The following is a 72,089-nucleotide window of genomic DNA, read 5'->3' as shown; positions in this document are numbered from 1 at the left end:
TAGATAAACACCAAGGGCCTACTGTATAGTACAGGGAACTATATTCAATATCTTGTAATAAACCATAGTGGAAAAGAATAAGGAAAAGAACATATATATATATATATATATATATATATATATATATATATATATATATATGAATCACATTGCTGTATGCCAGAAACTAACACAACATCGTAAATCAACTATACTTCAGTAAGAAAAGTAGTGTAAGAAAAAGAGTAAGTCATGATCAGCTATATAAAATGCTGCTGAGAGTTCCAGCAGGATGATGCCTGAGAACTGAGGCAGAATGGATTTGACAAAATGAAGGTAATTGTGTTATTGACAAGAACAGTTTCTGTGGAGTGGTGGTAGTGAAAGCCTAGTTAAAGTTGGTTTAAGAGAAAATCGGAGATGAGAAGTGGAGACAGTGAGTATAGATACTTGAGGAGTTTTACTATTAAGGGGAGCAGAGAAAGGAGACAGTATCTCAAGGGGGATGTGAGGATCTAGAAGTGTGTGTGTACATGTGTGTGTGTTAGATGGAAGGTATATTTCTTTTTACACTTAATTATTGTGAATGTCTCTCTACACACACACACCTCATTCTTTTTTAATTGACATTTTCACTGAGGTAAATGTAACAAATAACAGTGATCTCTTGCACATTTTGCCCAGTTTCTCCCAGTGGTAACATTCTGCAAGCCTATGGTATAGTATATCATAACCAGGATATTGACATTGATGCAACCCAGTAATCTTTTTCAGATTTCTCCAGTTTGCCTCATTATTTCTTTTTATACATTTATTTATTTATCTTTGGCTGCATTGGGTCTTCGTTGCTGCCCATGGGCTTTCTCTAATTGTGGTAAGTGGGGGCTACTCTTCATTGTGGTGCATGGGCTTCTCATTGTGGTGGCTTCTCTTGCTGCAGAGCACAGGCTCTAGGTACGCGGGCTCAGTAGTTGTGGCTCGCAGGCTCCAGAGCACAGGCTCAGTAGTTGTAGCACACAGGCTTTGTTGCTCCGTGGCATGTAGGATCTTCCCAGACCAGGGCTCGAAACTGTGTCCCCTGCGGGCGGATTCTTAACCACTGCGCCACCAGGGAAGCCCTGCCTCATTTTTTTTTTTTTTTTTTTTTTTTTGCGGTACGCGGGCCTCTCACCGCCGCGGAGCACAGGCTCCAGACGCACAGGCCCAGCGGCCATGGCTCATGGGCCCAGCTGCTCCGCAGCATGTGGGATCCCCCCAGACCAGGGCACGAACCCGCGTCCCCTGCATCGGCAGGCGGACTCCGAACAACTGAGCCACCAGGGAAGCCCCTCATTATTTTTTAACAACCTATTGATAGACACTTTTTAAAAAATATTTATTTATTTATTTATTTATTTGGCTACACTGGGTCTTAGTTGTGGCCTGTGAACTCTTAGTTGCGGCATGCATGTGAGATCTAGTTCCCTGGCCAGGGATCAAACCCAGGCCCCCTGCATTGAGAGTGTGGAGTCTTAACCACTGGACTGCCAGGGAAGTCCCTGGTAGACATCTAATTTTCCAATTTTTTGCTCTTAGCAATGCTTGAGTCTCCTGGACTCTATTCCGTTCTGTTTAATCTTTCTGTTTATTTCTAGACCACTATAAAACTTTTAATTACTATGCATTTAATTATATCTGGTGGGTCAAATGGCCTTATTATTCATCCTTTAAAGTATTTTCTTTGGCTACTGTGGAAGAGAGATGGCCTCCAGTGATCCCCACCTCCTGGTATTCATGCCTTTGTATAGTCCCCTCCTCTTGAGTGTGGGCTGGACCTTGTGACTTAACAAATAGAATACAGCAAAGGTGATGGGTCGTTGCTTCTAAGACTAAGTTACAAAAGACCATGACTTCCATCTGGCTGGCCCTCTCTTGCTCTCTCTTGCTTGCTTGCTTTAAGGAAACCAGCTGCCATGTTGTGAGCTGCCTTGTGGAGGGGCCAAAATGGCAAGTAACTGAGACCCTCAGTGCAACAGCCCACAAGGAACTGAATCCTGCTAACAACCACCGAGTGAATGTGAAAGTAGATCTTGAGATGGATGCAGTCCTGGCCGACACTTTGATTGAAGCCCTTTGAGAGACCCTGACCTGTAGAACTTAGGTAAGCAGTGCCAAGTTTCCTGACCCATAGGAGACAGTGAGATGATAAATGTATGGTTTGGGTTTTTTTCTTTTCTAAATTTTTTTCCTTTCTTTGTTTTATTTTTTAATAAACGTATGGTTTTGTTTTAACTTCTTAATTTGAGTTAACTGTAGTTTCACAGACAGTTGTTAAAAAAAATGTAATGCAGAGATCCCAACACCCTTCACCCAGTTTCTCCCAGTGGAAACATCTTGCATAACTATAGTGCACTGCACAACCAGGAAACTGACATGGATACAATTCATAGACCTTATCATAGCACCAGCTTTCCATATGCTAACCTGTGTGTTTGTATGTGTGTCTTTAGTTCTGTGCAGTTTCATCACATGTGTAGATTTGTGCAACCACCACCACTGTCAAAACACAGAGCAGTTCCATCTCAGGATGGCTCATGCTACCCTTTTATAGCCCCTGAGCATAGAATTTTAGGTTAGCAGGTTTTTTTTTCTTTAAGTACTTGTTGCTCAGCTGACTTCTGGTTTACATCGTTTCTCATGAGAAACCTGTTGTCATTTTTATCTTTATTCCTCTATACATAACATATATCTTTTTTCTCTGGCTGCTTTTAAGATTTTTCTCTTCATCACCAGTTGTAAACAATGTGATTATGATGTGCTGTGGCATGTGTTTTTTTAATTGTGGTTAACATGCATACATAAAATTTGCCGTTTTAACCATTTTTACGTGTACAATTTACTGGCATTAACTACATTCACAATGTTGTGCATCCATCACCACTATTTCCAGTACCCTTTATCACCCCGAACAGAAACTTTGTACCCATTCAGCAATAACCCCCTATTCCCTCCTTCCCCCTTGCCTGGTAACCTCTATTCTACTTTCTGTCTCTATGAATTTGACTACTCTGAGTATCTCATATGACTGGAATCATACAGTATTTGTCCATCTGTGATTGGCTTCTTTCACTTGGCATAATGTCTTCAAGGTTTATCCATGTTGTATCATGTATGAGAACTTCATTCTTTTTTTATATAAATTTATTTATTTTATTTATTTATATTTTTGGCTGCATTGGGTCTTCGTTGCTGTGCGCAGGCTTTCTCTAGTTGCGGCGAGTGGGGACGCCTCTTGGTTGCAGTGCGCGGGCTTCTCATTGCGGTGGCTTCTCTTGTTGCAGAGCACGGGCTCTAGGCGTGCGGGCTTCAGCAGTTGTGGCACGCGGGCTTCAGTAGTTGTGGCTCGTGGGCTCTAGAGTGCAGGCTCAGTAGTTGTGGTGCACAGGCTTAGTTGCTCCGTGGCATGTGGTATCTTCCCGGACCAGGGCTCGAACCCTTGTCCCCTGCCTTGGCAGGCAGGTTCTTAACCACTGCGTCACCAGGGAAGCCTTTCATTCTTTTTTATGGCTGAAAAGTATTCCATTGCATGTATATATCACATATTATTTACCCATTCATCTGTTGATGGACACTTGATTTGTTTCCACCTTTTAGCTATCGTGAATAATGCTGATATGATTTTGTGTACAAGTATCTATTTGAGTCTCTGTTTTCAATTCATTTGGGTGTGTACTTAGGTGTGGAATTGCTGGATTATATGGTAATTCTATGTTTAACTTTTTGAGGAACTGCCAAACTGTTTTCCACAGCAGTTGCACAATTTTGCATTCCCACCAGTAATGCACGAGGGTTCTAATTTCTCCACATTCTTGACCACACTTGTTAGTTTCCTTTTTTTTTTTTTTGATAATAGCCTTCCTAATGGATGTGAAGTGGTATCTCATTGTCATTTAGATTTGCATTTCTCTCATGGGTAGTGCTATTGAGTATCATCTCATGTGCTTGTTGGCCATTTATGTATCTTCTTTGGAGAAACGCCTATTCAAGTCCTTTACCCATTTTTTTTTTTGTGTGGTACGTGGGCCTCTCACTGCTGTGGCCTCTCCCATTGCGGAGCACAGGCTCCGGACGCGCAGGCTCAGCGGCCATGGCTCACGGGCCCAGCCGCTCCGTGGCATGTGGGATCTTCCCGGACCGGGGCATGAACCCGTGTCCCCTGCATCGGCAGACGGACTCTCAACCACTGCGCCACCAGGGAAGCCCCCTTTACCCATTTTTGAATTTGTTGTTGTTGTCTTCTAATGGTTTTAGAGTTTAGGTCTTTGATGCACGTTGAGTTAATTTTTGTATATGGTTTAAGGTAATGGTATAACTTCATTCTTTTGCATGTGGATGTCCAGTTGTCCTAGCCCCATTTTTTTTAAAACCAAGCCCAACATTTATTGAGAATAAAGGAAACCAGTTAGCATAGAGGCCCAATTTCAATTCATCAAACTTCAGCTGAGGATGGGGAATGGGGGGGAGGGGTGTGGCCAGCCCTGAAGTCACCCTCTCAGGGAAGAGCCAGCTCTGGGAGGGAACCAACACCATTTATTAATGAGATTGTCCTTTCCCAATGAATGGTCTTGGCATCCTTGTCAAAAATCAACTGACCATATATATGAGGGTTTATTTTGGGGCTCTCTATTCTGTTCCATTGGTCCATGTCTGTCCTTATACCAGTACTGCACTGTTTTGATTGCTGTAGCTTTGTAGTAAATTTTGAAACCAGGAAGTGTGAGACCTCCAGCTTTGTTCTTCTTTTTCAAGATTGTTTTGGCTCTTTGGGGGCCCCTTGAGATTCCACATGAATTTTAAGATGGGTTTTTCTATTTCTGCAAAATATACAGATTAAATTGATCTGTAGATTGCCTTGGGTAGTATTGTCATCTTAACAATATTGGATGCCAGACATTGTGAATTTTACCTTATTGGGTGCTGGATATTTTTGTACTACTATAGATGCACTTAAAGCTTTTTTCTGGGAAGTTGTTACTTGGAAACAGTTTGATCTTTTTGAGACTAGCTTTTCAGCTTTTTTTTCTAAAGCCAGAATCAAAGCAGCCTTTTAGTCTCAGGCTAATTTCACTCTACTACTGAGGCAAAACCCTCCTCAGTATTTTACCCACTGTCTTGTGAATTATGAAGTTTTCTCACTCAGGCTGTGGGAACGCAAACTATCTGGTCCCTGTGTGAGCTTTGAATCTTTTTTTTGAATATATTTTTAAAAATATTTATTTATTTATTTATTTAGGCTGTGCCGGGTCTTAGTTGCAGCATGTGGGCTCCTAGTTGTGGCATGCGTACTTCTTAGTTGCAGCATGTGGACTACTCTGTTGCGGCATGTGGACTCTTAGTTGTAGCACGCACACGGGATTTAGTTCCCCCACCAGGGATTGAACCTGGGCCCCCTAGCATTGGGAGCATGGAGTCCTACCCACTGGACCAGCAGGGAAATCCCAAGCTTTGAATATTTTTCCCCTCCAGTCCTTTCAGGTGGTTCTTTCTCCAGCTTTAGGTAGTTTCTTTACATGTATTCACTAACCAGTACTCAGATGGAAGACTCAAGGCGAATCCTCTGCATATCTCCAGAGCTTTCTCTCTGTGTAGCCCTCTTCTCTCTAGTATTCTGTCCTGTGAGTTTTAGCTACCTTGGCCTTCCTGGACTCCCAACTCTGTCTTCTCAGCTCACAAAGGCTGCTAGGCTCTGCTTGGATTCCACCCCTCTGCACCGTGGCCTAGAAACTCTCTTCTGACAGTATGCTAGGGCACTCAGCTTGTTTGTTTCTCCGCTTTCTGTGATCATTATCATGTGCTACCTGATGTCCAGTGTCTGAAAACTATTGTTTAATAGAGTCTGTCCATTTGTTGTTGTTCTTTGGGCCAGGAGGGTAAATTATTCCATCTTGGCCACAAGTGGAAGTCCCCTCTGGCTTTCTGTGAGACTGGGGTGTGAGATTTCAGAAGTCCTATTTTTCTGGGCAATGAAGAAGCCCAGGATGTGGCTCTGTGAGTGGAGGCTGAAATGGGATGGATATCAAAGTTCCTGGAGTAAAGGCAGAATAGGAACTGGAAGGCTGGATTGTTAAATGAGTCATTCATATGGATGCTCAACTGGCCAACTAGGTGGGGGTGGAACTGGCGTTACAGAAAGAAGGAGGAGGATGGCAAAGGGCCTGAAGGAATAAATTAACAGTGGTTTTGGAGAACCGTAAAATATTTCTTCTAGCTGTAATATAAAGTACCTAAGAAGCCATGCCAGGAAATAAAGTAGACCAGTGACTATGTTTGAAGGATGCTGTCTGTCATACTGAGGAATTTTTTTTTGGCTGTTCTGGGTCTTCGTTGCAGCACGCAGGCTCTTCGTTGCAGTATGTGGGCTTCTCTAGTTGCGGCACTAGAACGCACAGGCTCAGTAGTTGCGGTATGTGGGATCTTAGTTCCCCAACAAGGGATCGAATCTAGGCCCCCTGCACTGGGAGCATGGAGTCTTGACCACTGGAGCATCAGGGAAGTCCCCATACTAAGGAATTTGGGTATTTTCTTGAAGGCAATTGAGAAAGTCAAGAAATTGGGAAGCTAGGGAGTCAGATGGTCATCCAGATTAATTCTGGAGTCGTCTAGCTGATGACATGGGGTAGGAAAGAAAACTGATAGCTAGATTCAAACTTTCTTACTGAATAAAGGAGGCTGGGATCATAGTTTTAAGGTTGTGTAGACAGTTACAAATCCAGATGCCACGAGTCTCAAAGGAACAGAAATGGTTTACCCATGAGTGGTGGACTTGGCAACAGGGAGCAAGGAGAAAGCTTCCCTCATTCCCCCCACTCCTCCTCACCTTTGTGGTGGTCAGAGTGTGAGAGAAGAGGCAGTCTCCTTCTGGAGAGGAGAGGAAAAGCAGGAGCCTCAGGAGAAAGCCACGATCAGTTAAGACAAGGGCTGGAAGGAAGAGCTCAGCAAAGAAAGCCAGTGTGTAGGGCGGTTACTTTCTCCTGGAGCAGGAGCTCCAGAAGGCACAGTGCAAAGGGCTCTGAGAAAAGCAAGTGGTGGCAAAAACAGGTTGCAGGTGTATGTGGAGGAAACAGAGCATCTGGGGCTCTAATATCAGTTTTCACCTCTTTTCCAGTCTTAGAAAGGTGGTGACACCTCCTCTGCTGTCATTCTTTTTTTTGTTTTGCTTTGGCTGCATTGGGTCTTCATTGCTCTGCGTGGGCTTCCTCTAGTTGGGGCGAGCAGGGGCTGCTCTTCGTTGCGGTGGCTTCTCTTGCTGCGGAGGGTGGGCTCTAGAGCGCAGGCTCAGTAGTTGTGGTGCACAGGCTTAGTTGCTCCGCGGCATGTGGGATCTTCCTGGACCAGGGTTCAAACCCCTGTCCCCTGCACTGGCAGGCAGATTCTTAACCACTGCGCCACCAGAGAAGTCCTGTCATTCTCTTTTAATACCATTCTTTATGTGCCCCATTACAACCGATTTTAATTTCACTTGAACATATTTCTAACGCTTACTTTGCTTTCTGTTTAAAATTCATGTGATCAGATTGGCATGTCTCCAAGGAAATACTCTCTCGAACCCTCATGAAATGTGCTCTCTCTGTAGCGAACACCGTGTTTTCCTAATATCTTAAGGCGTGGTCCAAAAGCCCAAATTGCTTTCTCTAACACTGTCAACTCCTCCCCACTCTTCCCAGAGCCCTTCTTTCAGTTGGATGAAGAAATGGAAATGCCCCCTTTTGCTCCCAAGGTCTTCAGCTTTTGCCCAAGCATCACTGCAGAGAATTGCTTTGCAAGTGACTTGCCTCCTCTGAGCAGATAGAGGTCAGAAAGTTTGATAGATTCTATGACATACTCCAGATCCACAGTGGGAAGACAGCACCTCATCCCCTTTCAGCATTACTTGGCATACAATATTGAATTTTTGTATATATAATGTATAGTACAAGAATTAAAATCTCCCAAAATGTACGTGATAAAGAGTAAGTTTCCCTTCTTCCTCTATCCCCAATTCACTTGCTCTCCCTAGAGACAACTACAGTTATCAGTTTCTTGTATATTCTTCCAGAAAGATTCTATACATTTATCCACTTATATCCATATATTCCTTTTTAAAAACCACAAATTGTGGCATAATATGCCCACAGTTTTGCACCTTGCCTTTTTCACTTCACGCTATATCCTGAAGATCTTTCTAAGTCAGTCCATAAAGAGCTGCTCATTGTTTTTGCAAATGTGTAGTATTACACTGCTAGCTATACCATAGTTTATTTAACCAGTTTCCCACTGGCAGACTTTTCAGCTACTTCCAACTTTTTGCTGTTGCAAACAACGTTTCAGTGAATATTTTTCTACATGTGTCATTTCAAACATATATTTATAGAATATATGTAGAATAAATATATAGACTATATATAGAATAAGTAGATATAGAATGCATCTCTTGAAGTGGAATTTCTAGATCAGACTATGGCACTATCACTTTTGATTGGCCGTGAGGAGGCTTTTTCCAGTGATCTCTTGAGCACTGTGGCAGCAAGCCGTCCACTTCCACAGTCTCTGCTGCTGCTGCCAAGGGCAACTGTTTCCACTTCCTTTTGTTTCCACTTACAGAATCCTCCCTCTTCTTCTGTGGAGTATGTGATAAAACATCTTGTCTAGTGGGTCTGTGCAAAGCCTTCATGGAGAATGCTTCATATCAGTGGTGTAATGTGGCTGGTTCAACTTGTTTTTCTTTTCACATTTTTCTACTTACCATCATAACCTTGGTTATGGAAACCCTCTGCTGACCTCCTGGCATGTTCCTTCTCCTTTTCCTCTTTTTCCTACACCTCTTTCTCCCCTCCCCCTTTCTCTCCCTCCTCCTTGTTCTCCTTTCCCTTCTTCTTTTTCTCTTCCACTTCTCACCTCTTCCTCTTTCTCCTTTGTGATGGTTTTTGATGTGTCAAGTTGGCTAGGCTACAGTCCCCAGTTACTGAATCAAACTAATCTTGGTATCGCTGTGAAAGTATTTTGTAGATGTGATTGAAGTCCATAAGCAGTTAGCTTTAAGTAAGGGAGATTATCCGGGATAATCTGGGTGGGCCTGATTCAGTCAGTTCAAAGGCCTTAAGCTGAGGCTTCCCTGATGAAGAAGAAATTCCTCCTGTGAACAGCAGCTCCAGCCTGTTCAGGAGTTCTGGCCTGCCCTTCTTGATGGACTGCCCTACAGGTTTTGGACTTGCCTAACCAGCTCCCACAACTGTGTAAGCCTATTTCTTGCAATAAATCTCTTAATATATATCTTCTACTGGCTCTCTGGTTGAACTCTGACTGATACATCCTTCAAAGTATTTTCTCCATCCAGTCTGGGAAGTCCTCATTTCATTGACAAGTGTACGGAGGCACTCCCCAAACTCGTTTATCTGTTCCTCAAGGGGGAAGATCGACTTCAGTACATACTTACAGAGGGCCATCATTGCCTCTGATTGGAAGGAAACCATTCTTCAGGTCCCAGGAAAGGTTCCCAATGTCAGGAACAGTGTGCTAGCGTTGTCAAGTGAACTATTATTGGTTGGTTGGTTGGTTGATGCCAGACTGCTGTTAATTGCATAAAAAGAAAGTAAAAATGATTGAACATAAAAGTGAGAGTGGGCAGAGTATAAATAAATATATGTCCATACTGACATAAATAAGTGATTGACTGAATAAATAGATAAATAAGTGGAAGAGAAGAGGCAAATCTCCCATGCAGAAGAATTTCAAATAATTTATGTAGGTACTCTGCCCTCAAGGAGGTGGAGCATTACTCTCTATTTCTTAAGATTGGGTATGCATAGTGACTTCCTTTCAAAGAGTACAATGTGCAAAGGGGGGAAAGGAGTAACTTTATAGTGGAGAAATCTGACAAATGCTACCTCAGTGATGGTGATCAAGTTCAACATCAACAGTGAAAATCGTGTTGATATTCTGTATCACAGCTATGATGCAATGAAAATGGCACTTTACCTCTGTAGTCTTCTCCCCCAAACCTATAATCCTAGTCTAACCACGAGAAAAACATCAGAAAAATACCAATTGAGGGACATTCTGCAAAATAGTTGACCAGCACTTCTCAGAACCATCAAGGTCATCAAAAACAAGAAAAGTCTGAGAAACTATCACGACCAAGAAGAGCCTAAGATAAGACATGATGACTAAATGTGATGTGGCATCCTGGATGGGATTCAGGAACAGAAAAAGGACATTAGGTAAAAACTAAGGAAGTCTGGGGACTTCCCTGGTGGCACAGTGGCTATGAATCCACCTGCCAATGCTGGGGACACAGGTTTGAGCCCTGGTCTGGGAAGATCCCACATGCCGCGGAGCACCTAAGCCTGTGCGCCACAACTACTGAGCCTACACTCTAGAGCCCGCGAGCCACAACTACTGAGCCCACGTGCCACAACTACTGAAGCCCGCGCGCCTAGAGCCCATGCTCCGCAACAAGAGAAGCCACCACAATGAAAAGCCCGCCTGCCGCAACGAAGAGTAGCCCCCGCTCACCGCCGCAACTAGAGAAAGCCCGCGCGCAGCAATGAAGACCCAACACAGCCAAAAATAAATAAATAAATAAATAAGTAAATAAACCAATAAAAACCTAAGGAAGTCTGAATAAAGTGTGGACTTTGGTTAATGATGACATATCAATATTGGTCCATTAATTGTAACAAATGTATCACACTAATGTAGGATGTTAATGATAGGGATGGATGTGGGTATATGAGAACTCTCTGTACTATCATCATAGTTTTTCTACAAATGTGAAACTGCTCTAAAAAATAAAGTGTATCTCTGGAGACAATACAAATATCAGTGGTCGCCAGAGGTTCTGGAGAAGAAGGGAGAGAGGGTTGAATAGGTGGAGCACAGGGGGGTTTAGCGCAGTGAAACAATACTGTATGATACTGTAATGGTGGATGTGTCACATACATTTGTCAAAGCCCATAGAACATGCAACACAACGAGTGAACCCTACTGTAAACTATAAACTATTAGATCTTATAACAATGTATCAATATTGGTTCATTAATTGTAACAAATGTATCACACTATTGCAGGATGTTCATAATTGGGAAAACTGCATGCAGGAGTAGGAATGGATGGGGGTGGAGAGGAGGGCGGGGTGGGTATATGGAACTCCATGTAATATCTGCCTAATCTGTAAACCTGAAACTGTACTAAAAAAAACTGTCTACTAAAATAAATGAAGAAAGGACTTGACTAGACATTCCTCCAAAGAAGATACACAAATGGCCAAAAAACACATTAAAAGATGTTCAACATCACTGGTCACTAGGGAAATGCAGCTCAAACCCACAATGAGATACAACTTTACACCCACTAGGATGGCTATACTTTTTTTAAAGGAAAATAACAAGTGCTGGTAAGAATGTGGGAAAATTGGAACCCTCATACATTGCTGGTGGAAATGTAAAATGGTGCAGCCACTATGGAAGACAGTTTGACAGTTCCTCAGAAAGCTTTTTTAAAAATAGAATTACTGTATGATCCGCAATTCCACTCCTAGGTATATACTCAAAATAATCGAAAACGGTTATTTAAACCAAAACTTGTACACAATTGTTCAGAGCAGCACTATTCACAGTAGCCAAAAAGTAGAAACAACTGAACTGTCCATCAATGGATGAATGGATAAATAAAATGTGATATAGCCATACAATTAAATTTTACTTAATCATAAAAAGAAATTAAGTACTGATGCATGGTACATGGATGAAGCTTGAAAACATTATGCTATGTGAAAAAAGACAGGCATAAAAGGTCATATATTGTATGATTTCATTTTTATTAAATATCCAGAATAGATAAATCCATAGAGATGGAAAGAAGATTAGTGGTTGCCAGAGGCTGGGGGGTAGGGGGCGGGCGGGAGGACTGGGAAGTGACGGCTTAATGGGTGTGGGGTTTCCCACTGGGATGATGAAAATGTTTTGGAACTAGATAGAGGTGATGGTTACACAACATTTTGAATATACTATATGCCACTGAATTGTACACTTTAAAGTGGTTAATTTTGTGTTATGTGAATTTTACCTAGATTTAAAAAATGAGGAATGTACAAAGTGCACAGAGAAAGGAACCACTAACTGCTTTAGGAGAGGTCTGAAGGGAGATGGGAAGGTTTAAAGCAATTTTCAAAGAAGTGTTGTTTGAATTGAATTAAGTCAATCAATTTATGAATCAGCTATCAAACATTTGTGTGCATGCAAATGCCAAGCACTAAGGTAGGCATTGAGGACGTGTGTGTGTGTGTGTGTGTGTGTGTGTATATCAATTACAGTGGCTTGTCATAAGTGCAGTGATAGATGTGTGCACAAGGTATTATGGAAACAAGGAAGAGACCACCTATCACACCCTTGGTGTATTTGAAAGGATAGGCAGGTAGTGGCCAAGTGAAGAGGGGGAAGGAAAGTCATTTTAGAGAGAACAGCACAAGCAAAGGCATGGAACCAAGAGATAGAAGGGGTGTGTGTGTGTGTGTGTGTGTGTGTGTGTGTGTGTGTGTGTATGCACGTGCATGCCTGGGGAGTAATTACAAGTGGTTCCGTGTTGTAATAGCAACATTTTTCAAAATAGGAAGTGGCAGGTAATGAAATTTAAAGCAAGAGAATGACAGCCAGGCTTATGTTTTAGATCCCAGCCTTCACTCTATTTACAGTGTGGAGGCTGGGATTGGAAGGGGACGAGACTGGAGGCAGGCAGACTAGTAGGAGGCTGTTGCCACAGTCTGGATGAAAAATTACCAGGGCTTGAGCCAGAGAAGAGGTAACTGGGATAAAGAGGAAGGGTCAGAATCAAGAAATGCTTAGTAGATAAAATTAACAAGACTCGAGGATTGAGTGGATGTTGGTGGTGAGGGAGAGTCAAGAAGACTCCAGGCTTCTGTTTTGTGTGATGGGGTGTGTATTTGTCAGAGATATCAGTTGATAGCAATAGAGGCTGACTCCAGTTGACTAAACAGAAAAGTCATTTTTTAAAAAAGGGTTTTGAGGGACTTCCCTGGTGGTGCAGTGGTTAGGAATCCGCCTGCAAATGCAGGGGACACGGGTTCGAGCCCTAGTCCGGGAAGATCCCATGTGCTGCAGAGTAGCTGAGCTTGTGCGCCACCACTACTGAGCCTGCACTCTAGCGCCCGTGTGCCACAACTACTGAGCCTGTGTAGTTGAAGCCCGCGTGCCTGGAGCCCGTGCTACACAACAGGAGAGACCACTGCAACGAGAAGCCCGCACACCACGGCAAAGAGTGGCCCCCGCTCGTCGCAACTGGAGAAAGCCGGCACACAGCGACAAAGACCCAATGCAGCCAAAAATAAAATAAATAAATTTACATAAAAAGAAGAAAAGGGTATTGAGGAGCTGCCACAATTGTTGGGAAGGCTGGAGGAAGACCTTGAAAGCTAAGTTTCCGGGAACAATGCCCAAACCATTGCAGAAGCGGCCGGATGCTACAGGTGCCCCCAGCCAGAGCCCAAGAGGAGACTGCTACCGCTGCTGCTGCAAGAAGTCAACCTTGAAAACACTGGGAATTCCCTGATAGCAAAAAATGGAAGCTCTGTGTAGAGCTGGTTTCCTCATGGTGCTCAGTTCCGAATCAGTCTCATGCAGGTGTGTCTGAGTGGAGGAGCCTAAGTCCTGGGACCGTGTTCTAGCTACGAGGGAGGCCGGCAGATAGTTCTGACTCTTACACGAGGGGGGCGGAGCTCATAACGTGGAAAATCTTCCGTGTATAGAAAGGTTATTCCAATAATGAGGGCAGCCGCAAGTATGACACAGATGGTGCTGCTGCCAACTGACGTAGAGGATACAAGAGTCGGGGCAGGGTGATGAGTTCCATTTCATACATGTGGGGTTAGAACACTCCCATATAGATGTCTGGAAGGTGGTGGGATATTTGAAGGTCCTAGCATAGAGGTAGCAGTTAAAACAACAAGAGGAGGTGGGATGGTCCAGGGAGAGCATGTAGAGTGAGATCAGAAGAAGACAGAAGGTAGAATCCTGGTGTGGAAAATAAAACTTCCCTGAATTTCTTAGTGCTCCTGTAAAAAGACCCAGCCACCTGAGACACGGGGATGTACACAATATAAAGATGGAGAATGTTTGCTTTCACTTCCCCTGCATTTCACTTTTCACATACCATGAGGATATCTCCAGTCATTTGTCTAGCTCACTGCTCTGATCCAAAGGGATAATAAAACTTTTCTCATCTTTCCAAGAGCTCCAAATGGTTACAGCTGAGACCAGGTCCCCAGGTGAAGCGCCCAAGATTCCAGGAAGACTGAGCACTATTTCCCCAAGTATTAACACTTCAAATGGGATAAAGCCCAGACTTTGGAGACATCTCTAGGCTGTAAAAGCTGGAGATACAGGATTTATCTGGCTCTTGGAAGGACATGTTAACATTACAAAAGGTTGGTGTAAGAACCGGGATCCTTTCCAGCCCCTCTCCGAGGAGCAAAGCTTTTTCTCTCTCCTTTCGGAGGGGAGCAGGATGGCTGTCTCCCAGATATCAGTGGAGAAAATCCACTGTTCTCTATCTCTCATCTTCGGGGTGAAACCCGCCACTCACATAGAAAGTTTCCATCAGTTCTCACCCTGTCACCTGTGGGTCTGGGTGTGGGGGACCAACATGGCAATATTACTCTGGCTGTTGATCTGGTTGTGAGTATTAATAAAAAAAAAATCCCTCTTTTCCCTGAGCCAGGTGTCTCGTGTTTCTTTAGTATCCATGCATATAATGTACATAACTGTGCAAGTGGGGTAACATCTCAGACCCCTTTCAGCTCTTGACAAAACATTGGGAAACATGAACATTTAAATGGTGGAAGGAGGAAGAGATTTTAAAAAGAGAGAACAGGGGACTTCCCTGGCATTCCGGTGGTTCAGACTCCACGCTTCCACTGCAGGGGGCACGGGTTTGATCCCTGGTTGGGGAACTAAGATCCTGCATGCCACGCAGTGCGGCCAAAAATTTTAAAAAATTAAAAAGAACAAATGAAATGCCATTTGCAGAAACATGGATGGACCTAGAGATGATTATACTAAGTGAAGTTAGAGAAAGACAAATATCATATGATATCACTTATAGGTAGAACCTTTAAAAATGATACAAATGAACAACTTATTTACAAAACAGAAATAGACTCACAGACGTAGAAAACAAATTTATGGTCACCAAAAGGGAAAGGAGGGGGGAATAAGGAGTTTGAGATTAACAGATACACACTACTATATATAAAATAAACAATGAGGACCTACTGTATAGCACACTGCAATATATTCAATATCTTGTAATAATCTGTAATGGAAAAGAATCTAAAAAAGAACATATATATATATATATATATATATATATATATATATATATATATATGTATGTATGTATAACTGAATCACTTTGCTCTACACCTGAAACTATCACAAGATTGTAACTCAACTATACTTCAAAAAACTTGTAAATAAAAGAAAATGCATGAAAATAGAATGAAAATTACCTACAAAAACAACAAGGACCAATTATATAGCACAGGGAACTATACTCAATATTTTTTACTAGCCTATAAGGGAAAAGAATCTGAAAAGGAATATATATACATATATTTATATTTATAACTGAATCACTGTGCTGTATGCTTGAAACTAATATGGTATTTGTAAATCAACTAAAATTTAAAAGTAAAAATAAATTTAAAATTTAACCAAAGAAAGAGAACAAATAAAGTTGCCTACAAAAATATAAAATAAAAAGAACAAACAGGAATGCTCACAGAGGGACTTCCTTGGTGGCGCAGTGGTTAAGAATCCACCTGCCAATGCAGGGGACACGGGTTCGAGCCCTGGTCCCGGAAGATCCCACAAGCTGCGGAGCAACTAAGCCTGTGTGCCACAACTACTGAGCCTGTGCTCTAGAGCCCATGCACCACAACTACTGAAGCCCGCGTGCCACAACTACTGAAGCCCACATGCCTAGAAGCCCATGCTCCAAACAAGAGAAGCCACCGCAATGAGAAGCCCAGGCACTGCAATGAAGAGTAGCCCCCTGCTCGCCACAACTAGAGAAAGCGCTCATGCAGCAACAAAGACCCAACACAGCCAAAAAATAACTAACTAAATAAATAAAAGTAAATAAATTAAAAACAGTAAACTGATTTAAAAAAAAAAGAAAAAAAAAGAAATGCTCAAAGAAGTACAGAATAACCAGGAAACTGAATGAATTCAATGCGATGGAAACCTAGGAACAGGAACGTTTCAAGGGGGTGGCAATTATTTGCAGTGTCAAATGCAGAGGGAAGTCCAGGAGTTCCCTGGTGGTGCGGTGGATAAGACTCCGCACTCCCAATTCAGGGGGCCCGGGTTCAATCCCTGGTGAGGGCACTAGGTCCCACAGGCGTGCTGCAACTAAGAGTTTGCATGCCAAACTAAGGAGCCCACGTGCTGCAACTAAGGAGCCCCCCTGCCGCAACTAAGACCCGGTGTAACCAAATAAACAAATAAGTATTTTAAAGAATGCATAGGGAAGTCCAATAACATCAAGACCGAAAAGCTTTGGCAGTTTGGAAGTCACTGGTGACTTTTGCCGAAAGAAATTTCAATGGAAATATTTTTCAGTAGTTGGAGGCATGAATGGATTTGAGGAAGTAGAGGCAGCAAACATAGACTACTACTATTTGGAGAAGCTTAAGCTGAGAAGGTAAGGAGAGAAACTGGCACCTGATGAAGATTCAGGGTCAGGAGAGAGGTTTTTTTTTGTTTTCTGTTTTTTTAAACAGGAGAGACCTAAGCATGTTTAAGGAGAAGAGGCACCACAGATTGAAATCAGAGAGAGAAGGGTTAATTGATGGAGCCAGTTTCTAAAGGAGATGATTGAAAAAGATGGCACATAGGGTCCAAGTGGATGGGTGGATCTTGAACAGGAAGATGGAATGGAGACAAGGATGAGTGTGAATGTAGCTTTGTTTGTGGAAGAGATTAGTCACCTGGTGGAAACAACCAGGTGAAGGAGGGGAGAAGGGTGGTTGGTAGTACTAACACAGGGTGAGAGGTTTGTGGGGCTGGTTTGGCAGACAGGAACACAAAGGGAATTGAGGCTGCTGGTGAGAGAGTAGTTCTGGTGATCAAGCATGGCATTAAGAAAGGTTGGGAAAGGAAGGAAAAGAGGCCATGAGGGTCTGGGAGACTGGGAGAAAATGGAGGGCTCAAAGGACTGAAGGGGTCCATATGAGGTAAAAGAACCAGTGTCCTGTGAGGCCCTTACTCCTTAGGAAGCAGGTAGGAGAGGAGCTTGTCTCAAAATGGAATACCGAAGGGTTCAGTGTTAGAGGTAAGCAATTCTGGGCCTCAGTAAAGTTCAAGATGTGGTGCTTTGAGTGCAGGTGGCTGAAACGGAATGGAGAAGGTAATTGAGAAGGTAAAGTTACAGTGTGCACTGTAACTACTGAGCCTGTGCCCTGGAGCCCACGAGCCACAACTACTGAAGCCCATGTGCCTAGAGCCCATGCTCCGCAACAGGAGAAGCCACCACAATGAGAAGCCCACGCACCGCAACGAAGGTAGCCCTTGCTCACCACAACTAGAGAAAGCCCGCACGCAGCAACGAAGACACGATGCAGTCAAAAATAAATAAATAAATAAATAAATAAATTTATTAAAAAAAATAAAGTAGTCAAATTCATAGAGACAGAAAGTAAAATGGCGGTTACCAGGGGCAGTGGGAGGGGGAAATGGGGAGTTGTTTAATGAATCTAGAGTTTCAATGTTTTTTTTAACATTAATTAATTAATTAATTAATAATTTTGGCTGTGTTGGGTCTTCGTTGCTGCGCACGGGCTTTCTCTAGTTGCGGCGAGTGGGGCTCCTCTTTGTTGCGGTGCATTGCGGTGGCTTCTCTTATTGCAGAGCACGGGCTCTAGGCACGTGGGCTTCAGTAGTTGTGGCATGTGGGCTCAGTTGTTGTGGCTCACAGGCTCTAGGACACAGGCTCAGTAGTTGTGGCTCACAGGCTTAGGTGCTCCGCGGCATGTGGGATCTTCCCAGACCAGGGCTCGAACCCGTGTCCCCTGCATTGCCAGGCGGATTCTTAACCACTGCGCCACCAGGGAAGTCCCTAGAGTTTCAGTTTTGCAAGATGAAAAAGTTCTGGAGATCTGTTGCACAACAGTGTGAATATACTTAACAGTACCAAATTGTACACTTAAAATGGTTAAGATGGTACATTTTATGTTACTTTTTATCACAATTTTTAAAAAGTAGGAGGAGGGCTTCCCTGGTGGTGCAGTGGTTGCGAGTCCGCCTGCCGATGCAGGGGACGCGGGTTCGTGCCCCGGTCTGGGAGGATCCCACATGCCACGGAGCGGCTGGGCCCGTGAGCCATGGCCGCTGGGCCTGTGCGTCCGGAGCCTGTGCTCCGCAGCGGGAGAGGCCACAGCAGTGAGAGGCCCGCGTACCGCAAAAAAAAGAAAAAAAAATAGGAGGGACTGGGCTCTTTCTGGTGAGATTCAAAGTGTGAGAGGAATTTGACACGAGGAAGATTCTCCGTCGCTGATTGTAGATGGAGGGGGCCGTGTGGCAAGTAATGTGGGTTGCCTCTACGAGCTGAGAGTGGCCTCCAGCTGACTGACATCAAAGATGTGGGAACCTCGGTCCTATGACCATGAGGAACTAAATTCTGCCACAACCACGTGACTTTGGAAGAGTATCCTAAGCCTCAGGTGAGTCTGCAGCCTGACACCTTCATTTGAGCTGGTGAGACCCTGAGCAGAGGACCAGGTAACCTGTGCCTGGATTTCTGGTCCATAGAAACGGTGAGAAAATAAACGTGTGTGAGAGTGTGTGTGTGTGTGTGTGTGTGTGTGTGTTTGGTATGTGTTTTTAAATGAAAATTTTATTTATACACTCTATATAGAAGTAGATACATAAATTCTTGTACAATTTATTTCCAGAAATATGCAAGACATTGCTATAATTTGTTTACAAACCAAACCACATATTACAATCAGTGGACTTGGGATGATTCAAGTGAACTTCTAAGTGCAAATGGTTTTACATACCTGATTGAAACATACAGAAAAAGTATAAACTACAGCAGTCTGGATTGCAGTATTAATCTCATGACACTCCAACACGACTATAAAATTTCTAACCCAACATATATACTTATCACAAATTCTATAAGAATTTTTCATCATCTCTAGATGTAGAGTTTGTAACACTTTCCAGAAACAGCAACGAAACATTTTGCCATGTCATGATTGATTAATAAAAAGGATGATTATAAAAATACTTTATGGGATTAAAAAAATATTAAAAGAAACTAAATTTGTGATTACTAGTGTACCAACACTTTATTTTAGAAATATAAAGTTATTTATGGAACTGGCAATTGTTCCTTATTAGACTATTCAACAAAACTGTCTATTGCTGATAGTATGATTTCATTGTCAAATTAAGAATTCACATTTGAAAAACAAGGACCTACTGTATAGCACAGGGAACTATATTCAATATCTTGTAATAACCTATAATGGGAAAGAATCTGAAAAAGAATATATATATGTATATATATGTATAACTGAATCACTTTGCTGTACAGCTGAAACTAACACAACATTGTAAATCAACTATACTTCAATTAAAAAAAAAAGAATTCAGGGAGTCCCCTGGTTGCCTAGTGGTTAGGATTCTGGGCTTTCACTGACGAGGGCCTGGGTTCAATCCCTGGTCGGGAAACTGAGATCCCGCAAGCCGCCTGGTGAGGCCAATAAAGAAAAAAAAATTCACATTTGATGAAAAGCCATTATGGTTTAAATATATATAATAGGTATTTTGAATCATTCATAAAGCAATATCTCTAATGTGAAATGTATAATAATTAAAATTGCAATTTCTGAAGGCATTTTAAACAAAATGTTTAGACTTACAGCTTTAGCAGAGACATTGCACATAACCTATTTAAGATTTTAGTAACTTTAATCTTTTTATCCAGTTTTGAATGCTGGCTCAAATTATAATGTATACTGTTTTTTTATATGTTTGGCCGCGCAGCTTTTGGCACATGATTTTCTTTAAGAGCAAGATGGTTGCCCTGTGTAGCTGGTTCCCTTAAAACCTATTTTTTTAGTTCTATGATCATTTCCTGCAATAAATATTTTGACCTTCTGCATTTTCAGATTATGGCTCCAAGTAGAAAGAGAACAGTTTTTCTTAGACAGATTGAGAGACAGAATCAGGGACACACAGAAAATTTCCAAATTTCTTCTATAGCTTTCTTATTATTTGTAAAAATTCATACTAGAGTCCTAATAAGCCTGACAATAGCTCTGGCCTTCATCACATTTTGTGATGAAACATTTGACAAAAACCGCTTTGATCCATTTAGTATGGCAAAAGGACACAGCTTTCCTGTTTTCCTTTTTTTGCCTTGAGCTCAGATTTTTAGAAGCACATATTTTAAAAATCAAGTACAGGTTTTTCCAAATGTCATTTAAGTTACCATTTAATAGAATCCAAAAGTATGATCAAAATTATTTAGGCCAAACTAGGGGTTAAAGTTTTATCTCTCTTTTTTCCCTTCCATTTTTTTTTTCTTGGCTGCACCCTGCACAGCTTGTGGGATCTTAGTTCCCCAACCAGGGATTGAATCTGGGCCCTTGGCAGTGAGAGCGCAGTGTCCCAACCACTGGACCTCCAGGGAATTCCCTACCTTCCTTTTTTTTTTTTTTTTTTTTTTTTATGGTACGCGGGCCTCTCACTTTTGTGGCCTCTCCCATTGCGGAGCACAGGCTCCGGACGTGCAGGCTCAGTGGCCATGGCTCATGGGCCCAGCCGCTCCACGGCATGTGGGATCTTCCCAGACCGGGGCACGAACCCGTGTCTCCTGCATCGGCAGGCGGACTCTCAACCACTGTGCCACCAGGGAAGCCCCCTACCTTCCATTTTTAACTAGACTCTTTGAGTATCATATAAAATTAACCTTTCACAATTAGGTTGTGCTACCTATGTCTAATGGCTCTCTTTATATACAAAAGTAGAAAATATTGCAATACCTCGTTCTTTCTGTTTATACATTTAATTAATTTTTTGGCAAATACTTTTATTTTTATTGATATACAATCAGAACGTAATTTCAGACTGCATTATAACAGGGCATATTTCTTTAAGGTATTTTATAATATGGCTACACAAAGGCACATTAAAATTGTCTTTCTGAATAGAACAGCATTAACATTTGCCCTCTAAAATGACACAAAATAAAATTTTTAAACATTTAAACAAACAAACCATTTAAAAAATGGGCAGAAGACCTGAATAGACATTTTTCCAAAGAAGACAAACGGATGGCTAACAGGCACATGAAAAGATGCTCAACCTTGTTAATCATCAGGGAAAATGCAAATTAAAACCATAATGAGATATCACCTCACACCTGTCAGGATGGCTGGCATCAAAAAGAACACAAATAAATGTTGGCAAGGATGTGGAGAAAAGGGAATGTCACACTGTTGGTGGGAATGTAAATTGGTGAAGCCACTGTGGAAAATAGTATGGAGGTTTCTCAAAAAACTAAAAGTAGAACTACTATATGATCCAGCAATTCCAATCCTGGGTAGATATCCGAGGACAATGAAAACACTAATTCAAAAAGATACATGCACCCAATGTTCATAGCAGCACTATTTACAATTGCCAAGATATGGAAGCAACCTAAGTGTCCATCTACAGAGGAATGGATAAAGAAGATGTGGTATATAGATATACAATGGAATACTACTCAGCCGTAAAAAAGAATGAAATTTTGTCGTTTGCGACAACATGGATGGACCTGGAGGCTATTATGCTTAGTGAAATAAGTCAAAGATAGAAAGACAAATACTGCATGTTATCATTTATATGTGGGATCTTAAAAATAAATCAAATAAATGAACATAACAAAACAGAAACAGACTCACAGATATAGAGAACAAACTAGTGGTTACTACTGGGGAGAGGGACGGGGGAGAGGCAAGATACAGGTAGGGGATTAAGAGGTACAAAGTACTATGTATAAAATAAATAAGCTACCAGGATATATCGTACAGCAAGAGAATATTGCCAATATTTTATAATAACTATAAATGGAATGTAACTTTTAAAAATTGTGAATCACTGTATTATACACCTGAAACCCTATATAATACTGTACATCAACTATACCTCAATAAAAAATAGTAAAATAAAAATAAAAGCTCATTGGGTGAAAATTTTTTAAAGTTTTAAAACATTTAGATGAAAATCAGAATAATCTGAACTTGACACTGAATAGTTAGATCTTATACACATAGTATCACATGAGGAAAACGTGGGGAACAAGCTACGCACACGTGATAAAATGGGTTTCAGGGCAGTCCAAAGACCTCTGTGCACCATGGTTTCACACAAAGCACTTGTAAATGCTTCTAGAAACATGAAAAAGTCATTTCAACAGTTATTATTAATATACATTGGCTCTCTGACAATACCTGCCATCTAATACAGATGCACACGACTTTTAACTCACCCTAGATATATTTTAAATTGTTTAAAAATAAATAACTTTGCAAAAGAGTAGTTTAAACGTATTACATTAATTTGATAACAAGCTTACAACTCTGTAATAATTCTAAATCCAAATAGCTTATAGTGAACACAAATGATATTATTACAATATTCTCCATGTTCTCCATCTTCTTATTAGGTGAAAACATATCAGAAAATGAGAGGAGTCTCCACAGGTACGATCAACATCGGCCAGAATTCAGTACTTTTCCCCCTTTAAGTCAAAAGAAATAGTGCCATGATATTATGGCTTTGTGCCTTTTCTTGGTAATATCTCAATTCTGACCCTAAAAAACAAATAGAGAAAAAAGTGGGGATACAGTTACATTTGAATGACAAAACCATTAAGTTTGACTTACTTAGGACTTTTACCCTTGTGTTTAAATGAGGGTAGGGAAAACTAAGTGACAAAGGAAGAAACATCTCGAATTACAGGTTTCATCTTAGATAGAAAGAGTTTTCTTGTGTAACTGGAAACACCTTCTGGTCAGGGCAATCTCGAAACACTACATTACAGCATTGTGCAATGAATAAACACTCTGCATTTCAAAATAACTAAAAAATATTAGGGATAACCACCCCCCTGACTACTGAATCAGACATAAAATGCTTAACTAATGATTCCAAATTACTCAAGACTTAGCTAAATTTAAAATAAACAAATAAAAAACTTTAAAAAATGGCAGTACATATGGTAGGCAATAAGACTTGCATATATCTGATATGGTTTAATATTTTCCTCACATAATGCTTCACAATTTCCACATTTTTTTCCAGCTAGAGTCTTTGGTGGGGGCAGGGGTCAAATCTAGCACATTTTACTAGTGACTACATTAAAGAAAAATATAAATCCAACTGCAAAACAATGTTTTCCTTTTATCTAAGTCAACTCAAAACCTAATGTAAATTTGAATGTTGCAGGAGAATCTGCCAATCCACTTATGCAAATTAGTGGTACAGTCAAGTTCTACCCAAGAAATTGTGACTAAACTGAAGAAACTGAGGTAAAGCGTTTGCCAGAGGAAAGTATAGATGCAGAAAATTGCTATCATAGGAATCTAAGTTCATGTAATATTTCTTTAATAATAGTTCTAGTTCCATAGGTCTTTATATATTATGCCAATTTGTGTCAGAGTTTAAAGGCAGAAAAGGCAACAATTTCTAAGTTGGTGGGCTACATTTCTTCAAGATTTTTAATGTAAGGCCATTTTTTTAACATCTTTATTGGAGTATAATTGCTTTACAATGGTGTTTTAGTTTCTGCTGTATAACAAAGTGAATCAGCTATACGTATACATATATCCTCATATTCCCTCCCACTTGCGTCTCCCTCCCACCCTCCCTATCCCACCCTTCTAGGTGGTCACGAAGCACCGAGCTGATCTCCCCCTGTGCTATGGGGCTGCTTCCCACTAGCTATCTATTTTACATTTGGTAGTGTATATGTGTCCATGCCACTCTCTCACTTCGTCCCAGCTTACCCTTCCCCCTCTCCGTGTCCTCAAGTCCATTCTCTATGTCTGCGTCTTTATTCCTGTCCTGCCCCTAGGTTCTTCAGAACCATTTTTTTATTTTTAGATCCCATATATATGTGTTAACATACGGTATTTGTTTTTCTCTTTCTGACTTACTTCACTCTGTATGACAGACTGTAGGTCCATCCACCTCACTACAAATAACTCAATTTTGTTTCTTTCCATGGCTGGGTAATATTCCGTTGTATATATGTGCCACATCTTCTTTATCCATTCATCTGTTGATGGACACTTAGGTTGCTTCCATGTCCTGGCTATTGTACATAGAGCTGCAGTGAACATTGTGGTACATGACCCTTTTTGAATTATGGTTTTCTCAGGGTATATGCCCAGGAGTGGGATTGCTGGGTCATATGGTAGTTCTATTTTTAGTTTTTTAAGGAACCTCCATACTGTTCTCCATAGTGGCTGTATCAATTTACATTCCCACCAACAGTGCAAGAGGGTTCCCTTTTCTGCACACCCTCTCCAGCATTTATTGTTTGTAGATTTTTTGATGATGGCCATTCTGATGGGTGTGAGGTGATACCGCACTGTAGTTTTGATTTGCATTTCTCTAATGGTTAGTGATGTTGAGCATTCTTTCATGTGTTTGTTGGCAATCTGTATATCTTCTTTGGAGAAATGTCTGTTTAGGTCTTCTGCCCATTTTTGGATTGGGGTGTTTGTTTTTTTGATATTGAGCTGCATGAGCTGCTTGTAAATTTTGGAGATTAATCCTTTGTCAGTTGCTTCATTTGCAAATATTATCTCCCATTCGGATGTCTGGCCTCTAAGGCCATTTTTACAAAATATACAAACCACTAGATGAAAATGAAGGCAACAGAAAAATTCAACTTTTCATAACCAAAAAATTAGCACAACCTTAAAAATAATTTAGAAAAGAATGTTGTAAAAGATATACCCCTGTAGGTCGTCGCAGAGCACCGAGCTGATCTCCCTGTGCTATGCTGCTGCTTTCTACTATATTTTAGCAGCATTAGGATGCAGGGTAAAATGGAGTGTATGTGGTAATATAGGACAAATATTTCATAGAGTGTAGCTTATTGATAACCACCACATGATCCTGTGTGATTTACATGCCTCTTAAAAATATATAGGAGCTCAGTTCATTTTGTGCTATCTTATTGTGTTTGTTTGTTTGTTTGTTGCGGTACGCGGGCCTCTCACTGTTGTGGCCTCTCCCGTTGCTGAGCACGGGCTCTGGACGCACAGGCTCAGCGGCCATGGCTCACGGGCCCAGCCGCTCCGCGGCATGTGGGATCTTCCCGGACCGGGGCATGAACCCGTATCCCCCTGCATCGGCAGGTGGACTCTCAACCACTGCGCCACCAGGGAAGCCCTTATTGTGTGTTTTTTTTTTTTCTTATTGTGTTTCTTAACTTAATTACCGTCAAAAAAAAATGTTTGTATGCATGTGGTTTGTCTTTGTATACCCTTCTTTTACTTTCAGAAACGAATGCAAATACATTTGTATTAAAATTTTTTAAATTACACTTTTTTTGTTAGGAGATAAAAAAATTCGAATAAAATTCCCCATCTTTTTTTAGGCATACATAATTACAATAGAAATGTGACACAATTCACACCATTATTTCACCCCTATACTCACCTGGGTCTAGGTATATACCCAGATACTGATTTGGCTTACCTCTATGTCTCCAAATAACTGAGGCGAATACAAAAAAAAAAAGCCCAAGAAATAAAATTACTCTTAAAATAGCTCAATGAGCTTGTATACTTCAGTTACATTTCCACTTTAATCTTCCAAAATAAAAAAAAGTTTAACTGTTTTCTTCTCATTCCATGATGCCCTATTATATACCACCAGGTACTAATTTCACAGAATTCCTAATATGTTTTACATATACATGTTTTATTTATATATATTTCCATTTCTAATATCATAGCAAAAGTCAACTTAGCTATTTTAAGAATGCTTTACATATGATATAATTTTTTAAAATTTTTATGTATTTATTTTTTTTGCGGTACGCGGGCCTCTCACTGTTGTGGCCCCTCCCGTTGCGGAGCACAGGCTCCGGACGTGTAGGCTCAGCGGCCATGGCTCATGGGCCCAGCCGCTCCGCGGCATGTGGGATCTTCCCGGACTGGGGCATGAACCCGTGTCCCCTGCATCAGGAGGTGGACTCTCAACCACTGTGCCACCAGGGAAGCCCATGATATAAATTTTTAATAATAATATCTAGGGCTCCCCTGGTGGCGCAATGGTTAGGAGTCCACCTGCTGATGCAGGGGACACGAGTTCGAGCCCTGGTCCGGGAGGATCCCACATGCCGCGGAGCAACTAAGCCCATGTGCCACAGCTGCTGGGCCTGTGCTCTGGAGCCCGTGAGCCTCAACTACTGAAGCCCACACGCCTAGAGCCTGAGCTCCGCAACCAGAGAAGCCACAATGAGAGGCCCACACATGGTAACAAGGAGTGGCCCCCCGCTCGCTGCAACGAGAGAGCCACACGCAGCAACAAAGACCCAATGCAGCCAAAAATAAATAATAAAATAAATGAATAAATTAAAAAAATCTAATTTGTGTGATATCACAAATCTTAACTTCTTTGTATGTACTATTTGATAATTAAAATATCACTCTCTTGAAATAACAAAAAAAAGATATACTGCAGATCTGTATTCTATTACCCAAGCTATGTCAATTCATAATTCTAAATCTTTTTAAAGTATGAGATTAAAAATCATTTTTAGTGTATATATAAATTCTGCATTTTATCACATGGGTATGTTTCTTCAACACTATCTTTTGAAAATAGGCCATTTAAAGAGACCACCATTTTTATTCTAAAAGTTTCATTCAACTTTACTTCGGGTTGCATACATGTGAAATGTGTTCTTTATGTCTAAAAATCACAATGGATGGCAGCAAAGGATTTGGGGGGAGGCACAGATTAAGGAGAATTTGATAATTTACATTGTGATTATTTTGCATACAATGGAAGAAAATTCACACTTCTCAAACCTCAAGACTTTCTTCTTCTTTTTTTTTTTTTGCGGTTCACGGGCCTCTCACTGTTGTGTCCTCTCCCGTTGCGGAGCACAGACTCCTGACGCGCAGGGTCAGCGGCCATGGCTCATGGGCCTAGCCGCTCCGAGGCATGTGGGATCTTCCCGGACCGGGGCACGAACCTGTGTCCTCTGCATCGGCAGGCGGACTCTCAACCACTGCGCCACCAGGGAAGCCCAAGACCTTCCTTTTTGAAGAACCAAAAATAAACTCAAGACATGTTGGCAATACTGCCCCACCCCTAAACAAACTGATTACTCTTTTCACCTAAATCTTTAACAGTTATGGCAGCCAAAGATTTTGATAGTAATGAAAGTTTGTAAATTATATTTCAGTCTCTTTTTCTGGAACCCAAAGTGCATGATGCAGGGTTCTCCTAATCTTTCAGTAATGCTTCTCCTGTCAATAATTCTTCATTTTGTTTGGCAAAGGCAGTTTTTGAAATACGTCTATTCTGATATACTGACATATAACAAAATAGCACCTGCAGGAATCGTGATACTTGGTTGGTCAGTCTGACAGGGTAAATTGCATATCTAGGCAACCGAGACCTTGAATAACAAAAAGCTCCATTTTCAGAGTCCCTGGTTGAATGTTTAATTAGATCAGCAAATTGTCCATCCACATCTGGTTGTTCATAAAAGCAAAACCTAACATTTGAGTGCTCAATTCTAGTGTGAAGTGTTTACCATGGAAGCGAAAGCTGGAGCTTAAAAGATAACAGTCATCAGAACTAGCCAGAGCAAGAAAAGAACCATCTGGCACATTTGCTAAATTTCCTTCTGTCTCCCAGCATGTGACTTGTCCCCAGCACTATCCTTATTTCACAAGTTTTCTCAGCTTCTCTGCAAAGCTTATCACAGCCATAAGACCACTACTTTCCACTGAGTCACAAACTCTTGGGCTTCCCTGGTGGCGCAGTGGCTGAGAATCTGCCTGCCAATGCAGGGGACATGGGTTTGAGCCCTGGTCCAGGAAGATCCCACATGCCACGGAGCAACTAGGCCTGTGTGCCACAACTACTGAGCCTGCACTCTAGAGCTAGAGCCCGCCAGCCACAACTACTGACCCGTGAGCCACAACTGCTGAGGCCTGTGCGCTTAGAGCTGGTGCTCCACAGCAAGAGAAGCCACTGCAATGAGAAGCCCGTGCACCACAACAAAGAGTAGCTCCTGCTCCCTGCAACTAGAGAAAGCCTGCACGCAGCAACGAAGACCCAATGCAGCCAAAAATAAATAAATTTTAAAAGTGAATAAATTAATTTTAAAAAAGAAAGAAACTCTTGCAACCACAGGAGCATAGTCAGGATCAAAATTCAAATGATAGCACGTATACTTTCAGACACATGGACATCTGTGCTGGTAAGTCCACCGACTTTCCTTTGGATTTGATTTTTCTGCATTGGAGGTGGCAATGGTGAGTGTGGAGGGACATCATCATGACTCACTCTTGAGCTTTGCAATGTGACACCTGAGGTGCCAATGAACAAGCCATACACAGACTTGTCCACAAAGATCTCTGGGGCAACGACTAGGTCCTGGTTTTCATTTTTGGAGAAAGAGTTCTCTCCCGCTTGAGAAGGAACTGCAGAAACTTCCATGGGAAAGCTGTCCAGACAATAGGCGATGCTTCCAAAGCATACATCCCCCTCATTTCTAGGCACAGAATACCAAACGCAGTCTTGACGGGTAAGTCCAATAACTACAGGCACGTGTTCATTGTGGTGAAGATGCAAATCTCCATTCTGAGATTCTGAACTCTTTAATGAATTATTTTGTTCTCGGCACACAGTTTCAGGCTGAAGACTGTGAAAATCTTTTCAGACATCCTTCTGTGTTGGATTTGGATTGGAAGAATGAACCAGGGCTTTGAATCTCACTTCCTCCATCTTGATACACCGCTCCTCAGAGTTTGTAGGTCAAGAGACTAAGGGGTAGGACTATAGTGATGATTGACGAGGAAAGTGGACCTTATTGGTCTTTTGAGCTCTCGTATCTTTAAAGACTATTGGTGCTGAGGAGAGGAAAACGTATCCTCATCTGGCAGAGCTCCCAGAGGGTGTGCTCCCCTTGCTTTTCTGCTTTTGTTCTGCAGAAAGCCGCCTTTTTAATGTACCCATTAGACTTTCAGTCTTTGATCTATTTTGTTCTACCTTTTTCATCTTCCCTGTTGATATCCCAGCTGGCCATGTCTTTACCATAGCAGCTACCAAATAAGGAATCATTTTTTTCCAAACTCACTGGCTAGTGATGGTTGCTGTGCTACCATGAAATCAGTTTCTTTACTTTTATTCGAGCTCAAAGATTTCTGGAAGGTTTTACAACGAATTTTCTTCGTTATGAGTGGTTAGCTACTCCGGGTGGTGGGGGTCGATCTCTCTCTGGAATATCCCCAAACATCTGGAGAGCCTGCGGCGCTACATCTATGTATTTTTCCAGCTTCACTGAACCTTTGGAGCCATTTTCCAGCGGCAACTGCGCGGCGGCGGCGGCGGCGGCCAGAGCGTGTCTCCGGCTCCCTCGCCGAGCGCTGGCGTGACTGCTCTGAAGTGTGCGTTGTTTCAAGCCGCTAAATTGGTGGGCAATTTGCGAGACAGTAACAGAAAACGAATACACCATTAGCGGTATTATTACGGTGGCAAAGTTTGGGATTGCGGTGGAAGAAGCGGCTGGTTTATTTTAGGTGATTCTGAATTTACAATTGCCCATAAAAGGGAGAAAAACAAACAAACAGAAATCAGTGTGAAAGAGAATACACAAAAGCACCCCCATCAATGCCCAGGTCAGGCCTTCTTGGTCACCTTCCTCCAGCCTGAAGTGACTGTTCCCTCCTCAGATATTTATAGACAGTGATGTATTTTATCACCTTAATAATACTCTTCTGTTTCATGCTCTAGTGGCTTTTTGTGTCTACCTAACTGGGCTTCAATTTCCTTGAGGGCAAAGGTCTTGTCTTGCTGATTTTTGTGTCTCCCACAGTGCCTTGCACTCTAGTAAATGTTACTTGATTGGCCAAAGAAGATGCGTTTATCTGATAAGTCCTTCCAACTAAACCCTCCAGGTGCTACTGCTGGAAGGTACCTGGAGGGGGTTCTTGAGACTACAACAGGAGTTTTTCCTTATTGAATCACTGTGAGCCCCACCACCCAGCTTTCCACAGCAGCGTCCTTTGACTCCTCTCAGGATAAGGAAACTTAGATCACAAGTATGGATGGGCCAAATAGCCTGCCTGGCTGGGAACATAATCTGGCATTTAACAAGAAGAGTTTTACTTAATTAGCTAGCACCCACTAATCAGTAAGGCCTAAACATCTGCCAGTGGAATCTGAGAAGTCCATTCTAAAAGTTGAAAAGCTGATTTTATTCACCACCGATGGAGCACTTCTGCCGGGGGAGGGGGAGAAAAAGGTTTTACCAGTTAAATCAAATTAAGAGAAGAGGTTGGTGCCCAATTTCCAGGAGAGTTTGTGTAGTGAACTTTGTCTTTTTCACTGCATCTGACTCGCAATTATGGATGTGACAGAAGAAATGATCAATATTACAAATTTCCTGTGCCCATATCCATAATTAACAGTATGTGAACTGTCTCAAAGAAATTGAAGCAAAATTTGAGGAATTAAGGGTGTGTTTGTGTGTAGTCAGTTGGCTAGGTAGTAGAAACCTTTTGAAGAAATTCACCGACTTGTTTTCTTAGGTAAAGGACTTCTTTTTTTTTTTTTTGGAAAAAAGAAGGCTCCGAGAGACACAACTTGTTGCCTCCATTGGTTTATAATTTCTTGCTGATGTGGCAAGCTACCTTAAATCCTTCCTGGAACAAGAGATGAGGTATAAATTAATACCAATGTGACAAAATGTCTGAACAGTGGACTTGAAACTGCAGGAGATCATAAAGAACTGATTTGTTCAATAAGTGGAGGCAATTTAGTTTCAGTCTCGACGTGTGGTTTAGGTAGATGGCAGATGAATCCATTTATCATTGTTGAGCTGCCTTGAGTTAAATATCACCGATTGTAACGTTCTGCAGAGCTACGTGGTGGAAATGAAGTCACAACTCAGAAGAGTCATGGATTTTGACGAATATGAATCGTCTTTAACATTTTTATGGCTGCTGCCTTTGGAGTGCAAACTCTCAGCATGTCCCCGAGTTATGAAGCATTTGCCATAATACTGTGGGCAAAACTATCCTGAACACCAAAAGGATTTGGAAATTTCGGGCTATATGGCTCAAATCTGAGATGCTTGGGTTCACTTGGCCCTGTGAAACTCTCAATCTTTTTCATCAAAGTGCTTAAATCAATGGCTGGAATCAGAATTAAGACGTGTTCTAATTGGAACCCTCTCCGCCATCGTTTTGAATCCCAGCCTTTGAAATATAACCATTTAAATTTACTTGCTCAGAATTGATTCATCAACCTTGTAACTATCCCTTTTTGTACGAATAAAGTTGATGAAACTTTTGTAGATGCCTTTGGCATTTCTATTAAAATCTACGTTCTTGGCTAGGTAGTGGACTATACTTTACCACTCTGCCAAAAATGTAGCCATCATGTGTGTTTCTTTTTCACCTTCCGCTTCGCTAGTAGAAAACTTGGACGGTCTGCCCCAGACAGTGCCCTAGCCGCGAGTCCGGTTGACAGGGTTGCTCGCATGCGCTCTCGACACAAATCGTGTTTGTCGCAATGGGCCCTGTGCGGAAGGCTACATAGGAAAGAGTGACTTTGATTATAGTCATTTTGATCTCATAAGTGGTTACCGCGCTACTTCCGCGCTGGTACTTGATTGTAACAGAAAGTAGTTCCGGTCCGTGTTGTCTCGGCCGAGGAGCCGTCGCCGCCATTTCAAGACCGTGAGAGGTAGATGGCCAACCAGAGTTCCTAAGGTTCGGTTCCTGTACTGTTGCCGCCGCTTAAGCCTGCCAGAGCAGTGGTACGGCTGCTGCCCTCGTATTTGCTACCTCTAGAAACATTCTTGCCAGTAGTGGCGGCAGCGGGACTCGATTACCCCCTTTTTGCACTCCCTCCAGAAGCTCCAGATGGCGTCTTCCGTGGGCAACGTGGCCGACAGCACAGGTACCGGTGTCTGTTCTACCTTGGCAGACGTCCCCTTGGGGTCTCGCGCCGTCCTCTGCCTCTCATCACTCCCTTCCCTCTAGCCATCCCCATTACATCAGTGGCATCGCTGAGCTTTTCGTCGTCTACCGGCATCCGATCTGGGTTTCTGCTGTCGTCCGTTCCTTAAACATTTCCTCTCGCTTGCTTGTTTTTTGCTTTCTTGCTTGCTTTGTAATCCTATGCATTTTCTAGCCTTCTACTCTCTCGGGACGCTTCTTCCACACGTGCGCGCTTAAGATGTCTCGGAATGGACTGCATTGGAATCCCTGCCCTTCTCGCTGCCTTTCACTTGCCTTCGCCGCCGTATTCTCTCCTAATTCAGCTCACCGCCCCCTCCTCTTCCCCCTCCACGTCCCCCTCCACCCTGCTCCCCGTAGCCCGATTTGGTGGTCCTCTGTCAATCGAGGGCGGGGGTGCCGTTCCGAGGTAATCGTATCCTCACTTTGTATCACCCCAAGGACGATCACAAGCTCCTGGGTGTGCTTCGAGTAACCTCGACGAGAGGATTTTGAAGCAGCACCCCGCCGGGCAGCGCCTTTCTGCTGTATCTTCGGTTGAGTGGCCCTGGTTTCGAATTGGAAATTTCCAGGGGTTCCTTTTGCCATCGCTCAATTCCACCCGCTGCCCCAGCCTGGATTTCCCACCCTGTCCTCCCCCCTCCCCTCCCGCAGGGAGCCACACCCTTTCCTTCGCGAGGTTGCCAGCCCTGCGGTCCACTTCCTACCCTTGGGGAGAAACCACCCTGGTGCTGGGGCTTTGGCGTTGACCATCCTGCCCGCCAGTTTCTCGCTTTGTGTTACTTTCTCCCTGTATTCCTCCGCCGCCGCCTCTGGGTTTTCCATCCCCATTCTTTAGCCCGGTATCTCTTTATTCATAGGGGGTGTATTTTTTTTTTAAGTTTTCATCCCTGCTTGAAGAGTTTGTAAAGCAACTGGAGTGTAGCTGCACAAGTGCAAGGCGGTTGCCCTTTTAGACAATTAGTCGAGAGTATTTGGTACTAAAAATAAGGAAACAACCAAATTATAGGAGTGTCCTTCAGCTGCCTTTCCATATTGAGGCTATTTGGGGCGGGAGGGAGGGGGGATTGGGCTGCGGTTCTAAGGTTTCCCACGAGGTTATTTTTTTGTTGATTTCTCAGTTGAGATGTGTCAAGGGTTTTATTGTTTTTGAACATTGCGCACTAAGAAGTGAATCTTCAATTGTCTTATCCATGATTGTAGGTAGTGGGATTAGTTATTAGTCAGTGTTCCCCTCCCTCTCAGGGATTTTTAAAGATTTAAGATTCTGTCCTAGATTCTCCTGTACTAGTTTGCCCTTTTCTACGTGTTAATTTTATTTGAGGAAGTTGTCATTTCGAGCGTTAAAATAGCAGGCGGTCTTGAAAAGTTAATAATGTCTTGAGATAAGGAGTTAGGAAGTTCTAGAGGCTTGTCTAAAATGTGATTTTCTAGTTTCTCTCAGAGATGTAACCGCCCCCAGAGTTGGATGCAGGTCTCTCTGCTCTTACGTTAGTGGTCAGCTAGCTGTGCATTCTGTTAGGAAATTTACTTTGCGTTCCTGTGAATACAGTCCACTCGCCAGCTCTAATGATTGGGGGTCTAGGCTTAAATTTGAGCTTGTCACTCTGACCTTGGTAGAATTTAAGTAATTTGTACAAGGTTTCCCACCTATCTAATTAAAGTGGTGTGGTCAAATTCCCAGTAATGTATTATTAAGTAAGTATTTACAATTGATACTTAGGTAGCTTGTTGTTGTTTTCCCTCTCTGGGCTTTAGATGTATACCCTTTATCTTTATGTATCTGAACGAAGTCACTTACACACAGCAAAGTGCTTTCATTTGTTATTCTGTTGTGCTTTATCGAATGGTTTTATATTTTAGTGTTTTCCCATTTTAAAAAATCATTGCAGTTGTAGGTAACTGCTTGGTTTACACAGGGTTGTTTGCAGTGTCTTAATCCTTTAGTCAGTATCCGAGGTCTTTGGAAAATGCTAGCGTTAAACCAGCGTGGGTGGGATTTAGCTAATTTGGTCTCAGTGTGAGTTTGGGATGGTAGAGGAGCAATGTAATCTTGGATCTTTATTTAAAATGTTTGATGATCCCTTTAAATATTTTGGCTCTTGACAGATGAATTCATCTTGTTTACCAGCTGTTTTAAAAATAGCACCTTGACCTTTAGTTTTGTTTCCGGTATGCTTGTTTCTAGTGTTGCCCTTAAAGTAATTAAAAAAAAAAAGTCACTGCGCATCTGGTGCCCCCACCCCAGGTTAAGAGATAGTTACCAGTACCCCACCCCCCACAGATCCAACCTAGAACACGGGGCAAAGTATTAAGTTTCCCAGTAGGTTATTCTGACATTATTAAATCTATGTGACCTTGCAAATCACATGTTTTATATTTTGTTTGTCTGTGTTAACTAAGGTATGAGGAATAATGTTTTGTAAATCTTTAGATGCTACTTCTGATTTGTAATTTAAAAATACGAAGTATTTTGTGTCATTATGTAATCTCCTTTGGAAGTAAATATTTCTGTCTGGTCTGGGAAAGAAGTTAATGGGCGAATTCTAAAAATGCCAATTCTGCACTTGATATTAACTTGGGGGTATCAGTAAGGTGCGGAACACTCTAGTGCTTTACATAGTTTCAAGCATTTTCATCTTTAAGTTTAATATACCATATTTTTACATTTTTTTGTTTGCATTTCTAACTTTTTGTTTCCCCCCCCCTTCCCTCAAATGTTTTGATGATTCTCCAGAACCAACGAAACGTATGCTTTCCTTCCAAGGGTTAGCTGAGTTGGCACATCGAGAATATCAGGCAGGAGATTTTGAGGCAGCTGAGAGACACTGCATGCAGCTCTGGAGACAAGAGCCAGACAATACTGGTGTACTTTTATTACTTTCATCTATACACTTCCAGTGTCGAAGGCTGGACAGGTAGGAGATGTGGGGGTGATGCTGGTGATTGCTGCCTCTGGGTGCTAAGCTTGAAAAATGATACTTAAATATTTGAACTTGAAATTTTTCCAGTACTGGGTTTCACCTGGAGCCACCAACGCACATCTGCTCTCTTGCCCACTTGTGACATGCCCAGCTGCCAGTTTTTCCTCCCTCCTTTTGTGGTGGTGGTTATATTATCAGTATGACTAGGGACCTTTTCTAGTTCTTTCCACCTACGTCTGCTGCTTTTTTAAAACTCTGTTCAGGTAATTATTCTTAGTATACATCTGAGCATCCACTCTCACCTTTGTAAGATGTGTCAGCTTGAGGGACAGAAATGCTCAGAGGTGATGGTGTATATGCTGTGGTTGGAGGTGCATATGTGGTTCAAGTTGCAGATGCCATCAAGTCATTATGATGTGCTACTTTTAGCTAATCAATTGAATTAATCAAAAGGGAAGAATCTGTGTTCTTATCCTTTTAATAACTTGTCATTTTGGCTTATTTAGACATTTAAAGGTGTGCGTCATTGAATCTCTTCAAGAAATGGAAAATGAGACTCATGCACCTAGCTTTCTTATTCTTGATCTTAACGATCATGGTTTACAATGAGGCAGTTTGGTAATGGGACTCTAGTTAAGAATTTTATCTCATAAGAAAAAAGAGTGTTCCAATTTGAAATCTGGAATGCCTCCACTTCTGAAAAACTTTGATTTCCAAAACTTTTCCTACTATGCGCTAGTTAAAAGATAATGTATTATTATATAATGAGCAATACACAGGATCTTCAGAAACTGTTTGAGTTGCATATGGGCCATACCTTCTTTCTGTAACATGCATACCCATGCGTGAATACTTTTCCCCTTTTCCAGATCTGCCCACTTTAGTACTCTGGCAATTAAACAGAACCCTCTTCTGGCAGAAGCCTATTCGAATTTGGGGAATGTGTACAAGGAAAGAGGGCAGTTGCAGGAAGCAATTGAGCATTATCGGCATGCATTGCGTCTCAAACCAGATTTCATCGATGGTTATATTAACCTGGCAGCCGCTTTGGTAGCAGCAGGCGACATGGAAGGGGCAGTACAAGCTTACGTCTCTGCTCTTCAGTACAATCCTGTGAGTATAATTTTAATGGTTATTATTTTCCCTTCACAAAAGCCTAGGAAGAAACAGTTTGATACTTTAGACACTAAAATAGGTTTTTGCATGGAAAAAAGTCAAGAGTTTGGAAATGTTTTGTCTACTTAAAATGGTGAAATTGCTTTTGACTCAGCTGTGTGTTATGTTTTTAAAAATTTATTTTATCTAGCAAGTTATTTGAGAGCATAAAAATTATCCTTATTGCAAGAAACTCTACATCTATCTTTATAATGCTCGTAAAAGTACAGAACACATGGCATTGTTTCTTTGGGCTCTTTTGATTAAATTTGGATAACTTCTGCTATAACATGTTTGCAACGGTTAATTGATTTTCAAGGAATAGTGGAAGAAGGGCCTTAATCTGTAATATAGAATAGTTAAGATGTCAATATATGGATCCGTGACATGAAAACTCGGCTGCAAATTTTTTTCCTCAATATCCTATTCTCTTTTCTTTCTACATAATTAGAAGTGATAGAATAGAGGTGATAGTGTGCACACCAGGCTTTTGATTAGTTCTAAAAATTTTTTTGTCTAAATTGCAGATGTTTTCCGGGGAACAAGTGAGGCCCAGTTGGCAGACATTAAGTTCACAATGTGTTAGGGTTTCTGAAAGGTACACAGAAAAAGTAAGACTTGCCCTTAGAACTTTTGATGTAGTTAGGGAAATAAGATAGACATAACAGGAAAGTGATAAAGAGGGAGATTATAGGAATCCAGAAAAAATTTAAAAATATGTTTCTGAGCTACGTTGTCAACATTTAGCTTTGCACCAACCCTTGAAGTGGTTAGTAATTAACTATTATAGCTACCATTTATTGAAAGTCTACTATGTGCTCAGACATTGTGCCAATCAGACGTTGGTCTTTCTTAATGCTCACAATGATCCTTCAAGGTAGATGGTATCTGTTCCAATTTTACCACTTAAAAACAGACTCAGGGGTTATGTTAACTTTCTTGGGATCAAACAGCTAGTAATGGTGAAGTGGATATTAAAAACCTGAGTCGGAATATCTTGAAAGCAAACATTGTAGAGAGAAGAAATAAAGGAAGCCCTTTTTATCTGGGTACCCAGAGGGCATCCACCCCTCAAGGCAGCCCTTGAGCACAGTTTGAAAACCATTCTGCTGTCCCTTAATCCTTATTTTACAAGTGGGAAACTGAAGCTTAATATAGTAGTTTATGCAAAGATCTGAAATCACTTTTTATATCTATTAACAGTTGTTTTTTCCGTTAATTTTGATTGTAAAATTTTAAATTTTATTTATTGCCTTTTGTATGGATACAGTGAAAAGTCTCCCAGCTACCCTTCTTGGAGGTAGCTGATGAAACTAATTTCTTATGTATCCTTTTGGAGATACTCAATGCATATATATAAATTTGAGTGACTTTTTGTAATTTTTATTGCAGTACCATCTAGCTAGTTACAGAAAGTTTTAGGGAACCCTGTATGTGCTGCCACTGGGGCTTGGACCTTGTTCTTGCCAAGGCTCGGGGCTCACTTGTGTACCTAATTGTCACAGTAAATTCTTTCCCTTTATTAATTAAGGTTGGTTCCATCATTCACTTGTTGATTGCATATACATTCACTTGTGCCCTCTTACACAGCCGTGGCCCCAAACATCTTGGAACTCTGATCCCCTTTGCTCAGGTTTCCAGTTGCCTACATGTATTGCAGAGCAGTCATTGCTGCTGACAGTATACCAAACTGTAGGAGTATGATGAGAAGGGAAAGCTAAAGTGGGAGACAGAACCATGCTTTTCAATATCTAACCTGTTAACAGGAAGCTTATCATTGTGCCCTACCAAAGAAGTAAGATAATACTAAAATAAATCATGGGACTACCCCTTGAAGGCATTGAACAGCTGTGCATTCCCATCTGGTTCTGTTTCTTCTAGTGGAAGGTGCTGCTTTATTTCTCTGTCTTTACCAGTAAGAATGAAAAAGGGACTGTGCCTACTGCCTTGATTTCACCTAAATATACCGTAGTGATCATGTTTTAATTCATTTCAGGGTATCTAGTCTTAACTAGATTTAAGCTTACTGTCAAATGCCTGTGTCAATTCAGTACTGACAGAGAATCTTGAGTCTGTTCCTAGGTTGTGCTCTTGTTGGCAGTACATTGCTGGCCTGAATCACAGATGTCGTTGGCATTCTATGAAAAATAGTTAAAGAAACTCAGGTTATTTTGGTTTTGCAGTAGTGAAAAAGTAAAATGTTAAGGTGGTAGTCTTGGCAACCTGTTTTCAATAGTGTTTGTCTTTTTAAGTTAATGGTATGTCAGTTTAGAACTTATTCTGTGACTTGATTGTAGAAATTACTTTTAAGAAGTAGAGCTGTTTCATATTTTTACATTCTGAATTGGCTTCTGTAATATAGGGTGATTTAATAATTTCACTAAAATATTAGTCCATTGTATTTGAAGGTGCTGTTGCAGCTGGTAATCTTTCACATGATAACTCACTAGAGTTGCCCATGCTTGGCAATCCCTTTTATGAATTATGTATAAAATGTTCTTTGTAAGATGGCTATAATACTGAGTTGCTCTAAGGAACTCTGTTTCTGAGTCTATAGGTTTTTGAACCATTGCTTCTGTTTTGATTGTGGATGCATAGCACTGAGAGCTACTGGCATCCTGACCATCACGTGTTACTGCCATGTTATTTGTTACTGTTGCGAGTCTCAGTCATACAGCTAAACTGTAGAAAACCTTATACAGTCACCCCTAGGTATCCATGGGGGATTGGTTCTAGGACCCCCCCATGGATACCAAAATCTGTGGGTGCTCAAGCCCCTTATAAACAGTGGTGTAGAACAGTTGGCCCTCAGAGTCCACAGTTTCTGCATCTACAGATGCAGAGGGTCAGCTGTATTTCTGTCCCTCTCTGCTCTGCTTTTTGTAAGTTTGCTGTGCAAATGTCACATTTAAATACTTGAGTGCTTATTGTGTGTACAGTGCTTTGTTAGGAATTGGGGAGATGTGTTGTGGGGGGAGTTGTGGATTATAATATGAGACAGGACTTGACCCATAAAGGAAAAAAGGTGTAAGCTCCTCAGATAATTATTCTTAGGGAGTATTAATCAGAAGATTTTTTCGAGTGGATGCTTATAACCTAAGCATTCTGTAGGAAGATAAATAGCAAGTAGACTTCCTTGGCTGAAGTGGTGAGTCAAGTAGTAACAAGAAGTGAGTGTAGTAGAGGAGAGTCAATTGGAAGATTGAGAAAGAATAGAGGCTGAGGAGTTTGAATTTAATTTGAGAGGCAATTGAGAACTACTGTAAGCTTTAATCAACCTGATTTTATTTCATGTGTGTGTGTGTGTGTGTGTGTGTGTGTATAGATGTTGTAGGTGGGGGTGTGGGGACTCTAGGAGGAAAGGCGGGAAATAAATGCTATCTCAGGAAGGGTTGTTATACAGCAGATTCTTACTCATTTCCATCTCCTTACCTTTATTTATACTATTTTCCCTTGTCTGCAATGTCCTCCTCCTTTGTGTGTTAAAACCGTACTCATCCTTTAAGGCCCAGCTTAAAATTTATTCTTTGAGTTCATTTCTTTACCACTATGTGGCTATTTAGTATGTATGTGTTTTGTCTTTCCACATAGATTGTAAGCCCTTTGAAGATAAGGATTCTATTAATTTATTTCCCTACAGTTCCAGGCATATTGTTGAATTGAATAAAGGTTTGCATAGAAGATATTAACCTAGGAATGGATACAATGGGCCGGATTTGAGAATTGTGATTCTCTTAGCAGATATTGTTTAGATGTGACTAATGAAGCAGAACTGATGCCTTAGGTTTTGAACTTTGGGGAGAATAGTGGTATCCTTGAATTTTCTGGAAATTAGTTATTCATGCATGAAGGTTTGGATTTCCAATGGGAGAATTGGATATCACTATTATATTTAATATGATATGTTTTACCTTTTTCTAAAACTGCCTTATTGATTATTTTATAGTGATCTTGAAGATAATCTATTTTTAACTGTGGGCATTGTGTTAACTTGATTTAGTATGCTGTAATGGGTCTAGATGATATAACTAAATATAGATACATACACTGTCAGTACTTGGATGGCACGCATCCAAGAGTTTATAGAAACTAGAGGGTAAAATTATGCAACAGTTGGCTAAGATGTATAGCCCATTAGGGTCATTGTTGGAGAATTATTGCAAGACTTCTGATTATTATGGCTCAGAAAAGGCATAGGAATTGGTAAAAGTCCAAAGAGGTATAACCACGATAATGAGATATAGTAGAAGGAGTTTGTTTGAACAGATTGGATTGTTCAGTCATGGTCTGCCAAAACATAACGGTAGCGCTTAAAGTTTAGGGGGAAAAAATCATACAAAGTAGATAGCAAGATTATAGAATTCATTACTTCTGAGAGTATAAATAGAGTTGAAAAATAGACTCATTAGAGGATGCTAAGTCTGTAATAAGATTAACGATACCTATGAGGATTAGTATTAGCCTTTTGTGCTTGAGGTCACAGGAGACCACCATTTTCTTCCAAAACACTAGTTTTGCTTGTAAATAAAATTATAATGTAATGGACTAAAACACTTGCCTGCTCCATGGACAGACAGATCAGGTAGCTCATGGAACTGACTCAGTATGGCCAACCGTAAGGGTGTTCTGTGGCAGCCTATTCTTTGCTGGCTGACTTTTTGTTCACTTGATGGATGATAATATACAATCATAAAAGCTGTTTATCAGTAAAGTTAATCACCTGATTGTGGAAACCATAATACAGTTGCACATAGAATAGTATATATGATGATACTTTGGCACAGTTGACAAAATTTCACTTTCTAGGATTTAGTGTAAGGCTCTTCCACACGTGGAACAGTTTGGAATGATAAGCTTACTCCTTATTGCCATTGTCTTTGCTTGTTGACTGACAAGGCAAACCAAGGACAAATAAAAATTTAAGCTCACTGTTCTGATGTGTCTTTCATACTCATGAACGGACTGGTGAGTCAGATGACTAGCAACACAATTGTGCTGCTAATAAAAAGCCGAGTCGACTGCTTTTCATTATTCGCCCACTCAACTCTAATGGCAGTTAATACTAATGAGTAATCTAGTGCCAGGTGCCAGGATTAAAGCTTTGGTTGGATAGTAATCCTTTTGTCTAATAGTGAAATGAAGTCAAGTTTTCTACATAGGTCTGACAGCCTAAGGGTAGGTTTGCCAATAACTAATCACAGCTAAATCCTTTTTTCCACTATGGAAAATTTTTGACCCTCGATATAGTAGTGGTTCATCATAACCTTGAACAAAATAGTTGAACAAACATTTGATGCTTTTTTCTTTTTTTTAACGTGACTAACATTTGGGGAGAGGAGAAGCTATAGCAAGGCCTGTAGTCTTTTATCTGAAATTGGTGGGATCAAATGCATCTTAAAATTCAGAGTTTTTAGGATTTTAGAAAGATGATAATACCATATATGACTCCCAGGTGTGTCTGGAGCAGCACCTTCTAGTAAAACACATATTTCTGCAGCAAAAGGTATGCATATTCACATTAAGTGGGATCAATAAATTCTGTAAATAACTTCATGCCAGTTCAAGTCAGATTTAATCATCAAATGAGTTTTAAAAATTTTTTGGAATTTGGAATTGAGGATGAGGGGATTGTGTTCCTGTTCTTAAATTTGTCAAGCAGTCTCTCTAGTTGACAATAAAATGATGGAGCTAGATACGTAAAAGTAATTTCAAGAAATCTTTGGTTGACAAAGCAGAGTATAATTAATGACAGAGTATCTCTGGGTTTCTAGGATTTGTACTGTGTTCGCAGTGACCTGGGGAACCTGCTCAAAGCCCTGGGTCGCTTGGAAGAAGCCAAGGTAGGTGTTTGATAGAACACATTTAAGCATCAATGTTATGGATACTTGTACTTTTTGTCAAGTCTTCAACTCTTCATTGAGCTATCTTCACAAAACAGTCCTATGAAACTGAGGAAAACTGACGGCATGAATCGCCTCAGACTAGAGCAGGGCCAGGATTTGGCATATCTGTTCTAAATCTGGGGGTAAAGCAAGAACCTGAACATTTTGGAGCCTTTCTGCTGAGCTAGATCATCTTTATAACAGCGGGCTCTGTCATGATCTTATGTGGGAATAAATAACATTCCTTCAAATCTGAGGCTTGCCTGCTGGTGACAAGCAGAGCGCCTGTGATTTGGCTCAAGACTCCTATATGATGCAGGTGCCATTGAAAATGCTGCTCTTCTAAGTCCTTTGTGGCTTGTAAGTGGAGAAGAATTTCATCCAAATGTTACCCTGTAATACTGGCATTTAAAATTCTTATTTAACCTTCCTCCCTTCATCTTCCTCACCCTTTTTACAGTGGAAGAAAGGCTGTTAAATGATTGCAAATTAATAATTGGAACATCCTGCCCCTTCTTGTCCTCACTCCCTTCCCCAAGTTCCTTTTCCTCTTTTCCAATCCTAGTTGTCTACCTTCTTTTCTTCTTACTTCCTTCTTTTATTCCTCCCCATCCCACCTCCTTTAAAAAAAAAAAGTCAGAAGGACAAAGCTGGTTTGTTTGGGAAATGGACTGATCGAAAGAAAACTTGCCCAAGTGGAAAGGTGGCTTTTAGCATTCTGTGTTTCCAAATGATGAATTTGAATACCAGGTTGGGTTATTAAAGCTTTTGGTATAATTTTAAATTAAATTTATAAATGAAATTGTCTTGTTACAAGCCACCTTACGCAACCGCGCTGCAGGGGTGAGGAGTGGGGAGAAACCAGAATGCTTCTGAAACTCCCACCTGTTGCTCTGAGCCCCACGCGCATGCTAATACGTGGAGTGTATGCGCAGCGTAGCTGTCTGTTTGACTGCTTCATCCAGGGAGGGAGAAGGCTTTTCAGCACCATCTGATGTTAAAAGGCACTAGTTTTAAGTGCATAGCTCATAAATTCTGCTGACACTTTGGATTAACCTTATGTAGGTTTCCAGCTAATGAATTGTAATTGATTTCAATCTTAGCTGATAAATCTAATTGGTAATTTATAGAACAAATATTTGATAAGCTTCTATTAATTGTCACCCCACCAAGCGGACAGCTAACATGAATTGCACTTCACTGCAGCTTTAGACATCGGTTTAGGCTGAGACATTGCGCCTGCCTTAGGTTGCTGACTTCTTTATTTCAGAGCTCTGGAGACACCTAGTTTGAAAAATGTTATTCTGTTTTTGTGAGAACTTAGTGAACAAGAAAATACTCTTGAGTGAAATGCAATGTATTTCTTTTGTAATCAGTGCATTTGAAAATTCAAGCCAGCATATTCCTAGTAGATGGAAGCAAAATTAAGTTGTCTTTGTAGAAAATGAAGAGCCTTTCTTCCAGCAAAAATCCCTGCTGTATGCAATAGCCCTGATTAACCCTCTCCCTTCTGCATGTTTCCCATATTACAGACTTGAGACTGTCCTCATTCCCATATGTAATAGACATCCAAAGAATTTCAATTGCTTTGTTGAACTTTTACTAATGATCTTGTTTTTATTTTCTCTCTTGTTTTTGGTTTTTCACCATTGATATTGTATTTAGAAGGTTTCAGGTGGGTGAAACCTCCTATTCCATGCGTAAGGTGCCTCGCTGAAGGGAGCTCGAGGCCTGGATCTAGGGCAGACACACACCTCCTCCTCTTCCAGCAAGGAACGCACCGAAAAGTCACATGATGAGAAATATGGTAACGGGTTTGTAACTGCCACAGCAAAACAATTTGCCTCCATGCCTGAATCTTCTGTCTTGTGGCTTCAGAAACAGCTTAAAATAATTTTATTTACAAGCAAGTTATGTAAGAGAATGTTTTATACTACAGCCACAATTCTGTCAAAGATAAGTAAAAGTTAATTGATATTAAAAATTATTAGAGATAATTTACTAGTAAAAGCTTCTAACTCTTCTTGTTGTTCATTTTTTCCTTTTTTCTTCTTTGTTTGGATTGCAGCATTCTGCTCTTCTGATGATGCGCTGTGACCCTGCAGTAGCGCAAAGGCTGCGCAGCGTTAATGCGCAATGCGTGCGAATGAGCCCCTGTGAACGGTTGACTAGATGAGTAATCTGATTGACTGGCTCCCTCAGTCCTATTTTGTAGCCTTTTTGGATAAAATTGGGTTTTAACATACCTCGAGTCCAACTAATCTCATTAAACAAATATTCTCTATGGGCCTGTCTAGTAGATTAATGGATCTGGTTGGCCGTTTGCTGCGTCTAGGGGTGTTCTATGTAGCGCAGCAGTTCGCAGCGATTGCGCAGTGCGATGCTGTTAGGTTGCGCAAGCGATGTTTGCGCTCGCATTACAGGGACCTCAACCTAGGTGCAGTCCTGTCATATGAGGTTTCAGCTTCAGTCCCCCTTGGGGGACGGGCATTGTGAGGATGTGACTTATAGCCTGGCCTTATGATATCTGGCTTGTCAGAAAAACATTTTTCTCCTCAGTAGCATAGTTTTGATGTTAGGAACATTATTGTTTATTTAGAGCAGCATTTCCCAAAATGTGTTTTATAGGTATTCTCATAAAATGTCCAATGAAAGAAGAGTTCCATAGTCAACTAAGTTCAGGGAACCGTGTATATACTATTAAAGGCTTAGGGAAGTCCTGTAGTCAAGAAACCTGTTTTCTGTTTTCCTAATTTATTTGATCTTGAAATCTTTTTTTCCAGTGATAACTATTAACACATCGTAGAACAGACTTTGGGAAACTTGGGTGGGGGAGGGGGGAGGAACTTAGCCTTAAGTGGCGCCTTCCAGATACCACTTGAAAACGTAGCAAGAGCCCTTAGGTGTTCAGGTAAGAGAAGTCCAGCATAGAGTCTTAAGGCAACCGACTTCCCGGTTAAGTCCCAGTGTAAGGGTTGGTCATTGGTTGGCAGAACTGAACATGGTGGTTTGCACCTGGGTTCTGGTGGCGCAGGCGCAGGAGCAGCCAGCTGTGGCAGCGCATTAGTTTTGGCGCAAGCGAGCCTATGCTGCAGGGTCACTTTTGGCTGGTCAGAGAAGGAATAATGATATCACCTTCTTCCCCCCTCCCCCAATCTTTTTTTTTCCCCTTTATAAATTTTCCCCTTTCCCTTTACCTCCTTCCCCTCCCATCTTCTTCTTTCATTAACCCCTCCTAAGGCATGTTATTTGAAAGCAATTGAGACGCAACCGAACTTTGCAGTAGCTTGGAGTAATCTTGGCTGTGTTTTCAATGCACAAGGGGAGATTTGGCTTGCAATTCATCACTTTGAAAAGGTTAGTCGTTAAATTAGTAATAGGTATTTTTGAAGTGCTTACGTATGCAGGGTGTTTCTACTAGAACTAAATAATAGGCCTTTACTTAATCAGTCACATATCTTTGTTTCTCTGACAGTATTGCAGCATTTGCTGGATGGTATATGGCCGTTTCCAGTTTAGCATTGAAAATGTACTTTAGTAATTAAAAATTCTTTTTTTTAAACGGGCAGCTTTACTGTAAAGAAGCAGGGTTTCTTGGTGAAACGACTGATTCCAGATCTGGGGCAGGGAATGTACAAAAATAATCTGGAGTGCCTTGTTGTGCCAGAAAGCAAGGAAGTTTTGATACATTTATGTCAAAAGGACTCAGGAGGCAACTGGAAGAGGCTCCTACTAGCTAAGGATGGGAGTTGAGCATCAATGGGAATAATAACTGAAATATATTGAAACTTATCAAATACATTTAAGTTCATGAGTATAATTATACTAAGAAGAAATCCATGGGTCATCTTTGGAAGATAAGGAGCAACTCATTTTGAGAACTGGTTAAACAATTGTCCTCTCTCTCCTGTATGAACTGGACATCAGGGTAACCCAGTAGTTGATGGGGGAAGTTTCTCTTTATACAAGTGTTCCAGCTAATAAATGAAGTAGGAATGATAGAATCAGAGTATAACCAATAATAAATTTAGGCATTTATCAGTGGCAAAAAAAAAGAGACACAACCAGACATTTTGTACCTTGTGATAGAAGTAAATACTTCCACCAGTGAAGTAGCCTTGCAAAAAGAGAAAAGAACCCTGGGCTTCCCTGGTGGCGCAGTGGTTGAGTGTCCGCCTGCTGATGCAGGGGACACGGGTTCGTGCCCCGGTCTGGGAAGATCCCACATGCCGCGGAGCGGCTGGGCCCGTGAGCCACGGCCGCTGAGCCTGCACCTCCGGAGCCTGTGCTCCGCAACGGGAGAGGCCACAACAGTGAGAGGCCCGCGTACCGGGGGAAAAAAAAAGAACCCAAATCTGATTACGCTTGTAGTTCTACCAATTTACAGGAAATACATGGGACAGGGAAACATAATAAGCGCGTTAAAGGACACCGTAGGGGTGCAGTCAGCAAATTCAAAGTATGGGAAGCTGTATAGGACAGTGATCTGATTTCTTCAACAAATTACAGGAATAAAAATGGAGATTTAAATTAAACTTTTAATTTAAAAGATTTAAAGAAACTCACAAAGACATGTTAATTGTATGGGTCTTATTTGGATCCTCAATCAAAGTTAATCAGAAGTTGGACCACTGAATGAATATTAAGGAATTGCTGTCACTTTTTTAGGTGTGATATTGGTATTGTGGTTACGTTAGGAGGAAAAAGTATTCCTGTATTGTCCCTAAAATATATTTTGAAATATTTTCGAATGAACTAATATGTCTGGGATTAGCTTCAGAATGATCTGGGAAGAGGGCGAGTTAGGTTGGAATATAGATCAAATAAAATTGAATATGATTTTTTAGTATTTTTCAGTATTTCAGTTCAGGTTTCCATTCATTACACTATAGGAGTACCTACTCTCTTGCTCTGTGGTTCTCCTTGGTCGCACATGAGGAGCTTGTAAAAGATATGGATATCCTGGCCCCGTTTTCAGAGGGTCTGATTTAACTGGCCTGTGATGGAACCCAGGCTCCATTTAGGAGGTGAATTCTAATACACTCAAACCCAGGGTTGAGAATTACTGCTGTAGATATATCTGATCATATTTTAAGACAGCTTCAGAACTATTTGAATGAACCATTTAATGGTTAGTATCCCCTTGAAGTAATGTATCTTACTGAGTATACAGCTCTAATTACATATCTTACTAAGGTCTGAGTATACAGTTGTAGTTACTGAGGTATGTATTTCCTTATTCAGTTAGAGCTTGCTGCTTCTTCCTGCCATTATTTTTTAGAAGAGCTAGGCTGATTAATTGAGAATAAAATGGGGCCAACCATGAGAAGTGTTCAGCTCAATAAAAGTGGAGCAGACCCAATTTAAAATTTTTCCCTTCAGGACACATTTTGCTCTTATATTACATGGGAAGTTATTTTGGTAACATTGAGATTTGTGAATAATGAGTGGGTACTAAAATAATTGGGTTTTAAAAATGAAAGAAATAAGATTTAATTATACTAGAAAATGTAATTGGAGGTCTAAAATTATCTCAGGCTAAAAAATTGTAATTGGGAAGTTAATCTGAAATCCTAACTTGCTCTAAGTAACTGTCTTGCAATTTTTAGGCTGTCACCCTTGACCCCAATTTTCTGGATGCTTATATCAATTTAGGAAATGTCTTGAAAGAGGCACGGATTTTTGACAGGTGAGGGAATGTTCTATTTGGAGTTTTTGTTGTATCAACACTTGAGAGTTTGGACTGAAATTATCACAGTGGGTCATTGAAATACACTTTCCTTTTCTACTATGTTGCTTTCCCCTGCTCAGGTCTGCTGTATTACCTTTTATTATAGGTTTATTGTTGCCTGACTTCACTGTTGGCTTTTCACAGAGCCATTATCCTTCTCACTAGGAGTTCAGTTGAAATTTCCTTTATTGTAAAACTATTGAAATGGTTATCTTTTAGACTAAATTATTCCTTCTATCTGATTCAGAAAACTAAGTAAATCCTGACTTTTAACTTTTTTTGCTGTTGTCAAAGGAAAGTCTGTTTCTTATGGGGGTATAGAAAATTTTTCAGTGTAAAAATACATTTTATAAAGGTGCAATTTTGATTTTTCAGGTTAAGTGTAGTATGACATGAATTAATTGTAGCTAGTTATAATTGATATACTTTGATATAGTATAGAATGAAATAATTTTAACAAAGCATCCATTAAAAGTTAGTTGCATTGTGTGTGTGTGTGTTTCTGTTTATAGAGCTGTGGCAGCTTACCTTCGTGCCCTAAGCTTGAGTCCAAATCATGCAGTGGTACATGGCAACCTGGCTTGTGTATACTATGAGCAAGGCCTGATAGATCTGGCAATAGACACCTACAGGCGAGCTATTGAATTGCAACCACATTTCCCTGATGCTTACTGCAACCTAGCCAACGCTCTCAAAGAGAAGGGCAGTGTAAGGATTTTTATTGTCTCTTTCTTTGTTACCTGATGGCATTAAAAAAAAGTCGTTTTTGTACATATTGTCATTAAATATTGAGGTGGTAAATTGTTTAATTTCAGAGTTGTAGATGAGAGGAAGAATAGCAAAAATACCTGTTTTCTGGAATATTACCAGCCATTAGGCTTAACTAAGCAATTGTTAGAATAATATCAGTGGTGACTTTGTGATTCCTCTGTATAGGTTTTTGAATAGTTTGTTTTGTTTTTTAGGTTGCCGAAGCAGAAGATTGTTATAACACAGCTCTCCGGCTGTGTCCCACCCATGCAGACTCTCTGAATAACCTAGCCAATATCAAACGAGAACAGGGAAACATTGAAGAGGCAGTTCGCTTGTATCGTAAAGCGTTAGAAGTATGTTGAGGGTGGTGTGGCTGGGTATTTTGTCTGTGTGAAGTAGAGGGAAGGCAGTTAAGTTTGCCATGTCATCCACCTCTTTTGTAAAAGTAGAAAGTGGGTGAATCATTCATTGAACCAGTAATTGAGTACCTAAGGTATGAGTGAGGTCCTGTGTGACATTCAAGAAAATCCTTAACATTGAGTTTGTTATTTTATGGGTAGATAAGATCGGCACAAAAAATTTAAACAGTAAGCTAGAGTTCAAGAAGAGTTACCAGTAAATATATAATTTCAGTACCTGATGGCTGTAATGTTGGTTGGTAGGTGTGGTAGGAGTTTTGAAGAGAGAGATGCTAGAGTTACCAGCATAAACTAAGATGAGGAGAGGTCTACCTCATTATGTTTTGAAACACGGAGAGGTATAAAAGAAAGGAAGAGGTAGAATTTGAACTACTTGGCTTTGAAGAATGAGTAGACTTGGAGAAGGTGGAGAGAAGTGTAGGGATATAAAGGTGCTTGAGCGAAGTTCTTGTTGTGGTAAGTTATTACTGCTGTTTTAGCAGTTATTTTTTTTTTAAACCTCAGTTATCATCTTGAATCTTTATAGGTCTTCCCAGAGTTTGCTGCTGCCCATTCAAATTTAGCAAGTGTATTGCAGCAGCAGGGAAAACTGCAGGAAGCTCTGATGCATTATAAGGAGGCTATTCGGTAAGAGACACACAGCCTTATTTTTTTCTTCTAAGTTTTTAAATGTTTGGCATTTGGCACATTTGGTATGTGGGACTTCTAATAATAGCAGACTAAATTAACATTACAGGGGGTTAAAGGTTTTTGTACTAGAGAAATAAAATCTTTGTCCTCTCCTTTAGAATCAGTCCTACCTTTGCTGATGCCTACTCTAATATGGGAAACACTCTAAAGGAGATGCAGGATGTTCAGGGAGCCTTGCAGTGTTATACTCGTGCCATTCAGATTAACCCTGCATTTGCGGATGCCCACAGCAATCTGGCTTCCATTCACAAGGTACTATTATATATATATATTTTTTATTACAATATATCCATCTTAGCACCTAATGTTTTTAATTTTAGGAAAAAATTTAACCACTCCACTTTATTTATTTCCAGGATTCAGGGAATATTCCAGAAGCAATTGCTTCTTATCGCACTGCTCTGAAGCTTAAACCTGATTTTCCTGATGCTTATTGTAATTTGGCTCATTGCCTGCAGGTAAAGAATAACAGGCCAGTAATTGGCTTTCAGGGTTGTAATCACTTTTTAATTGTATGTGCCATATTAATCCAAACTTGGCTGGAGACAGTGTTTTTTAATGGGTTATCTGACATTACTTTAGGCCAAAGACACATAAGATGTTAAGTCTTGGAGTAAGGTTTTCTGGATAATAACTTCTTTTTGCCTCCTCTAGATTGTCTGTGATTGGACAGACTATGATGAGCGAATGAAGAAGTTGGTCAGCATTGTGGCTGACCAGTTAGAGAAGAATAGGTTGCCTTCTGTGCATCCTCATCATAGTATGCTATATCCTCTTTCTCATGGCTTCAGGAAGGCTATTGCTGAGAGGCATGGGAACCTCTGCTTGGATAAGGTGCGAGTCTTTCATTTTAATCTTTTCGTTGTAAAGTAAAACAGATACAGAAAACTACATGAATCAAATTTATGGCTTAATGAGTTATCATAAGGTGTTTACCACCCAAGTTGAGAAATGAAGCTTCGTGAGCCAGCCCAGAAGCCCCCCTCCCATTGTGTCCTGTCTTGATCATAACCCCTTCCATTCTATAAGGTGGGATCCTTAACTGAAGTACTTAACAGTAGGCTGATGGTGTTTTCCTTTAATTTTGAAACCATAGTTTTTAATAAAGTGTTTGGTATTTTCCACTCACCTTTGAGAATTAGAGCAGCACTTGATCAAAGGTGGGAATTTTCTCAGCAGAATAGAGCAGAGTGCTAGGTGTAATTCTGTTTTTAAAAAATGCTTCCCTACAGAATTTTCTAAAATGCAGGGTTTGTCATGCTCTTTCCACTCTGCTTCCTTCCTACAACTTTAACTTGCTTGGGCTACTTCATAGACCTCAGGAACAGGTCAAAGTATGAAGCATATTATACAAATTGCTAAGGTTGTATTAGACTGGTTATATGAATTAAAGAAGTATTCTGGGCATAACATTCCTAACAGGTATGCTTTTAGTCAGTTTTCCTAGATGAAAATTTACATATAGACTCAAATTTACTAACAAGCACTGAATTCCATTGGTAGATAAATGTCCTTCATAAACCACCGTATGAACATCCAAAAGACTTGAAGCTCAGTGATGGTCGACTGCGTGTAGGATACGTGAGTTCTGACTTTGGGAATCATCCTACTTCTCATCTTATGCAGTCTATTCCAGGCATGCACAATCCTGATAAATTTGAGGTAAGACTAGTGTTGCTCTAGAGTCACTATTTATAAAACCAAACAAACCTACAGTGGTAGCTTTATAGTCACCTTTAGGTGTTAAGCCCAGTGTCTTTTAGAAAGATTTGAGACAAGGTTATTAAATATACTATGTGCTGCCTTTCAGGTATTCTGTTATGCCCTGAGCCCAGATGATGGCACAAACTTCCGAGTGAAGGTGATGGCAGAAGCCAATCATTTCATTGATCTTTCTCAGGTAGGTGAAACTCTTATACTTACAACGTTTTATTTTTTGAGTCCTCTCCCTTTTTTTCTTGAAGAGTCTGGCTAATGGCTTATCAATTTTGTTTATCTTCTCCAAGAACCAGCTTTTAGTTTTATTGATCTTTGCTATCGTTTTCTTTGTTTCTATTTCATTTATTTCTGCTCTGCTCTTTATGATTTCTTTCCTTCTACTAACTTCGGGTTTTGTTTGTTCTTCTTTCTCTAGTTCCTTTAGGTGTAATGTTAGATTATTTATTTGAGGTTTTTCTTGTTTCTTGAGGTAGGATTGTAGCTATAAACTTCTCTCTTAGAACTGCTTTTGCTGCATCCCATAGGTTTTGGATCGTCATGTTTTCACTGTCATTTGTGTCTAGGTATTTTTTGATTTCCTCTTTGTTTTCTTCAGTGATCTCTTGGTTATTTAGTAACGTATTGTTTAGCCTCCATGTGTTTGTGTTTTTTACATTTTTTTCCCTGTAATTGATTTCTAATCTCATACCGTTGCGGTCAGAAAAGATGCTTGATATGATTTCAATTTTCTTAAATTTACTGAGGCTTGATTTGTGACCTAAGATGTGATCTATCCTGGAGAATGTTCCATGCGCACTTGAGAAGAAAGTGTAATCTGCTGTTTTGGGATGGAATGTCCTATAAATATCAATTAAATCTATCTGGTCTATTGTGTCATTTAAAGCTTGTGTTTCCTTATGTATTTTCTGTTTGGATGATCTGTCCATTGGTGTAAGTGAGGTGTTAAAAGTCCCCCACTATTATTGTGTTACTGTCAGTTTTCTCTTTTATAGCTGTTAGCAGTTGCCTTATGTATTGAGGTGCTCCTATGTTGGGTGCATATATACTTATAATTGTTATATCTTTTTCTTGGATTGGTCCCTTGATCATTATGTAGTGTCCTTCCTTGTCTCTTGTAACATTCTTCATTTTAAAGTATATTTTATCTGATATGAGTATTGCTACTCCAGCTTTCTTTTGATTTCCATTTGCATGGAATATCTTTTTCTATCCTCTCACTTGCAGTCTCTATGTGTCCCTAGGTCTGAAGTGGGTCTCTTCTAGACAGCATATATATGGGTCTTGTTTTTGTATCCACTCACCGAGCCTGTTTCTTTTGGTTGGAGCATTTAATCCATTCACGTTTAAGGTAATTATCGATATGTATGTTCCTGTGACCATCTTCTTAATTATTTTGGGTTTGTTTTTGTAGGTCCTTTTCTTCTCTTGTGTTTCCACTTAAAGAAGTTCCTTTAGCATTTGTTGTAGAGCTGGTTTGGTGGTGCTGAATTCTCTTAGCTTTTGCTTGTCTGTAAAGCTTCTGATTTCTCCATCGAATCTGAATGAGATCCTTGCCAGGTAGAGTAATCTTGGTTGTCAGTTCTTCCCTTTCATCACTTTGAATATGTCATGCCACTCCCTTCTGGCTTGTAGAGTTTCTGCTGAGAAAGCAGCTGTTAACCTTATGGGAGTTCCCTTGTATGTTATTTGTCGTTTTTCCCTTGCTGCTTTCAATAATTTTTCTTTGTCTTTAATTTTTGCCAGTTTGATTACTATGTGCCTTGGCATGTTTCTCCTTGGGTTTATCCTGTATGCGACTCTCTGTGCTTCCTGGACTTGGGTGGTTATTTCCTTTCCCATGTTAGTGAAGTTTTCGACTATAATCTCTTCAAATATTTTCTTGGGTCCTTTCTCTCTTCTCCTTCTGGGACCCCTATAACGCGAATGTTGTTGTGTTTAATGTTGTCCCAGAGGTCTCGCAGGCTGTCTTATTTCTTTTCATTCTTTTTTCTTTATTCTGTTCTGCAGCAGTGAATTCCACCATTCTGTCTTCCAGGTCACTTATCCGTTCTTCTGCCTCAGTTATTCTGCTGTTGATTCCTTCTAGTGTAGTTTTCATTTCAGTTATTGTATTGTTCATCTCTATTTGTTTGTTCTTTAATTCTTCTAGGTCTTTGTTAAACATTTCTTGCATCTTCTCGATCTTTGCCTCCATTCTTTTTCCGAGGTCCTGCATCATCTTCACTATCATTATTCTGAAGTCTTTTTCTGGAAGGTTGCCTATTTCCACTTCATTTAGTTGTTTTTCTGGGGTTTTATCTTGTTCCTTCATCTGGTACATAGCCCTCTGCCTTTTCATCTTGTCTGTCTTTCTGAATGTGGTTTTTGTTCCACAGGCTGCAGGATTCTTGCTTCTGCTGTCTGCCCTCTGGTGGATGAGGCTATCTAAGAGGCTTGTACTTCCAACTTTTTATTTTGAGCAAATAGTGAATAAAACTGTTGGTGTGTAGCTTGTATCCTCAATTTTCTTTTTAAAATTTAATTAATTAATTTATTTTTTGGCCGGTTTGGGTCGTCATTGCTGCCCATGGGCTTTCTCTAGTTGCGGTGAGTGGGGTCTGCTCTTCATTGCGGTGTGCGGGCTTCTCATTGCGGTGGCTTCTCTTGTTGTGGAGCACAGGCTCTAGGCGCGTGGGCTTCAGTAGTTGTGGCTCGCGAGCTCTAGAGCTCAGGCTCAGTAGTTGTGGCACACGGGCTTAGTTGCTCCGTGGCATGTGGGATCTTCCCGGACCAGGGCTCAAACCTGTGTCTCCTGCATTGACAGGCAGATTCTTAACCACTGCGCCACCAGGGAAGCCCATATCCTCAATATTTTTCATGACAGATATTTAACCTCAGCTACTACATACCTGTGGGCAATGGCTTTGATCTTATTTCCTTGATTGTTTACATTTATTACATTGCATTTATAATCAGCATGAATTTTTGCTGAGTTTGCAAGTGAAATAGAAATATGGTGTATTTGTGTGTGGACGTAGAACTTCTCTGGGGATTGAGCTAGCACTTGTGACAGTAGATGCCTAATATTACCTGAATAAGTTGAACAAAATGGTGGCTTGGAAGAAGAACAAAAAAGTCATTTAAAGGGCCTTTGCCTTTGGTTTTCTTTATTTCTGTGCTTGCTCCATTGCTGTTTCCTCTAGGAGCAAAAGTTTTATGATAAATTAAGATTGAAACCTGTGAGGGAATGAATTTGCTGAAGGTATGGACTAGAGTTTTTTTCTTATAGACGCTATTGGCCACTTTGGTGACTAACAGAGGTATGTATGGTATATCCAGTAATTCATATATATGAATCATTGAAGTCCTAGCAGAAGGATTGTGAGACTCTTGTCATTTCATAAATAATTTCTACCAACGTCTTTTGCGTTATAACTGTTGCTTTGGAAATATACCTGACCATTTTTGATGTAGGGTTGGACTCTCTGTGACCAAGAAGAATATGGCCCTCTACCTCTGAGACCTTTTAGGATTCACTGCTTATTGACTGAAGTCTAAACTCTTTAAAAATATATATTTATGGGGCTTCCCTGGTGGCGCAGTGGTTGAGAGTCTGCCTGCTGATGCAGGGGACACGGGTTCGTGCCCCGGTCCGGGAGGATCCTACATGCCACGGAGCGGCCAGGCCCGTGAGCCACGGCCGCTGAGCCTGTGTGTCCGGAGCCTGTGCTCTGCAATGGGAGAGGCCACAACAGTGAGAAGCCCGCATAACACACACACACACACACACACACACACACACACACACACATTTATTTATTAATTATATATATATATATATATATATATATATATATATATAAATTGAAACGTAGTAGACGTACAATGTTATGTTAGTTTCAGGTGTACGACACAGTTAATTGGCATTTGCATACATTGTGAAATCACCATGATAAGTCTAGTAACCACCTGTCCCCATACAAAGTTATTACAGTATTATTGACCATATTCCTCATGTTGTATGTTATATCCCTGTGGCTTGCTTGTTTTATATCTGAAGGTTTGTACTACTTAATCCTGTTCACCTGTTTTGCCCTCCTCCCTCCCTTCCCTCTGGCAACTTTTAAATGGCTGAGGAATATTCCATTGTGTATATATACCACATTTTCTTTATCCATTCATCCATTGATGGACACTTAGGTTACTTCCATATCTTGGCAATTGTAAATAGTGCCGCAGTGAACATTGGTGTGCCTATATGAAGTCTAAGCTCTTCAGTGTGGCCTTCACAACCTTTCTAAACAAACAACCTTGTTTGCCAGTGCTTTTCACCCATCATTAGCCCTCAGTTATACCCTATACCAAGTAGAAGTGATCTACCCATTTTTTAAACCTACCATGCACTTTACTCTGGTTCTTTATTCATACAGTTCTCTGTCAAGATTGTATTCTGTCCAGCTCCCTCAAACTCCTATGCATCTTTTTTTAAAAATTATTTATTTATTTATTTATTTTTGGCTGTGTTGGGTCTTTGTTGCTGTGTGTGGGCTTTCTCTAGTTGTGGCGAGCGGGGGCTACTCTTAGTTGGGGTGCATGGGCTTCTCATTGCGGTGGCTTCTCTTGTTGTCGAGCCTGGGCTCTGGGCACGCGAGCTTCAGTAGTTGTGGCACATGGGCTTAGTTGCCCCGCAGTGTGTGGGATCTTCCTGGACCAGGGCTCGAACCCGTGTCCCCTGCATTGGCAGGCGGTTTCTTAACCACTGAGCCACCAGGGAAGTCCCAAGCCTAGTTGTTCATACATTCAGTGTAGAGGTAAACTCTCCTTCCTCTGTATCCTGTTTGTGTAATGCTGTGGGCCCATTTTAATGGTACTTAACCATGTTTTTACCCCACGTTAATGTAATTTGTGTTGTTACCACTTTTGCATCTGGGAATTTGCATTCTGTTCAATGCCATTAAGACTAATTGAATCAGTCTTAGATTATACATAGTAAAAGTTCTTAATTTTTTATTCCATAGATTCCATGCAATGGAAAAGCAGCTGATCGCATCCATCAGGATGGTATACACATCCTTGTAAATATGAATGGTTATACCAAGGGTGCTCGAAATGAACTCTTTGCTCTCAGGCCAGCTCCTATTCAGGTAAAGGAAATAATGATAATTATTCACAGTGTTTATTGGGCTAAGAAGACAGTGATAGGTTTTTTCCCTCTTTGGTTAACTGTCCTTTGAAACAATAGGACAGACATGGTTGACTTATGAAAAAAAAAGTGTAGTTGTTGAAAATGAACAGGGACCAAGAATTTTGAGTGAGAACACAGTGCCCACAGGAACATGTATGTGGAGACGTGCAATTCATAGTTGGATGTAAACAGTTGTTCTGTCTTGTAAATTGGAAAAACGGTTTAGCACTTAGAAGGTTAGTCTGAAATATTACTTGATTGCTCTTGGCTAAAGAAGTCCACCCTCCTTGGTTGGTTGTTTACTTATTTAATTTTAAACCATTTTGCTGAAGGTTCTTAGTCAGTTTTTGGTCTGATATATTTTTTTTTTTCTTTTAGGCAATGTGGCTGGGGTACCCTGGGACTAGTGGTGCGCTTTTCATGGATTATATCATCACTGATCAGGAAACTTCACCTGCTGAAGTTGCTGAGCAGTATTCTGAGAAACTGGCTTATATGCCCCATACTTTCTTTATTGGTGATCATGCTAATATGTTCCCTCACCTGAAGGTAGGTAGAAAAACAGTGCTATAGGGGAATTGCAAAGAACTGTAGTCATTTATTTCCTTGCTGCTGTCCCTGTGCATCCTAAAGGATATGTCTGAAACTTTTTTTTCAATTAGAAAAAAGCAGTCATCGATTTTAAGTCCAATGGGCACATTTATGACAATCGGATTGTGCTGAATGGCATCGACCTCAAAGCATTTCTTGATAGTCTACCAGATGTGAAAATTGTCAAGGTCAGAACCTGGTCAATACTGTCATTGAAATTAAGTTATCTGCATTTGGGATCTTTTCCCTAATGATGTATTTTGTGTAATTATTTTAAGATGAAATGTCCTGATGGAGGAGACAACGCAGACAGCAGTAATACAGCTCTTAATATGCCTGTCATTCCTATGAATACTATTGCAGAAGCAGTTATTGAAATGATTAACAGAGGACAAATTCAGATAACAATTAATGGATTCAGTATTAGCAATGGACTGGCAACTACCCAGGTGAGAAGAGAATAATAGAACATACTATCTACCACCAAGTATACATTTATCTTCTTTACATCTCATAACTCTAGGAGATAAGCATCATTACTTCTGTTTTATAGATGAGGAAATGAATTCAGTGGAAACTGGCATCTTATATAGGTTTGTTTGATTTTAAAAGTCTCTTGGATTCTGCCAGCAGGTTACTTAATGAGAGTCTTCTGTGTTAATACCTTGTTATTCCCCGCCTGTGGCTTTACTCTTATCAACGGTGAACTGTCTGTAGGCATCATACAGTGTCTTGCTTCTGTAACTCATCCTTTCCCCAGTTAAATCATACTCATCTTTAAGGCTTTCAGTTCAGACAGCTCCGCCAGGAATCTGTTTCTGTCCATATCCCTGACCTCTCCTTCCCTGCTCCACTGGTACCTGTATTCTCTGTTCTTGTAGTATTTGGGATATATCTTTACATCCAGCACAACACATTATAATTCCCTGGGTTTGTATGTATTCTCCACTGAATTGAATTACTTTAGGGTCCGTGTCTTAGCCACAATAATGAAGTACGTGCTGAGTAAATACTGGGTTGGCCAAGAAGTTCGTTCAGGTTTTTTGTAAGCTTGTATGAAAAATCCGAATGAACTTTTTGGCCAACCCAATATTGTATATTGCATACTTGAATAAGTGAATATGTAGCTCTGTCAAGAGATCATAAGGCAAGGATCTCTGACCTCTTTAGGAGTTAACAGTTTTAGTGGTATAGCAGTTGATACAAAGAATGCTTGAAATGAATTAAGGTAAAGGAATTAATTGCCGGTAATGTGTATTGGGCCTGAACTGTCCTTTGAAACAATAGGGCAGACATGCTTGACTTAAGGAAAAATATACTTCTTGAAGTGCACAGGTACAAAGAATTTTGAGTGTAGAACAACACAATGCCCATAATGTATGAGATGTCCATCACACCTGGAATAGTTACATAACAAGAGTACCCAGATGTGTGGGAATTGCAAGATAAGACTGTAATTGTATATGTAGATGCTCAGAAACAGTGCTGAACAATGTGAGGAGAGGCAGTCTTAGTAGAGATTTTTCAGTAATTTAAGCTTAGTCTTGAAAGGTGGGTGTGATTTAGAAAAGGATATTTCGTACATGGAGAAAAGAGTAAGCAAAAGCTTGCTGTTGGACTAATAGGGTTTTGAAGAGAACTTTTTGGCTAGAGTGAGATGTTTCATAGTGCAGTCCCCCCCAAATTAAGATAATGCTCTAACTTTTTTCCTTTAACTTAATGTGTCATTAATATATTCTCATTATAGTTCAGTGACATGACTTTTAATGGTTATACCACTTTGTATCATAAGGATTGTTTATTGATTGAAAAATAATCAGACTGGGGACTTCCCTAGTGGTCCAGTGGTTAAGACTCCGTGCTCCCAATGCAGGGGACCTGGGTTCGATCCCTGGTCAGGGAACTAGATCCCGCATGCCGCAACTGAAGACCCTCTATACTGCAATGGTGCAACGAAGATCCTGCGTGCCGCAACTAAGACCTGAAGCAGCCAAATAAATAAATAAACAAATATTGAAAAGAAAAGAAAAATATCGGACCATGTTTACTTTACATATAATCATATATTTTTTTCTTGTTCTAGATCAACAATAAGGCTGCCACTGGAGAGGAGGTTCCCCGTACCATTATTGTAACCACACGTTCTCAGTACGGGTTACCAGAAGATGCCATTGTGTACTGTAACTTTAATCAGTTATATAAAATTGACCCATCTACTTTGCAGATGTGGGCAAATGTGAGTGTGTGTAGATTCATTATTAATGTCTAGAGATTCTAGTAAAGATTCTGTATATAGGTCGTCTTGCTGAGGCTGCCCCCCATCCTCCCATTCAGGAGCTATTGTGCTAGATTATTGCGATAATCTTCAAAAGAGCTGTAGATTTCAGCAATTTTTGATTTGTCCTTCAAGTGTCTAAATATCATATTATGAACTTTTAAAATTTATGTGTTCAAATGCAGGGATCAGCAAACTTTTTCTTAAAAGGCCAGGTGGTAAATATTTTTGGTTTTGCAGTCCATCCTCTCTGTCACACCTACTCAATCCTGCCACTGTAGCAACGCCATACTCATTATATAAATGAATGAGTGTAGGTATGTTCCAATAAGTTTTTATTTACAAAAACAGGCAATATGCCAGATTTGGCTCATAGGCTATAGTTTGCCAACCCATGGTCTAAGCTGATAGCAAAGCTGTTACGTATACTCATCCACATTTTACATCATTCTTGCAATATTGTAGAGTTAGAACCAGGAAGGAATTGACTTATGGCATTACTTCTCAGTTATTTCATCATACCAGTTTGCATAAGCAGGACCTCTGAAGGTTCTAAACTTTGCTATCCATATCTGCCTCTTTTCCCATAGAGCTAAAATGGAGATAATTCTTGGTTGACTTTTTTTCTGATTAATATCTGGGTTTTTTGGTCTGTTTTCTTTTTTTAAAGGAGGAGGGAGGGTGGAGAAGAGGAAGCAGATGAGTACAGGTTTACTATCCCTGAATCTTCACTTCCCCATTTCAAAAAACCTGAAAACCAAAAGCATCTTCATAAGTTTGTGGTAAATTTATTTGGTTGGCAGCCACACTGCCTGAACTGATGTTAGGCTATTTATGGTTCTTTATTTATTCCATTAGTATGAATATTCCTACATCTTGATTCAGAGATACTAATGTGTTGGTTTGCAGGGAGTTGCCGCTGAGAGTGTTAGGTAATTTATATATACTGTACTACTTTTTAAAAATATGAAATATTCTAAATTCTGAAATCCATCTGTTCTCACGGCTTTCAGAGACGGGATGGTGAACTTGTATGATACATTGAGTAGATGTAGGTCTAAATCGGGTAGGCAAACTATGGCCGATGAGCCAAACCCAGTCCACTGCTTGTTTTTTTTTTTTTTTTTTTTTTATTTTGGCAGTGTGGCATGCGGAATCTTAGTTCCCTGACCAGGGATCGAACCTGAGCCCCCTGCAGTGGAAGCACGGAGTCCTAACCACTGGACCACCAGGGAAGTCCCAGCTGCTTGTTTTTGTAAATAAAATTTTACTGACACACAGCCATGCCTACTTACTTATATATTGTCTATGGCTACTTTCCAGTGACAAGGGCAGAATTGAATAGTTTTGACACAGTCCATGTTGGCATCAAAGGCAAAAGTATTTGCTCTCTGGTCCTTTACAGAAAATGTCTGCTGACCCCTGATCTAGATTAGGCAAATAAAGTTTGGCAAGTGTGAACTAACTTTATTTGTTGTACCATGGTGGGGGATTTATAATTTGAAATGGAAAATTCCTATCATGGACAAAAACCACTCCTAGTATCAATTCCCACAGGACATAGCTGCCTCAGATTTTGCCAATTAGTAACTTGTTTTGTGTCTTCTTGCATCAATCTCCTCTTTCTTTGAACTGTCTTTGGGGACAGCTAAGCAGAACAGGAACCTATAATTCAGTCGATCTAATTCATCTATGTGAAAGAAAGACTTAAGTGCACGGTAGACTGCTATCTGGGTGAAAAGAATAGAGTATGGTAGAATTACTAGAAATTTATGGGAACCTTTCTTGAGAAGGGCAGAGCTGCTATTAATACTTGCTCTTGTTTTCCCTATTTTAGATTCTAAAGCGTGTTCCCAATAGTGTACTGTGGCTGTTGCGTTTTCCAGCAGTAGGAGAACCTAATATTCAACAGTACGCACAAAATATGGGCCTTCCCCAGAACCGTATCATTTTTTCACCTGTTGCTCCTAAAGAGGAACATGTTCGGAGAGGCCAGCTGGCTGATGTCTGCTTGGACACTCCACTCTGTAATGGACACACCACAGGGATGGATGTCCTTTGGGCAGGGACACCCATGGTGACTATGCCAGGTGAGTTGCTTCCTTGTTCTTTTTAAAATCTCCTTGGGAGAGACACTTCCAGGTGAAATCATATGTACTAGAAGCAACATTTAGGGCAAGATGATAGAAAATGAGACTTGTTCAAGTCTGAACACTCTTCATCTGCATCGTGTGGATATTTAACATAAATAACATTAATAACTGTGTGCTATTTGCATTCTCAGATGTGCAGTTGTTATCTTTCTTATTGCAGGAGAGACTCTTGCTTCCCGAGTTGCAGCTTCCCAGCTCACTTGTTTAGGCTGTCTTGAGCTTATTGCTAAAAATAGACAAGAATATGAAGACATAGCTGTGAAACTGGGAACTGATCTAGAATAGTAAGTAAACTTTTCCATGAACAAATTATATGGTGAGGTGAAGGAAACAAGAAAAATTTAGACAGAATATAGGTGTTATGAAGTGAAATCATAAAATAAGGGTAACATAAAATAAATGAATTAGTTGTATGCTCTCTGGATGGGAGAAGGACTTTTTATTATTTTATTTTTTAATTTAATTTAATTTGTTATTTATTTTTATGGCCGTGCCATGCGGCATGCGGGATCTTACTTCCTCGGCCAGGGATTGAACCTGTGCTTCCTGCAGTGGAAGCATGGAGTCTTAACCACTGGACCACCAGGGGAGTCGTGAGAAGAATTTTTTAAACTTTCATAAATGAAGTGATCATTAGGTTTCACTATGTAAAGAGTAAATGGCTGAATAAAAGTAAGTCAAGAGAATTAAAAGATGTAAACTAGCTATACTTCAATAAAAAAAGAAAATTAAAAGGCAAACAAGAGGGAAAAAAATCTGTTCCTTAATGTCAAATATTAATAGCCTGGCTATATAAAGACTGAAGAATATTTACATTTTAAATCCCTTAATAGGAAAGTAAGCAAAGAAATGACAACTGACTAAAGTAGAAATACAAATGGTTAACAAGAAAGTTTCAACCTCTGTAGTAGAAATAAATATTTATTTTTTAATTTATTGGCCTTGCCACCTGCCTTGTGGGATTTTAGTTCCCTGATCAGGGATTGAACCCACACCCACGGCAGTGAAAGTGTGGAGTCCTAACCACTGGACCACCAGGGAATTCCCTAGTAGAAATAAATTAAAATAACATTGAGGTATACCCATTATTTAACTATAAAATAAAAGATTTTTAATATGATACCAGTGATGAGGGAGCATTGAGGTGCTGACCTTTTCATACATTGGTGAGTAAATTGGTAGTCTTTTCAGAGCCCTAAAAAAAAAAAAAAAAGACCTTTGACCCTAAGAATATCCTTGTACTAATAATTGGGCACGACTTAAATGCCCCTAAATGGGTGGGAATTAGATGATGCTTAGATAAATGATGCTTTATCCATACAATAAAATAGTGTTTATCTCTTAAATGAGATTTTTCTTTGGGTATTACGTGTGATTTTTTTCTTTGTGTTTTCTGACAAGTAGCATATTATGTAGAAGTTTAAAGAAGCACCCTCTTTGAGTCAGACTTCCTGGGTTTGAATCCAGGCTCTCTCACAAGCTTTGTGACTTTGGACAAGTTAGTTTCTATGTGCCTTGGTTTTTCCATCTGCAAAAGGGGGATGAATGATAGTACCTACCTTGCAGAGATGTGAGGATTAAAAAAAACTGTTCCCGGTCAGAATGGCCATCATCAAAAAATCTACAAACAGTAAATGCTGGAGAGGGTGTGGATAAAAGGGAACCCTCTTGCACTGTTGGTGGGAATGTAAATTGTTACAGCCACTATGGAGAACAGTATGGTGGTTCCTTAGAAAACTAAAAATAGAACTACCATATGACCCAGCAATCCCACTCCTGGGCATATACCCTGAGAAAACCATAATTCAAAAAGAGACATGTACCACAGTGTTCACTGCAGCTCTATGTACAATAGCCAGGACATGGAAGCAACCTAAGTGTCCATTGACAGATGAATGGGTAAGGAAAATGTGGCACATATATACAATGGAATATTACTCAGCCATGAAAAGAAACAAAATTGAGTTATTTGTAGTGAGGTGGATGGACCTAGAGACTGTCATACAGAGTGAAGTCAGAAAGAGAAAGACAAATACCGTATGCTAACACACATATGGAATCTAAAAAAAAAAAAAAAAAACGTTCTGAAGAACCTAGCGGACAGGACAGGAATAAAGATGCAGACGTAGAGAGTGGACTTGAGGACGTGGGGAGGGGGAAGGAAGGGTAAGCTGGGACGAAGTGAGAGAGTATCATTGACATAGATACACTACCAAATGTAAGATAGATAGCTAGTGGGAAGCAGCCGCATAGCACAGGGGGAGATCAGCTCGATGCTTCGTGACCACCTAGAAGGGTGGGATAGGGAGGGTGGGAGGGAAACGCAAGAGGGAGGGGATATGGGGATATATGTATACATATAGCTGATTCACTTTGTTATACAGCAGAAACTAACACAACATTGTAAAGCAATTATACTCCAATAAAGATGTTTAAAAACAGAAAAGAAGTGTTCCACGTGAAGCACTTAACAACAGTTCTTGGTACATAGTAAGCATTCAACAGATGTATGTTAAGCATTTATTTATCATTTTCATAATTTTCTCCCCTGAACATCATATACAGCTAAGGAAAACTAGTGAAAACTTTGAGCCCAGGCATTAAAAAATTAAGATTCATGTCCATCATCCCAGAGATAACTACAATAAATAATTTAGTGTATTTTCTTTTTGGAACTTAGTTGATTTCATACAATACTTTTCCCCAACATTTTGTTATGAAAATTCAATTTTATAATAAACACTTATATACCTACCACCTAGCTTCTGCCACTGATAATTTTACTGTACTTTTATTACATTTATTCCATCTGTTTATTCCTATATCCATTTAGACATCCATCTTATTTGAAGTAAATTGCAGATATCAGTATTCTTCTCCCTAAATACTTCACAGTGGCCATCATTAACTAGAGTTTAATACTTGTTTCTTTTGAGGCAGAATTTATATACAGTGTATACACAAATCTTTTTTTAAATTAATTTAATTTTACTTTTTTAGTTGAAGTATAGTTGATTTACAGTGTTGCTTCTGGTGTACAGCAAAGTTGATTCAGTTATATATATATATATTATATACACACGTATATTCTTTTTCATATTCTATTCCATTATGGTTTATTATAGGATATTGAATATAGTTCTCTGTGCTGTACAGTAGGACCTTGTTGTTTACTTTATCTACAGTAGTTTGTACCTGCTAGTCCCAAATTGGAATACACAAATCTTAAGTGAGTTTTGAGAAATACCTTTATAACCCAGGCTTCCAACAGCATGTATAACATTACCATCACTCCAGAAAGTTCCTTCACACCCCTTCTCAGTTGGTCCTCCTCACCAACCCTCAGAGACAACCACTGTTCTGAATTTTTTTTCCACCATAATTTATTTAGTCTTGCCTTTCTAGAACCTTATACAAATAGAATCATACAGCATGTACTCTGAAGGCTTCTTTCACTCAGGATAATGTTTTGAGATTCATCCATGTTGTTGGCTCGTATCAGTAGTTCATTCCCTTTTATTGCTGAGTAGTATTTCAGTGTATGGATGCACCACAGTTTAACCATTCTATTGACGTACAGAACTTTATTTATTTATTTATTTTAGAATTTATTTTATTTATTTTTGGCCACTTTGGGTCTTCATTGCTGTGCGCGGGCTTTCTCTAGTTGCGGCGAGCGGGGGCTCCTCTTCGTTGTGGTGCGTGGGCTCCTCACTGCGGTGGCTTCTCTTGTGGAGCACGGGCTCTAGGTGCACAGGCTTCGGTAGTTGTGGCACATGGGCTCAGTAGTTGTGGCTTGTAGGCTTTTGAGCGCAGGCTCAGTAGTTGTGGCGCACGGGCTTAGTTGCTCCACGGCATGTGGGATGTTCCTGGACCAGGGCTCGAACCTGTGTCCCCTGCATTGGCAGGCGGATTCTTAACCACTGCACCACCAGGGAAGCCGACATAGAGAACTTTAAAAATAACACAAAGGTATTTTTATTTGGAAGATAACATTAATATGGTCATGGTTGGGTTGAGGCCAACAGATATGCATAGCTGTTTTACTAGTTCTGGCACACAAAAAAATATTAAAACAACCTTTTTATTAATTGTTTTTAAAAATGCACAAGAGTATTCCAGCTTCTGGTTCTAAAGTAATAACTCTCTCTGTATAAGAATAGTCTCATGACAAATGATATATTCACAACAGGAGGAGAGAGAGAATTCTATCCTCTTTCCCCAGAAGAATTGATTGCTTTTTTTTTTTCCTGTTTCCGAACAGAGCCATAGTCTTGGTGATATTAGGAACACTTTTTTTTATATCTAAATAAACAACTCAGTTCATGTACAAGGGGAAAATTAAAGCAGTAGACGTACTGCATTTTTTCCCCTTGAGTGTTTTCCTATTTCATTAAAACATTCATAAAACGAATGCTTCCATCTTATGTTTGTGCCTTAGCTATTGTAAATGATGCTTCAGTGAACATCTTTGCATGGTCAGGTATGTCTGCATCTCTGATTATTTCTGTTGAATAGATTTAAAAGTGTTATTGATAGGTCATAGGGTTATGAACATTTATGGTTCTAATAGACACATTGCTAAGTTGCATATTAAAAGGGTAAACAGTTTATGTTCTAACCAGTAGTACGTAGGAAGAGACGTGTCGTTGCTAAGTCTTATTTTTATTTTAAAGGTAGAAATAAGATGAAGTGGAGAAAGCATGGTGTCTCTTGGTTATGATTATTTAGGAAAGAACAGTTTTTTCAGGGGACGTGGAGGTGAACTCCATTATAAGTGTTTAACATTATGTTAGCTGTGCCCTTTCACTTTTTTAGCATTGAGGTAAGGGAGGGCCAATCAGAAGAGAAAGTTTGGTTATATAATTTACCATAAAGGTGTCTAGGTGTTTATGGGGGCTAGTTCTGAGTTTCTGCTCTGATTTGTAAACTTGGATCTCTTTTTATTATTCAGCCTGAAGAAAATTCGTGGCAAAGTCTGGAAGCAGAGAATATCTAGCCCTCTGTTCAACACCAAACAATACACAATGGAACTAGAGCGGCTCTATCTACAGATGTGGGAGCATTATGCAGCTGGCAACAAACCTGATCACATGATTAAGCCTGTTGAAGTCACTGAGTCGGCCTAAATAATGACTGTGTGCACAGGAGAATTACCCCTGTACCTGAGCCTCAACCTTCTGGGGGAAAGGGAACTACTTTTTACTTATCTGTACAATATCATGTTGCAGATGGGTGACAGACAATGATAAGAAATAGCACAGCCAGACTTGCTTCCTGCATGATCATGATAGGGAGAGACACAAGAGATGGGAAACTGCTGTTCCACAAGGAGTCTCCATAGAATTTTGCAGCAGCCGGGTGTTGCATAAGTCTGGAAGGTCTGATCTCCCTTGGTCTTCCATGGGATGGATGGTTAGTGTGGAAGGGAGATAGAGATTGCCCAGCCGTTTTGTGATTATCATGGATTGATTGAGTCTTCTGAATTAATTATTTTTTCTTTATATTTTGGGTATTGGAGCTTCTAAAAATGTTTGGTTTCAGGTATTTTTATTCATGTGAAGTATATATGATTCTCTTGAGATAAGGTTTTAAGCTAAAATATTCCTTGTTTTAGTTTCTGAACTCTACAGATAAATGGGGACTTTGCTGGTGTAGTCTTTTTATAGGTTTTATAAACCACTTGAGCCTATATCAGTCATTTTAGTGTCTGGCATAATGTTTGGAACTCTCAGTGCTTTGTTGGTTTGTAGATGATGGCTTCAATTCTTTTTCTGGTCCGTTTCCTTCTTCCCTTCCCCCCACTTTAGAAATTCTCCTGTAACTTGGCTAACAAAAAACCAAGTCTGATTCAAAACCTCCCAGAGTGTTTCTCTTAAACACATCATCTGGTGCCAAATGAAGATTCTTAGGAGTGATCATTAATTATGAAGGGCACAGTTGTGGTACTGTCACTGATGATAATAATAATAGATTTTTGGCCTAGAGTTTTGACCTATTTCACCAGTGTTTTACTGTTGACTGCCCCTCTATGCTGCTTCCAAAAATGATAGTGTGTGATAAGATTTTTACTTTCATTTCTAAAGTTTGCTTTTTTTTTAAGTGAGTCCTGTTCTTCCTTTTTCTTTCAGCAGAAATGAAATCCCAGGTAAGTATAAGTATTCAAATATTTGATCAGTAAGTCACAGTTATCTCCAGTACATTAAATAACTTTCATCAAAAAACATGTTATAGGTAAAAAGCTCTGAAGGACCAGCTATGTATATGATAATTATGTTTCAGACCTTCTAGGGTATTATATATAATAACTTGTCTTCTGGACGTGGTCTTGAAGTCTTTATGGATTCAGCCTCAGTAGTAGCGAACTGCACTGCTACTTGGTTTGGAGTACAAATTAGACTTTAGCCCTCCTGGAGGTTGAGTTTTTGGTATTGAAAACCATAGGAATGAAATCATTGTATTTCAACAAAGGATCGAGAGCTTGAGGCTTAAACAAGCCAACATATGAATATATGTTTTTGTCTTGCTGTACTGCACATATGCTGTCTAGTAACAGATATTTTGTCTGCTAGTAGTGTTCTAGATTATGTCTTTCCAAAGCGCTGAGGCAGTGCACCTATTCTGTAGTTGCAGCTGATGCCTGAATGTATCCTAGCTGACAAATTGATTAATAAGAACTTGAATTTCTGAAAGATTTGTACTGTTAACCAAAATCTGAGCAAGGAGTCTCAAATGTAATTCTTAGCCAGAATTACATGTTAATGAACCATTTAACAGTGTAAATCAAGGAACATCAGTGTAGGGATTTCTTTTAATTTATTTTTTACCTGCTTGAAATATCAGTTAAAGGTTGCCAGCTTGGTTGCAGATGAACAGACGTTTGAAGTTCACCAAACTACTTAATGTGGAATAGGATAATAGACTTTCAACGCCCTCAAGGCTGTGACCTTGCAGCCATTTTACATAGCACATCATCCTCCTATAGGGATGAACCTTTCCCTGGCCCGAAAAGTAGCCGCTCTGGTTGAAGCTTTGCTTATTGTAACAGGCTTTTGTTTCCAGGTAACATGTCTGTGGAAGACTTAATTCTGAATAGAGTTATAGATATTACTGGAAACTAATTGTTTTTTCTATTATACTCTGCTTTATCAAAAAAGTAAAACATTTAAATTGTGCTACAGAAATTCAGATGTTGTCTTGCAATCTTTAAACAATAAATGAATGATTTGCCCTTAATATGGCTGATGTATTTTGTGTTCTGTTAAATTGAGCACTGGATGGAATAATAGGGTCCTCCAGTGATGAAATCTATATTTGAACAGCTCCAAACAACAAAAGGACCAGATTTCCCTACAGTGCAGCTATGATAGTAAGAATTATTTTGTTTTCTCAGCCAAGTGTGGTGGAGCATGGGTCAGGTTGGTGTATGATCCATTAAGACTTAACAAAGCCTGAGACTCCCAGCACACGCATTTGTGTTTGTTCCTGTTCAGCTTATAACCATTCTGGCTTCTTCATCTACCCTTGTAGTCTCATTCTTTTATGTGGACTATTCCTTCCCACTCTGTATGGTGATTGAACTCAACCACCAGTATGAGGGAGGAGGATATCCATGCATCAGGGACCAGAACAGGCTGTTTAGCTGCCTGTTTTCTCAGAGATATAACCAATTTTTTTCAATAAAATGTTAGGTAATTTACCTCCCAAGTTCTGTGGATTGAGACCCTCAAAGCCCTAATGTGGGTTAGTGTTTGTTTCTTGGAAGATGGGGCAAGAAAGATGTCCAGTAGATTAGTCATAAGTTCTTTTTTTCCTAATATCTGTTTGTTTATTTGACTGCATCGGGGCTTAGTTGTGGCATGTGGGGTCTTTTCCTTGTGGCGCACAGGGTCTTTTCGTTGTGGCGCACGGGCTTCTCTAGTTGTGGCGTGCGGGCTCTAGAGTGCGTGGGCTCAGTAGTTGCGGCGTGCAGGTTTAGTTGCCCCACGACATGTGGGATCTTAGTTCCCCTTACCAGGGATTGAACATGTGTCCTCTGCACTGGAAGGTGGATTCTTAACCACTGGACCACCAGGGAAGTCCCCATAATTAAGTTCTTACCCCCACCCTCTTCTACCTATTAGGAATCTGCATCAGTTATTTCCAGTCTACTTCAGCTCCTCCTGCCTTCAGTCTAAAGGAGTTGCTTCTGCACCTTGAATAAACTTGTGTAACTTACCATTTGATTCCAATCCTAAACCCACTCTTTACTTGAAGCACATGCCTCTTAATATTAACTACAGCTAATGTTCAGATTCTTTGCCCAAACCTCTGAGGCACAGTTATGTAAGCCCCATTTTTATGGAATAGGCTTGTAGAGGTAAATTTGCAAGTTTGTTGTAAGTGATAAGGTTATAATGATAAGCCCTTCTTATCCCATTCCCTATCAACTCAGAAAGTACCTTTTTTTTTTTTTTTTTTTTGCAGTACTCGGGCCTCTCACTGCTGTGGCCTCTCCCGTTGAGGAGCACAAGCTCCGGACGCGCAGGCTCAGCGGCCATGGCTCACGGGCCCAGCCGCTCCGCGGCATGTGGGATCCTCCCGGACCGGGACACGAACCCATGTCCCCTGCATCGGCAGGTGGACTCTCAACCACTGCGCCACAGGGAAGCCCCAGAAAGGACCTTTTTATATGTAGGCAGTTTGGTGCTTAAGATTAACTAGTGCTGCTGGAATTTGCATTCTAGCTCCCTGCCACTTTTTAGCCATGTGATCTCTGTAAAATGAGTGCTAACACTGCCTACTTTTTAAAAGTGTCGTAAGGATTAAATCCATATAAAAACACTTGGAACAGAGCCTAGCATGAAATAAGCTCAATGTCATTAATGTTTTTAAATGCAGGGACGTTTTATATGTATTCTGTTGGCCAAATGCTTAAATTATGAGATGTATGGGTTTTTGCCAGAGAAACGGGCACAATCTAGAAAGGCTTTGCTGCCCCCGTTTGTTATTCTTGGTGTGTCGGGAGTGAGTGCCAGAAAGCTTCAAGAAACTAATTTCTCTTTATCTCCGGAGTTCGGAGGGGTCTGGAAGCAAACATCATAGTTCAGTGTTGCCTGGCACTTTTGGGTTGCTGCCTCACTCTTATCAAGGGGTCTGACCGCTCCCCCCACCCCCCTCCCGCACCTCCGCTTTGTTTGGAGGGAGGCTAAGGGACTAGTTGGGCAAATCAAGCAAGGAATGGGGCTCGCTTATCCAAGTCCTCACAAGGATGAAACTTTGTTCGGGAGGATTCGACTCGGTTCTTCCCTGTCGCCCCCAAAATTAATTTAGGGATCACCAAACTACAGAAATGGGCTTGTACCCTGTGTGTGAAATGGTACGTTCTGGTAAAATTAGCGATACCTCGTGGAAGTGGTAACCTTGATTCCGGAAGCACTATAACTGGGTGCCAAGTTTGAGTTCATAGCTGCGAAATTGCCTAGTTACTGCACTGTGATAGGTGGGTACAGAGAAGGCAGGAATACGTCAGTTCCGCTGAGCCTGGGCTCTATAAAAATGGCATGTTTCATAGTTGCTCGGTACCTTGCACACCTTCCACTCCCGGTCATAGGAGAGTGGCGGTGATTCGATCGGGCCAGAGGCCTCAGAAGCAGGTAGGTGAAGGGAGAGTACCGAAGCGGAAACAATCTTCACGCTCGTCCTAGTTGAGCTGACAAAGTCAGGACCACCGTAAGCCCTGGATACTCTGTCCGTGAGCCTTGAGACTGAGATTTTGGCAAAATATTTTGCCCGTTTCCACTTAAAGCTTTTGGAAGGAGGAGTTTTTGTGTGTGTGTTAGTGATATTAACTCCGCTAAAGCAAAGATGGGGGATGGGGGGCAGAGATACCAGTTGGTGCATTAGGGAGTAGAGGCCTGGGAGGTGGCGTACAGTTGTAGGGGGCACTCTAGGCCTGAGTGGTGGAAGGCCAGCAGGCTGATAGAGGTTGGAGTAACGTGTGGAAGTAGGGGCAGGTGGAGGGTGGGTAGGGGTGTGCGTGGGGGGGGGTCGATGCCTGATCAGCTAGGGGCGAGAGACAGGCGTGGGAGCGGGGAGGGGAGGAGTCAAGGCCCAATTGGTGCAAGGCCAGCTGGGGGCGCTGGGAGGCGAGATGGGGGGATGGGTCTAGGACTGATGGTGCAAAACTGCCAGGAGGGGGGAGGGCTCCACGCCTGTTGGTGTAAGACTTCGTGGGGAGAGAAGGCGAGAGTGGTGGGGGTGGGGGTGGGGGTGGGGGGAGGGGAGGAGTCGAGACTTGATTGGTGCAAGGCTGGCTGGGGGCGCTGAGATGGAGGAGGAGTCTAGGCTTGATTGGTGCAAAG

The 72,089-nt window shown here is 40.6% G+C and overlaps 1 protein-coding gene and 1 pseudogene across 3 annotated transcripts; one reads left to right on the top strand and one right to left on the bottom strand.

Annotated features, from left to right (window-relative positions):
- Positions 1–27,547: 27,547 nt before the first annotated feature.
- LOC308609385 (suppressor of cytokine signaling 6-like) lies at positions 27,548–29,781 on the bottom strand (annotated as a pseudogene). The gene is made up of 3 exons: positions 29,584–29,781; positions 28,499–29,494; positions 27,548–28,182 (listed from the first exon to the last, which is right to left on the bottom strand). The product of its transcript is annotated as a suppressor of cytokine signaling 6-like (transcript).
- A 2,204-nt stretch (positions 29,782–31,985) lies between these two features.
- OGT (O-linked N-acetylglucosamine (GlcNAc) transferase) lies at positions 31,986–67,447 on the top strand. Of its 2 annotated transcripts, none has more exons than XM_081221916.1 (22): positions 31,986–32,231; positions 35,058–35,208; positions 36,084–36,327; positions 42,141–42,209; positions 45,492–45,608; positions 47,861–47,940; positions 48,495–48,690; positions 48,948–49,088; positions 49,681–49,781; positions 49,943–50,096; positions 50,201–50,302; positions 50,499–50,678; positions 51,348–51,506; positions 51,655–51,744; positions 56,561–56,686; positions 57,106–57,276; positions 57,390–57,506; positions 57,597–57,767; positions 59,402–59,554; positions 61,431–61,683; positions 61,907–62,030; positions 66,701–67,447. In XM_081221916.1, exons 1-22 carry the CDS (start codon positions 32,195–32,197, stop codon positions 66,873–66,875), a joined length of 3,111 nt encoding a protein of 1,036 aa, XP_081078042.1. In that variant the 5' UTR covers positions 31,986–32,194; the 3' UTR covers positions 66,876–67,447. The 2 variants fall into 2 exon arrangements, with proteins under 2 accessions (XP_081078042.1, XP_081078041.1); XM_081221915.1 differs by having other exon boundaries at positions 35,028–35,208.
- The last annotated feature ends 4,642 nt before the right edge of the window (positions 67,448–72,089 follow it).

This window comes from Mesoplodon bidens (genome assembly GCF_964165515.1).
Source record: "Mesoplodon bidens genome assembly, chromosome: X".
In the NCBI taxonomy this organism is placed as follows: domain Eukaryota; kingdom Metazoa; phylum Chordata; class Mammalia; order Artiodactyla; family Ziphiidae; genus Mesoplodon; species Mesoplodon bidens.
This window is presented reverse-complemented; position numbering and strand designations above follow the sequence as displayed.

Excerpts from the sequence above, each read along its gene's own strand:
- OGT (XM_081221915.1), top strand. The coding sequence starts at position 32,195 with ATGGCGTCTTCCGTGGGCAACGTGGCCGACAGCACAG. Across the intron at positions 47,941-48,494 it reads GAGGCACGGATTTTTGACAG|AGCTGTGGCAGCTTACCTTC; the intron begins GTGAGGGAATGT and ends TTCTGTTTATAG. Across the intron at positions 57,507-57,596 it reads CAGATGTGAAAATTGTCAAG|ATGAAATGTCCTGATGGAGG; the intron begins GTCAGAACCTGG and ends AATTATTTTAAG.